Source organism: Acipenser ruthenus, chromosome 24, assembly GCF_902713425.1.
Source record: "Acipenser ruthenus chromosome 24, fAciRut3.2 maternal haplotype, whole genome shotgun sequence".
In the NCBI taxonomy this organism is placed as follows: Eukaryota; Metazoa; Chordata; class Actinopteri; order Acipenseriformes; family Acipenseridae; genus Acipenser; species Acipenser ruthenus.
The window spans coordinates 16479574-16551662 of NC_081212.1; the positions used below are offsets into that span (position 1 = coordinate 16479574).

General features: G+C 40.2%; 3 protein-coding genes across 3 annotated transcripts in view; all 3 read right to left on the minus strand.

Annotated features, from left to right (window-relative positions):
- Nucleotides 1–2146, minus strand: part of LOC117429660 (neuronal acetylcholine receptor subunit alpha-5-like) — a 25728-nt gene extending 23582 nt beyond the window's left edge. Inside the window, exon 1 of the mRNA XM_034049435.3 lies at nucleotides 1788–2146. Within this exon, the coding sequence (XP_033905326.1) occupies nucleotides 1788–1845 (58 nt within the window). The 5' untranslated portion in view covers nucleotides 1846–2146. The remainder of the gene's footprint in view (nucleotides 1–1787) is intronic.
- A 21932-nt stretch (nucleotides 2147–24078) lies between these two features.
- LOC117429238 (neuronal acetylcholine receptor subunit alpha-3-like) lies at nucleotides 24079–49440 on the minus strand. The gene is made up of 6 exons (XM_034048523.3): nucleotides 49280–49440; nucleotides 47140–47279; nucleotides 40033–40077; nucleotides 29049–29158; nucleotides 25341–26454; nucleotides 24079–24688 (listed from the first exon to the last, which is right to left on the minus strand). Exons 1-6 carry the CDS (start codon nucleotides 49338–49340, stop codon nucleotides 24560–24562), a joined length of 1599 nt encoding a protein of 532 aa, XP_033904414.3. The 5' UTR covers nucleotides 49341–49440; the 3' UTR covers nucleotides 24079–24559.
- A 7808-nt stretch (nucleotides 49441–57248) lies between these two features.
- On the minus strand, nucleotides 57249–71721 carry LOC117429237 (neuronal acetylcholine receptor subunit beta-4-like). Its single transcript, XM_034048522.2, has 6 exons — nucleotides 71221–71721; nucleotides 63172–63317; nucleotides 62518–62562; nucleotides 61580–61689; nucleotides 59215–60205; nucleotides 57249–58968 (listed from the first exon to the last, which is right to left on the minus strand). Exons 1-6 carry the CDS (start codon nucleotides 71288–71290, stop codon nucleotides 58825–58827), a joined length of 1506 nt encoding a protein of 501 aa, XP_033904413.2. The 5' UTR covers nucleotides 71291–71721; the 3' UTR covers nucleotides 57249–58824.
- Nucleotides 71722–72089: the final 368 nt, after the last annotated feature.

Genomic DNA, 72089 nt, shown 5'->3' on the forward strand with positions numbered 1-72089 from the left:
TCAAACCAGGAACAATATATTTACCACTTTGTGGCTCCCTTTACAACAAGCACAGGCATTAAAAACAACATAGGCTGTTTGCTTGTAAAGCTGGTGATTAGATCTATGCAACACAAAGAGTGCATTTCCAATAATATCCGTACTCCCCAGTCCACTCAGCCCCTGCTGTGTGTGAGCATTACTATTCATTTTAATAACAGATTTGAATCTACAGTAACCTAAGCTGCACTTGCTCAGTTGAAACTCCTTTACCTTCAGTTCTACAAGCTTGTGGTTTAAAGCAGGGGTTTTCAACCGGGGGTAGGTGTACCCCTGGGGGTTTCTAAGGGTCACAAGGGGGTTAAACAGGACGACTCAGAAATGTACAAATAAAAATGAAAGTAAAAGACAATAATAACCTTGAATAGATTTGTTTAATGATATTTTATATTTTATATTAAATATTTTATTTTTATTAAGCAGCTCAAAGGTTACAGTCTGACTATACAGTAGTCGCACAATTATCATCCACCTGTATGCATGCGTGATTTCGATGAGTTTGTTTCCACTCTCATATTAGGCTTGGCTGCTTTTTATTAACAGCAATAGTGGCTGGTTGAATTGTTTTCTGTGTTTGATAGAGTACATTCAGATTATCCTGTGCATTGTTTCTCGAGTCACTTGCAAAAGAAAACGAAGGAAGAAAAAACAAAAGAGTCTACGGATGTCTACCTGCAGTTAGGATTTTCACGTGTGGGCCACAAAGATAAACTCATACCCAAGTTTGTTGTTTGTTTGGAGGAGTGCTCCAATGATTGTGTGAAACCAGTGGCTCTGGAATCATTTTTATAGTGCGGGTGCTGAAAGCCATTGAACAAAACTGTAACCCCAGTATATGATGGAAGCATTGCAGTCAGTTGCTATTATGTTAAAACATGTCAATAAAACAAAGCCAGCATCAACACCTTTTTATCTATTGAAGTATAACATGCTTTAACCACAGCCCTTGCCACAATGTCACCATAAAACGTGTAGAGCAAATAAATCAAAAAGTAGCAAAGTAGCAAAGTTTTAAGAATTATTGTTTGGTATCCTAAACCAGTCATTTGTCAGTCCCAAACTATTGTGACATGAATTATACATTAAATAAACAAACAAAAAAGATTATTCTACCTTTTATTGCAACTGTGGTACCATTCAGTAGAGTGAAACTTGTAAAGGGGTACTTGAGCTGAAACCTCCAGACAGAAGGGGTACCGTTTTTTAAAAAGGTTGAAAACCACGGGTTTAAAGCATGGAAATGTTTTGTAACAGTGTGGCATTTTGGTTTGAAGCCCAGTTTATTCTAAAGGGTCCTGAACTCACTGAGGTGTTTAATATCAAAGCACTAAATGGTCGGAGAAACTACTTTGAACTCTGCCCCCCATCCCAATGCTAAGCATGAGTTATTACTCGGTCAGGCATAACGAAACAGAAAGATACAGAAAATGAAAGAATGATAGATATTCAGTCAAGATGGATAGTTAGATACATACATTGACAGATATTCAATATTGATAGAGAGGAGAGATAGATAAACAGATACATATACATTACAGAGAGCGGGGAGATAGACAAAATGGAAACAGATGTTCAGATAAAGACAATATTATATTATACAAGTTACACATGGATTTGTAATGATCTGCCCATGTGCCTGCCTCTCTATCTATTTATCGTTCTGCTCTATCTTACTCTCCTGCTCTGTATCTGGAGTGTGGAGAGAGGGATGGAGAGATGGAGGGAAGTGATACGGTGTGGTTACTCACCCAGGGAGAAGCGCAGGTAGCCAGAGTAACAGAGTAGCATCAGCAGTAAAACCGTCATCCTGCTTCCACTCGCCGGCCTAGCAGCTCAGAAAACAGACAAGCAAGAGAGAATCTAGCAGCTTTGTTAAACAAGCTTGAACAGCCGAGCTGGTGTTGAGAGAGAGAGAACAATTGCAGTGCTCTGACAACAGCGAGAAACGGCCTCCCACTGCCCTCCACACTCACAACAGATACACCCACCCTTTCAGGGATGCAGCTGGGAGCCAGAGGAATGGTACTACTCTTGCTGCCTAAATAACCATCAGTCAGCCGGCTTCCTCAGCAACCATTCCCTGCTGCTACAGTCCTACCGCTATAGCTTCTTCTTTCAGTCACAGCCAGCCCTTCCCCCTCCCTTGCAAGGGCTTAATCACAAGCACAGAGCCTTCCTCGCCGAATCAAGAAAGAGCTTCCATCTGCAACCTAACTGCTTTGCATACTCCTTGGGAAAAGAAAGCCTACCTTCTCTGGGTTCAAAAACTTCATTTATATGGCTACTGTATATATGAGGTCTCTAACTTTTGTCCTTATCTGAATCTGCCCTCTTCTGAAGATCAAACAAATATAAAAAGACAATGGCATGGCTAGGGCATGGTGGTACTTTAAATGAAGCTTAAACACCCTGAAGTGCCTTATTGCGCTAATAAAATGGGTTAACTAACTAAATTGAAGAAGTTATTTTTATTAAATATCCTTCCACCTAAAGCTGAGCTGAGAAAAAAATAATTCCATATACAGTAACTTTAAAAAAAAATAAAACCAAAAATGCATTCATTAAAGCGATTTATAGATGTTGAATTGAACATTGCCATTGAAAGTGCAGTTTTTCTGAATTTGATTTGTTATACTTCTGGTAATTCTTGGTTTGTTCATTACATTGTAAAGTAAAATATTACAGCTCAGTATCAGGTGAGAGTGCAGGTTTTTTTTTTTTTTTTTTCAATCGTCCTTTGTATCCGGGGTAGTAACAGGAGATATCCATACCAGATGTGTGCTACCTCTTCACAGTGGCGAGAAAGACATTTGCATGGACTATCCAGTTACTTACTTTGCAGTTTATGGCTGGACAGCGCAGAGAACTACTGGGACCGTGTTAAGAAGCAATTTAAAACCATGCAAGGCACAGCAGAAGAGATGATACCATCGTACCTGGACACATTTATGTGGAGAGAAAGGTACGGCAGGAATTGTCGAGATGCATTTATAAATATTCTGCATCAGACCACACAGCTGCGCAGGGGGTGGGTCCGGTGACAGGAGGCAGGCAGACTGACCAGAGGAGAAGAACGGACAGACCGGGAGCAACGGCAACAAAACATCCATTTAACCACCAGTCTCTTCTAAGAGTGACCCTTCTAAGATATTTTTTTAAACTATTATTTCAAAATGGGATAGGGAAACACTGTAGTTCAGGGAGAAGGAGCAGAGAGCGATCAGAATGGCGAGTTTTGAATTGATTTGAATACTTTTGCTTTTTTCACTAATTAATCATTGGTGTCCGATTCAATATCTCATGTACACTTCGGTTTCCCAAAAGGTCAACAATTACACAAATCTCGTCAGTCATGTTTATTGTGATAAATTCCAATATGTTTGCCTTTTTTTCAGAATTCTAGTGGTGTATGGATATCTACCAGTGATTTGCCCCTTTTCAAAAAGAAGTGCTGACTCATGGTGTTATGCTGTAACATCAACACCCCCATGTGACCTGTTTTGACCAATCAGGAAAGAGTATTTAAAATACACATTTTATAATAGTAAATAACGCACAGGCAAAACCCATGCATATAATCCAGCCACAAAAGATGAAAATGAAACCCAGTATAAAAAAGAAAGGAGACCTTCTAACTTCACACACACTCACCTGTGGCTGTGCATCGTTAATTTTTTTTTTTTTTTTTTATTTATTTCTTAGCAGACGCCCTTATCCAGGGCGACTTACAATCGCAAGCAAATACAAATACATTCAAGTGTTACAATACAAGTCATACAATAAGAGCAAGAGTCATACAATAAGAGCAAGATTATTTATATATTATTAATAAATAATCATACAACCAGATTTGAACTAGCACTGCTCCTGCTGCTTAAAAAAGCCGTATTTCAAATTCAAGTACAAGGCAAGATTCAGTCCTATTTTTAACACTTAAAAAGTGGCAGCATTTAAATTTAAATGTTAAAAGCATATAAAATAATCAACAATTTTCTTGCAAAAAAAAAAGAATGCAAAAATAATCCACTGCTAATCTTATATATTTTGCTAAAGTATTTCGTCTTGCAAAATCAATTTTGATTATAAAATAAATCAAGAAATGATAAATAACTGGCAAAACTGCAAACAGAATGTATAATGAATGCAATAAATGCACAAACAGTCCTCAGCCTCCAGACTGCATTTTACTAACAGTTCATTATTTGAAGAGACCACAGAAGAGTTCTCTGAATCATGACAAGTGCCTGTGACAGCAATCCCAGCTCATTAACAGGAAGATTTTTGCCACTGTATTGCCCCGGGGGATTAAGAGGGAACGAAGCAGCTTGGTTCCAGTGTAATATGCTCACACACAGATACACAAATGAGTTACACCCCTAATCTCTGACCCCTAACTAGTAATACCGCAATGGGAAAACAATATGAAAGGGGACTAGTTTATTGCCATCAACAGTAAATCAAGATCAAATCGATTTCAATTGGGAGCTGGGCTGGCAGAACTTAAGCTGCCCCCCCTACTGAAATCTGAAATATAGCCCCTGTCCATGAGACCAGCGATTCTGACATTAGAGGAAGGAGTAAAATAGAATCAACAGGAGCAGAGGGAGTTAAGAAACTGGAGCTGGGAACAGGATCCAGTGTGAGACCGAACAATCACCACATATAGAGGATGAAAGCAAAACGTGGGGAAAGCTATAGCACATTGTAGAGTTCCTGAAGGGTGCTGATAGTGGAGAAAGAGGGGTTAGTAGCAACACAGAATACTATGTTAATCGTCATGAAATTCTGAAAAAACATACTGCGCTTTTGTAAGCTTAACTTAGCAATCAGTATCATTGCTGGAGTCCTCTATCCCACACACCTACCATGACATTACATCGGCATATGTAGCAAAATCTTAGCTGTTTTCAACAACTAAGTTCCAGGCTATGCTAGATGTAGTTCCTATTCTTAGGCTGGGTATCCCAGTACACTGTTTGTAGAAGCCACCTTCAAAAACGTCCAGGTTCTTAATCAACGCCAGCTGTGAATATGTGTGTGGAAGGGTGGGGGAAATCACTGACACCGGAGACAGAAAGTTTGGTTTCTAAACACCCCTTGGGTGCACTATTTATTTCTCGCCACCAGGTGGCACTGAGACACCGTTGTTACCAACGATGGTAAAGGTGTCTCAGTGCTCACCTATGGCGCACACGCCATTGCAATAAATCATAAGAAACAGAAGGCAAACGAAAACAAAAACAAATACTCAAAATCTACAAAATAAAGTACTGCACTCAGCAGCAAAACAAACCCCAACCGTCGCTAGCCGCACGGCCCGGGACTCCGTCCTACACTCCCACTGTTCCCTCGCTACGCTATATACTTTGGGGTTCTGCCCATTTATTTTCCCCGCTACACTTATTCTTTCTGTGCGCGGCGTCTTTGTTTTTCTTTTCAAGTCGCGCGCGGCTCTCTTCCAGCCCCGCTCTGTCCGTCCGTAGGGTCTCTGCTGGCCCATTCATTAAAATCTGGCAGACCTGAGGAAACAGTAGAGCATTATCTTATAGGGCCAACAATCACCCCAAGACCCGCCTCCCAGCCATTCAGAGAGAGGGAGAGTTCACACACATACTCTCCCACCTCCCCGTGTCACGGCCATGACTGACAGGCGGTTGTTGGACGACTGCTGCCCTCTTCCTGCAGCACTGTGAACACGCCAGCAGAGTCAGCACAGGTCTCCCCATGTTACATATCCTCCCCCTCAGAATGGCACCACCGGTCCATTCGAAAATCCTACAACCCCATGCCTTCCCGAGAGAAAAAATCTGCGTTTTGATGCAGTTTCCCTGCTCGGTGGACTACCCTGAAGGCATAGGGCTGCAGGGCCAAGTACCACCGCGTGATTCTGGCGTTGTTATCTTTCATCCGGTGAAGCCATGCTAAGGGGGCATGATCTGTAATCAGGGTGAAGTGTCGTCCCAGGAGGTAGTACCGGAGTGACTCGACTGCCCATTTTACCGCGAGACACTCCTTCTCGATGGTACTGTAGTTTTTCTCGCGGGGCAGGAGCTTCCTGCTGATATACAGGACCGGGTGCTCGCTTCCCCGTACCTCCTGAGACAACACTGCCCCGAGACCTGTCTCTGACGCATCCGTCTGCAGGGTGAACCTCCTGCCGAAATCAGGACTGCACAGCACTGGCTTGCTACACAGCCTACACTTCAAGGCGAGAAAGGCCCTCTGGCACGGCTCCGTCCACTGAACCGTATTTGGGGCAGCCTTCCGGGTGAGGTCTGTCAAGGGAGCAGCAAGCGTAGCGAAGCTCGGGATGAACTTCCTATAATAGCTCGCTAGTCCCAAGAAAGAGCGCACCTGGGTTTTGGTCGTAGGGACCGGCCAGTCAGCCAAGGCTTTCACCTTAGCAATCAGCGGTCTGATCTGGCCGCTCCCTACTCGATACCCCAAATACTCCGACTCACTCTTCCCAATGGCACATTTCTTTGGGTTAGCAGTGAGCCCAGCCTCCCGCAAGGATTGCAATACCGCTGCTACCTTACGCAGATGACCCGGCCAATCCTCACTGTGGATCACCACGTCATCTATGTAAGCAGCGGCGTACTGCTGATGGGGCTGCAAAATGCGATCCATCATCCGCTGGAAAGTGGCTGGTGCTCCGTGCAACCCAAAGGGCATGGTCCTGAATTGGTACAACCCGAAGGGAGTCGAAAACGCCGTTCTCTCTCTGGATTCCGGAGTCAGGGGTATCTGCCAGTACCCCTTCGTTAAATCCAGTGTCGTCATAAAGTGAGCCGTACCAAGACGCTCCAGCAATTCGATTTTTCATTAACTCGCCTGAAATCAATGCAAAATCGAGTTGATCCATCCGGCTTATCCACTAACACAATCGGACTGTTCCAGTCACTCTGGGACTCTTCTATTACACCCAGTCTAAGCATCTGATCAATCTCCGCTTTCACTACCTGCCTTTTACGCTCAGGTATGCGGTACGGCCTCTGGCGAACTGGCGCCCCCGGCTCAATCTCAATGTGATGATGGGCTACTCGAGTCTGCCCCGGGATGGGAGAAAACACGTCAGGAAACTCCGCCACTAGCGCCCGAGCCTGACATTTCTGTGTTGGTGTCAGATTTTCTGCAATCTGTACCGACCCTGTTTTCGCCAACACAGAAAGATCAGGTCCCAGGTCCGTGACGTCATCTGCTTACGCCACTAACAAAGCCTCCTGCTGTAACCACGGCTTCAACAGGTTGATATGGTAAATGTGCTTTTCTCTCCGTCGCTCCGGCTGGCAGATCTCATAATCCACCGCCCCAACCCGGCGTGTAACCTCAAACGGACCTTGCCAATTTGCCAGGAGTTTGGACTCTGAACTGGGTAACAATAGAAGCACCTTATCCCCCGGCTGAAACGTGCGTAACCGAGCCCCCCTGTTATATTGGGTCTCCTGTCTGTGCTGAGCCTGTTGCAAATTGTCGTGCGCCCACTTTCCCACCGACTCCAGACGTTTGCGCAGGTCCAACACATACCGGACAGTATTAGTCGAATTGTCCTGCTGTTCCTCCCACATCTCTCTAACCAGATCGAGTACACCCCGTGGTCTCCGTCCATACAACAACTCGAATGGCGAAAAACCGGTGGACGCCTGGGGTACCTCTCTGATAGCAAAGAGAAGGGGCGGAATCAGCTGGTCCCAGTAGCGCACGTCACTATCAATAAATCTGCGCAACATGTTCTTGAGGGTCTTATTAAATCGCTCCACAAGACCATCAGTCTGAGGGTGAAAAACCGAGGTCCTAATGGTCTTAATACCCAAAAGTTTACATGTTCCGCGGACTAGCCGAGACATAAAGTTGGTACCCTGGTCGGTCAGTATTTCTTTGGGGATTCCCACCCGGGAGAAAACCTTCACGAGCTCGTTGGCAACAGATTTAGCGGACGCAGATCGGAGGGAAATGGCCTCGGGATAACGCGTAGCGTAATCCAGAATAACCAATAGGTGTGTGTATCCTGCCGCACTCCTTTCTAACGGACCCACTATATCCACTCCAATACGCTCAAACGGAGCTTCCACTAGGGGCAATGGCACCAGTGGGGCGCGTGGGACGGCTCTAGGGCTAGCTTTCTGACACTCCCCACAGCGTTCGCAAAAACGTCTGACGTCACCATCCAGCCCCAGCCAATAGAACCGTGTCACGAGCCTCGCTTTAGTCTTGTCCCTTCCCAAATGACCAGACAGGGGAATAGCGTGAGCAAGCTGCAACAAATCCTCCTTAAAGGGCTGAGGAATGAGCAACTGATGACGCACTTCCCCGGTCTGGGGTAATTTATCAACACGGTACAGAAGGTCTCGATTGATTTCAAATTGAGGGTACGTGGCGGCGCGTCTGGGCTCGACCACCCGACCATTAACCACCGCTGCTTGGTCAAAGAGTCTGCCCAGCACGTCGTCACGCCCTTGCTCGAGTCGGAAGTCACGGGAGCGAGCTAAGAAATCAGCTCCCATGGCTTCCAACTCGGGGTCAGATCGGTCCCGAGCAGAGGCAGCCGAGCCAGACCCCTGCGCTGGCTCCGCGGTCTCCCCCCCAGACTCTTCACCAACCGCCCCCACTTGAAACTTCTCCGACCCCCTCCATTGCCAGCCCTCATTCTTAGCGATCCGACGCTCCCGTTTAGTTTTACGGGGTTTAAATTTATGACAAAACCACTCCGGATCACGAAAGGGAAAAATCTCTCCAATTACTTCCTCTTTCTTAGCCAATAAGGAGGACGGGGCTGTCAGGGCAGCTAACCAATCTTTAAACTGCTCACAGTCCCGTCCCAGAACTACCGGCACTGGCAATTGAGGACATAATCCTACCTGCACCTGCGTCACTTGCTGGCCAATCGTCATATTCACACTGATCTTGGGATAGGAGTGTACATCCCCATGAATACATTTAATATGCACCCGTCCCAGTATATGTTTATGCCCCGGTGAGATTAGGCTCTCCTGTACTAGAGACTGACCACACCCTGAATCCAGGAGAGCCTGGGTTTCTGCACCATCCACGGTCACAGGAATAACAAAACCCTTGTGCTGAAGTGACTGAGGTAATTGAACGTGCTTACCTGGTCGGCCGAGGTCACACTCCATCACCGGACAGTCCCGGGCGAGGTGGCCCACCTCCCTGCACGTCCAACACCTCGGTGGGCTAGTTTCTCTCCCCGAGGCTTCGACAACAGGTGGAAATACCGGAGCCATAACAGGGGCTCGCCGATAAGGTGTCCGCGCAAGACCCCGGTCCGACACCGCAGCAGCCCATGGGTAACCCCACCCTGCCCCAGTTCCCGGGCCGGGAGCCCCCGCCGACACCCCCCGACCAAATACTCGATTACCCCGTCCCCCCAGTCCCTTCGTCCTCTCCGGGGCCAGTTGAGGGAACGATCCGGTAGCCCCACTTCGTCCAGACAGTTTCGCTGGCGTTGGCTCCGCCGCCTGGTATTGCTCTGCCAACTCAACCGCCCGGTCCAAAGTGGCAGGGGCCTGCCGCTGTACCCATAGCCGAGGTTCCGGAGCCAAGCACTCCAGAAATCGCTCCACCACGATCACCTCCACCAACCTGGCTTTGGTGGTCGCGTCCGGGTTCAACCAGCCCAGAGCGTAATCCTTTAAGCGGTGGGCTATGGTTCTGGGATGCTCCTCCGCCGAAAACTGCGCCTCCCGGAACTTTCGCCGATATCCCTCTGGCGTGGCCCCCACCCGATTAAGGATGGCCGCTTTTAGGGTGGGGTAATCCATCATTTGTTCCGGGGACAGCGCCCTCGCGGCTGCCTGTGCCTCTCCCGTCAGCTGGGGTAAGAGGCAGGTAGCCCACTGTGCCTGGTCCCACCCGGCCGAGATCGCCATAGCCTCGAACACCTCCAGGTAGGCTTCAGGGCGATCATCAGCCGTCATTTTGGTGGGTCTCTGCAACCTGGGATCTGGACCTGCGGGTCTAGCAGCCCCCTGCACCGCAGCAGTGAGGGTCTGACGTAACAGGTCCATCATCGCCGCAAATTGTGTGGCATCCATGTTGGCACCTCCTGTGGTTGCACTGCTTTTAATGGGCAATGCCAGTGAATCCCACTCTGACACCACGTGTGGAAGGGTGGGGGAAATCACTGACACCGGAGACAGAAAGTTTGGTTTCTAAACACCCCTTGGGTGCACTATTTATTTCTCGCCACCAGGTGGCACTGAGACACCGTTGTTACCAACGATGGTAAAGGTGTCTCAGTGCTCACCTATGGCGCACACGCCATTGCAATAAATCATAAGAAACAGAAGGCAAACGAAAACAAAAACAAATACTCAAAATCTACAAAATAAAGTACTGCACTCAGCAGCAAAACAAACCCCAACCGTCGCTAGCCGCACGGCCCGGGACTCCGTCCTACACTCCCACTGTTCCCTCGCTACGCTATATACTTTGGGGTTCTGCCCATTTATTTTCCCCCGCTACACTTATTCTTTCTGTGCGCGGCGTCTTTGTTTTTCTTTTCAAGTCGCGCGCGGCTCTCTTCCAGCCTCGCTCTGTCCGTCCATAGGGTCTCTGCTGGCCCATTCATTAAAATCTGGCAGACCTGAGGAAACAGTAGAGCATTATCTTATAGGGCCAACAATCACCCCAAGACCCGCCTCCCAGCCATTCAGAGAGAGGGAGAGTTCACACACACACTCTCCCACCTCCCCGTGTCACGGCCATGACTGACAGGCGGTTGTTGGACGACTGCTGCCCTCTTCCTGCAGCACTGTGAACACGCCAGCAGAGTCAGCACAGGTCTCCCCCTGTTACAATGTGTTATTCTTAATATCACAGATAGGAATAGAGAAATTGAAAGGTAGTAATTTGAACATACAAGGAGCTTTAAAACTATAAGAAATAGGAGGCTGTGTGGTCCAGTGGTTAAAGAAAAGGGCTTGTAACTAGGAGGTCCCCGGTTCAAATCCCATCTCAGCCCCTGACTCATTGTGTGACCCTGAGCAAGTCACTTAACCTCCTTGTGCTCCGTCTTTCGGGTGAGATGTAATTGTAAGTGACTCTGCAGCTGCTGCATAGTTCACACACCCTAGTCTCTGTAAGTTGCCTTGGATAAAGGCATCTGCTAAATAAAATCTGCTAAATAAAGAAAGGGTAGAGTTAGAAGGGATATTGGAGCAGCTAATTGTGTTTCAAAATCTGTCAAATTGTATAGCTCATGATTTCAATGCATGCATGATCCTAAAATCAAATATATATATTGCTTTCAAAGTGCTTAACCAGTGTAAGGTAAACGGTAGATAAAGGCTTACACTTCTAATGGTCAGACATATTGTTACATTTGGGATCAGATAGCTGTACCAACATTTCTTCAGTTATAAGGTATTTAGGTTATTTGGAATTCTCAAGATCGATTATGATTTCTTTCATACTCTAAATGAGATGACTTACAACAAGCAACATAGCTCTTTACTGTTTCTTTTATCATTCTTATTAGGATCCTGTATCAACTGACCCATAGCATAAAAATGATTTGCAGTCAATAACTCTTCTTTGACTAATCCTAGATTGACACAGACTAGGGTCCTCTACTTTAGAAAGTAGATAGTGTTGAAACATAGCTGGCTGTATTTTCAAAGCATACTGTAGATATCAGCCCTGTTGCTGATGCTCATTCCAGAAACCAACTGTACCTGTAATAAAAATAATAATACCATTTACTTTTCTGGTCTTAAAACGTGTCTCTTGCGTATCATAACGATACCATCTAGAATTATGTCTCAGAAACTCTTGAACCATGAACAGCAGAGTCTTTGCATGTAGTCATTGTGTTATACAGATCCACCTTGAAAAATTAACCAGGACAGGTATGTGCAGGTATGTTCAGTCCACTGGCTGGTCCTTGTTTTTGTTTAGGGCAATTGCTGGTGTCATGATTTCCATTTCACGAGAGTAGATGTTAAAACTTCATGCTGATTTGAACTCGGCTCTCGCCAAGATAAGCACCAACTAAGACGTAGCTTTACAGTAAACTAATGTGATCCATATGTGTCTCCATCCATTTACGTTTCCTTCCATATGATGATGTAGATATCCTTCTGTCTGGTGTTAATGGCTGAAGTGTAATGCTGGCTCCAGGGATCAGCTTATTTTGCCTCCCTGGCGCATCAACACACACAACGGCTGCGATGCTGGCTCCGGGGAACAACCACAGTGCGGCCTCCCCAGTGCATCAGCATGACAACCATCTGGATTGAGCTAAGTATGGTACATCCTGGGGTCTTCAAGTGGGCACCTTCTATCCTCAGTGTTTCGTCGACTAGCCCAGGTGCCTCCGTCGTAGGTCTAGGTGGAGGTGAAGTGGGTACCGTAGCCGCTGGGGTGGTTAGCAGGAATGTCCATAGAATTGTTGACAGGGCAATTTCAGTAAATAAATTCACACAGTTCACTTAAGTTTGCCCTTACAGCTTCATCAAATTGGCATGAAACCACTTGTGTACTCCCTTTTTCCCGTCTATGTTACGTTATACAGAGAGGAGCTGAGCTTATCTGTAATGTAGAACGAGCCTCCCATCTGTTTCATAAATTATGTTTTGGAGCAGCATATTCTAGTATAATGGCCCGATCTCCAACTTGTCAGTTGTTTTCTTTAACTGGTTTGTCAAAGTTTTCCCTAGATGTTGCGCAACTGTTCTGTACACTTCTGTTCTGTAGCCTGATCTGTCCCTATTCTGTCACTTTAGGGAGTGTTTAATATCAATCCACAGGTGCTCAGACAGCTTCCTTTGTTCTCCTGTCATATCCTCAAAGGGGATGAATTTGGTGACTAAGGATGGTGTAGATTGTATAGCCATCGCTATCAGTGGAATGAATTTATCCCAATCTTTTCCATTCAGAGCTGCATATTGTAACGACCCAGGCATTTGTGCTGCAAAATGACTTGTTGACTGTCCCGTTTGTTGTCCTTTATGTTTGTTTTACATGTTGTACTGTTTTGCTGTGCCATGCCACTAGCTAACGGGGGGAGGGGGGGTTGCTTGTCAGTCCGGGCTCACCAATCTTGGACAATCAAAGAGTGACAAGGAGATTTTATTATTTTATTTTACTTTGGCGTGGTCCAAGGCAGACAGTGGTCCGTATTTGTTTACTGTGTTAACAACTTGTTGACTCGTACTACCTGTGTGGAGTCTGCTTTAATTCACACGCAATGCTACAATATTTTCTGAGCATTGTTTTAATTTGCTCATTTGCTCTTTTGACTTGCCCAGACGACTGTGTGTGATAGGGAATGTGAAATTGCAGTTTTATCCCTAACATTCTTAGGCATTGTTACATTACTTGGGGACCTTTAGCAGATTGAATAGAAAAAGGTAGGCCCCATCCTGTAAATACTTGCTCAGTTAATATCTTAGCCGTATTTAGAGCTGTGTTATTTTTCATAAGGAAGCACTTCTATCAATTTTGAAAAGAGTCATAGTCAAAATGTATACTTGTTACCTCAGCTTGTATTTGGTAAGGGTCTGTGGCAATGTGCCCTGCCCCTGTGTGCATATTATGTGTTGTATGTTGCGTGCGTGTGTTAATGTTGGTGTATAGATTGGTACACGGGATATAAACGGGTCTGTGTTTCACATGTGATTTAAAAAGTGTAGATTTGTATTTAGGCAGGAGGAGGACACAAATCACTTCACGTGCTGGTTAAATGTAATATGTGAGCACGGGGTTGCACAGAATTAATTCACGTGCTGGGATTCAAGTGAATAATTAATTAGTAATTGAATCCCAGCACAACAGTATATATAGATGCACATTTCATTCAGTCAGGGTTGGGTGTTCGGTGAGTGGAGAACGGGAGAGAGAGAGAAGGAGAAGGAGAAAAGTAAATATAAGTAAATAATAAGTAAATAATAAGTATTTTCACTTTTGTTTGTCTTTTTATTTTGGCTCGAGTGCCGTGTCCTGTTTTGTGTTTGTCTGTTCAAACCTTTTATTTTCTGTTCTGTTTATTAAATGCTGAGCGAAAGCATTCACTCAGCTTCACCAAACCACACCTCTCTGTCTGTTTATTTCCTGCTTCTGGTCTGACGCCACCCACTCCGGCCGTCTTTGTGACAGGGTCAAACAAAATCAATTCGTAAAGCGTTCCACGGACCTGTTCGTTTCTGCAGTCTTAGTGGAGCGTTGTTCCTGTAGGAAGTGGGCTTATTATGTGTGCATGCTTATACAGTTATCACAGTAATTGTGTATTTGCTTTCGCATTTCCGGCCACCAGCCTGCAGCTTTTAATCTTTACATTGTTTTATCGGTACTTATGTACCACCCAGGCTGGCTCTGATTTCAGTTATTTTTGTTATGTTCGGATTTGGAGTATGAGATCTGTTTGAATTTAGACAGTGGGTTCTCATTTTCAAATTCCCACTAATTCTCTTTTGCGGTTTCAATTGCCTGCTTAAAGTGTTCATCTTTAGACTGCTATGTCCAGTCTGGTTGTGCCCGATGTCATACATTCAGAAACCGCAGCACCAGGGACGGTTTCACTGGAGGGCTGATGGAATGTCCATGGGTCCCCTCCTCGAGTGCCCTGTTTCACAAGCAGTAGCGTTAGAGGAAGCAAATAGAGAGGATTTGTAGTGAGCTTTGACTTTGAGGACATATTGTGGGGAGGGGAGGGTTAAAGCAAGGAGTGTAGTGTAGTGCAGTGGAGGAGGTCAGTATGTATAAGCAGGGAGCCATCTGAAGAGGTGAAGGAGTGAAAGAGCCAGAAGGGAAGAAATGCAGTGAGGGAATTACACACCTGTGATGAAAAGTCAGATAAGAGGTCAAGGGGGTGTTGGAGAGAACATTTCGAAAGCATGTGCTACAACAGCCAGCTCAGCTTACTGTGCCGATTTAACATTGCAAGAACAAGAGATGGAGGTGCATTCAGAAAGAAGATTGTGGATGTACAGGCTGAAAAACACAAAGGGGTGCTCTATCCTTGTAGATGCACGGCCCATCTGTAAAAACCTGTATGCACTCAGAAATGTCTATGTGAGTGCCAGGGAAAGAGAGCAAAAGGGGGGTGAATTATGAACAAGGGTGTCCATTATATAGCAGACTGTGGGCTGCTGGAGACAGGGAGGATGCAGTAAAACGAGAGAACAATGTAAAACGAGAGAATAATAAAACAAAAAAACAATGAGTAAACTGTGTATTCAAGACATTTCCGTCATTAATCCTGTCTGAAAGGAGAAAAGAGGTCAGTTAATGGCTTGAGTGTAAGACGTGAGGTCAGCCCTGAAGATTGGTCAAATGTTTAATCACCCAGAAGGTAGTGAGCAGATGCTTCTCACAAGTTTAGCGCCATTGGTGAGAGCATTTAGGATGCAAATGTGTTAGGGTGTGTATTACTGTGTACCTACTGAGAGAGCATGGCTAAAAGAGGAGGAAGGGGCTTGGCGGATCAGGATTAGCTAGGACAGGAGCTTTTGTTAGATCTTGATTAAGAGACTCAACCGCCTTGGTGTGAGTCAGTCCATTGACATGAAGCGTCCTTCTTTAGAAGGACATACAATGGTGCTGCAATATGTGCAAAATTAAGAATACATTTCCGAGAATAATTGGCCCAAGAAGGATGGCAGTGTGGGTATACTCGAGAGTGTAGGTCAGTGTTAACTTTCTCCTGTATGTATGGTGCAGCCTCCCGTGGGATGGAGTATTGCTTCTGTGGCAGAGGATCTGTAAGGTGAACGGTAGAGGTGATCATTAGTAAGATCAATAACGCTTCCTCCTTTAGCTAACACATCTTAGCCTAAGATGTCACTCCCATCAGGGAGTGCTGTAAGGGTGAAGCAATGTTCCAATTTTAATGGCCCAAGCTACAGGTAGTGGCTTAGATAGGGTCGATTTTACATCTGTGCCTGTGAACGTTTCAATGTGTTGACCTGATATAATCATTTAAATTTTTTTAACTATTGAAACTCAAACCTAGTTCAGCAGCCACAGTAAAGCCAAAATGGACTTCCTGCTGAATACTGAGCTGATGTTTACACATTAAACAGCTTTTTAAACTAATTTTAACACTGCTTAGCAATGGTGAGTACTAAGTGTTACCAGCAGTCGTTTGATTTTCAGAAAGAGCGGGTTAAGCCAGAGAGGTATTTACAAGCTCACAGATCCGCCTTGAGGAATGTTCATAAACTTGAAGCTGTTCTTCTGTATAGTTAAGCTTGTTGCCAAGGTTAAAAACAAAAAGAGGATTCTGCAGCACATCAATATTTCTGTGGGGTGGATTCTGCAATTTGCAGGGTGATATGTGATCACGTTTTTCACTGGGGGCTAATCTATGAAGTGTCATACAGTGAATGATGGATATTTGTTGCACTGTATCAACAGTTCTGTGTCTAATGCTTATTTTGCCAGAAGATTAAAAAACTCCTGGTAAAAAAATAACTCTGTTGCTAGTTTTCTTACTAAGAAAATGCAACTATAAAATTACAATGTATCTTGTTTTCTTGAATGTGATCTTGAATAGTTATACATGAATAGACAAATAGTTTTGTCCTCCATGGAAATTACTGTGCAGACGCTCCCTCTAGTGGGTAGTGGCTTCAGACTTTCTAAAATATGTGTCAATCTTTTTTATTCTATTTATTTTACTGTTTTAGAAAAATAACCACCTGATAATGACATTTGTGTCTCAAAATCTCTTTTTTAGCACTAAGTAACTTAACAGAAAGACTACCCTTACCAATTATATAGTTGCATTTCGCATTTCGAAAAAATAGACATTTTTGTATCTTGTTACCAAGCTTATTGTTTTTATGTAAAGCAATCAAATACAAATAAGTTAAAATATTGTATAATACAGATTACATGCTTCTAACAGTGGATAGCCTATTTAACTATTTCCATATCTCAGACATACATACATGACCTAATAGACTGCATTGTAAGGTGGAATATACAGATAATATGCTTGTCATACATTGTTAGAAATACTGTAATCTATGCTATAGAGTTGCATGACTGTCATTTAGACTGCTTAAAAAACATACCAATAACATACTTTTATCTGAAATGGTTCAGTGCTGAAATGCAAGTCCTCCAATTATAATGCTTATAGTACAGAAGTCAAATTCTTGGACAGCATTTGGTGATGAAGTAAAACATTGGAAAAAAGAGTGGGAATAGCTCAAAGACACAGGTGAGGACAGCAGAAGTGAAAATGTGGTTAGCACTCGTGGCCTTTTGCCCCGTAATTCAAGGATAGTCTGAGCTGACTCTTGTCCATCTAGGTGTGAAACGTGTTGTCTTTCCCCCATTTGAAAAAGCTAAACTATTCTCTTCTCATCTTCTTGTGATAGCTTTCTTTGCTTGATCAGATGTCTGAACACAATGCCTGTTAAATCCTGGCATGACAACAATTAAAAAGTGTACTTATTACACTTGGGCAGCAGTGTGGAGTAGTGGTTAGGGCTCTGGACTCTTGACCGGAGGGTTGTGGGCTCAATCCCCAGTGGGGACACTGCTGCTGTACCCTTGAGCAAGGTACTTTACCTAGATTGCTCCAGTAAAAACCCAACTGTAAAATGGGTAATTGTATGTAAAAATAATGTGATATCTTGTAACAATTGTAAGTCGCCCTGGATAAGGGCGTCTGCTAAGAAATAAATAATAATAATAATAATAATAATAATAATAATAATATTAGAAATGTTCTCTCTCATGTTCATATGGTGGACATAATGCAAAATCTTCATATAGAAATGCCTCCTGCTATCCTTAATAGCTTGATATATTTAAATATTACCAACAGGTGGCAGTACAGTCCTAAAACTCAGTACCGGGAAACCAAAAACACAGTAATTGACTCCCTCTGGTTTGACTTGAGGAGAGGCGTTTACTAGGAAGTATTTAGGGGAGGTACATTATTTTACAGAAGATGTTTATCAGCAACTGAAAAACCCTGTACATTGTGAACCAAAAAATGTGATGACTGCAGATTTCATGCATACCCCTAGATTCTATATTCTTCAACAAAATGGAATGCAATGTAAGCAAATTGTTCCTGGTTGTGGGGTCCCACAGAAAGATGTAGATCATATTTTACAGCCATTAGTTCCTTTCATTATTTTTTACATCTCAGCAGTGAGTTAGCTATGGTTATAGTATGCATTTACCAGTTTACCATGGTTTGCCATGTTTTCAATATGCTTTACCATACCTCTTTTTGCTTTACAATGCTTACCTACAGTATGCCTTACCATCACTATGTCTTATTACTCTTTTACTATGGTAAACTTTTATATCCCTTACAATCATAGAGATGAATGGCATAAACAAACTGAGAAACAAAACTACTGAATTTATTTAGTAACTGTCTAGTTTGAAACCGTTTTATACTGTATGTAAACCAATCATATGCTATAAAACAAGAGAATTTCACGAGCAAGAAATGTTTGCTAATTTCGCGTTTATTAAAAATCCGCAAAATTAATGTGTAAAATATGAAATATATTATTCCTACATGTGCCGTACATTAAAAGAAAAAGAAGCACAAACATTTATTGCAGCAAAAATTGACCTTGAAGGCCAATATTGAAATTGAGTTGCTGCAAAAATATCCTGTTTTACAGTACTTTACTTTCCCCTGAAGAAGCTCACATCGCAAATGGAAGACGCTTTTTCTTTTCTCCTACTTTAACCCAGTTTTGTGTTGAAATAAAATGCAAATAATGTAGAGATGTCTTTCGATTTACTTGATTTTCCTTTTGTCAACAAGTGAAAATGAAACAAGCTTCTGTTCAGAAATGCATATACAGTCCCAGTAATTTACCTCCATCCTAACTTGGTTTGAGTCACTGATGTGCTTAATTATTTCATTTTTCCAGACCTGACCAAGAAGACAGAAAATAAACATCAACAACACATATCACACTCGTATCATCCTTTATAAGTCACATCCCCATTGGAACCTATTAGCTGCAAATACACTTTTAATTTCTCTGAGAGTGTAAACCACAACAGAATAGACGTATGCATATGATATATTTATACTTATTTATCGTGTACTCTTTGTATGACAGACCTGACCCACCCAAGCTTGGGGGCCTAACATAGCAAAGAGAGTGTGAGAAATACACTCTTAACTTGATTAGAGGCAGCCACCAAACACAAAGAAACATGCATTTAAACATAATGCATCATCAAGGCAGTTATCTCCAAGTTTACTAAAAACAATCAAACATGATGTAAAACAGCGGTCTATTACATCATGTATGTGCTTGAAGTCATGCTGGGATACCAAGCACTTTCTGTACATGTTCCAGGACCTGGGAACAATGTAACTAAAAGCTTGTTTACCAGTTTCTGTGTGTACCTTGGGGACTGCAAATTGTTAACAAATCATTCAGATAACATTGTGGAATGGCTTTGTAGACAAAAACATAGCAGTGCTTCATTCTACATTACCAGCCAGACAGTTTATACAGATCCCAGTGATGGGTAGAATATTTTGAATTACTAACATACCTTTAAGTACCATGGTAAATAGATCTATATTTTTTCAAAATTGAGGATGAAGTTAAATGATGTCCCCTTTATCAATTGATGCCATACAAGTTCAAGAAATGAACCTTGTTCTGTTTGTAAAGAGAAGAAAAATGTTAATCTAAAACAGAAACACAGTTTAACTTAAGAGTATAAATGTGTGCTTTAAAACTCAGGCGATCAAGGCAAAAACCCAGTACTTGTAGTTGCTGACTAATTCTATGAGACCCACACATGTTTTAGATTAGTACATTTAGTAAATACCATTATTTTGTTGAATGTATTTGTTGCTGGCCAAGTCCAGAGTAGAGTTACTGGTATAAACAATCACTGTATAATGCTTCGTGCTATGCTCAATAATACTGTCTTTTAGCACTGGGCGTCTCCTAAGTCAGTTAGTGGGTTTGTAGTAACTGCTTGGTACCTACATTAGAATTCAAATCCAGACCTCAATTTTAAAAGGCTAGTCCATTAACCCGCTGCACCACCGAGCTTCAGTTGATCCAGTTACTGTGTTGGATCAATAAAACAGAAATCTGCTGTTCAAGCCCTTTGCTGTGTATCTGATAGACGCTGCAACAGTAAATTATAAGTGCAAAATGCATAATGACTCATTAATAATGCATTCTGCAGTAGTGGCAAAGAGCTGGAGATATATTTGTAAGATCTTTCAGATTAGCAGGAATCGCAAATCAAGTGTTGGCTGTTGTAAATGGTTGCTGGCATTAAAGATTTCGATGCAGGTTTGTGTCTTCTGAGGCTACCTCTAATGGCTTCTCATGTACTCGTTGTGTCAGGCTTATGAGTCGGCTCTGTCATAAAAAGATACTGTGGAAGATATAAACAATGTAAATAAACATTTATTTTGCTACCTTTGTCAAACCTCTAAATCAAAAGTGTCACATTTTGAATTCAAAGAGCCATCCGTTGGTCAGCCATGATGTGCACAGTTAAAAGTTGATAATTATTACAATACTTGTGAAAGGATTTTGAAGAGGCTATGTAACATTTTTGATTCTTGCTGTTTATTTATTGGAGTGCCCAATTATTTTACCCACGATTTTCTCCCCAATTATGTTCCCTCATCTCAGCAATTCCTGGTGTACAGAGGGTCAGTGGGTGTCCTCCAATACCCCGACCAAGTCAACTGCCTCTTTACCAGCCTTTTCAGGACTGATGCTGTTTATTTCAAATGAATTAGGGTGAGACACCACACAATTAAAAGTGTAGTTATTATTAATACTTTCTAATAAGGATGTGACTTATGGTAAAAATCAAGTATTATAGAAAAATGTGGCTTTTTATAAAAAACACATAATAAAGCTTTTTAGTCAAGTAGACAGGTGAGACCTAATGACTGAAAGCGGAAGAGCTGGGACAGTGACTGGTAAAAAGGAAATTCTGTCCTTCTTGCTCGTTCAATGGGTCCCTATTGTTTGTGGCTGTGAAGATACCATTGTGTCAGATGAACCATCAATTTCAGGTAACCCATCCCAGTCCTTTTGTATACTGGTAAGAAAAAAATATTTGTATTTTAAAAGTGAATTGTTCTTTACACTGTAAACTGTAAATGTGGAGCGAATAAAAATGTTAGGTAACAGCAAACTCATAAACCTGACGGAACTAGAAGCTAGAATTAGGAAAATAAAATGTCTAGGGACAAAACCTTGAATGCATTCAGGTCATAGTTTTCAGTATGTATTAACATACTAATTATAATACTACAACATGGAGATCTACTATTATTTAATGTGTGAACAGCTTAATGTGTCATTTCCACCAAGTGTGACTGATGTGGTATAAATTTGCAGAAGTCAATTACATGTTAATGGTCTTTAACAGAAAATAATTGTGTAGTTGCTTGAAAGAGTAGTTACTTGAGAAACATAATTGAAAGTAAAAATACTTTACATGACCATTTCTAATGTAGCATACATTTACACAGAAAACTATCACGTAACCTTATAATTTATAAATTCTGTAAGATTAATAACAAATGCACTTACTCAATGGTAAGCAGTCTTGTGTTCCTTTGGAAATCATCCAATAGCGCATATTCCACACCAGAAATATACTTTAACAGTTTAAGTGTGCCTTTGTTAGCACATATTATAGATTGCACAGGGTTATCTCTATTGTGGGTATGCAGTGTTCAGAGATTTAACTTGCAGCCCACCTAAATGTAATGAGTTCCCCCTATGGGATAACTGTACACTGGTGACCAATAATGGATTTATTGTTGTTTGTAGCAATCTGTTTTATTTTTATTTAGTGCCCACTTATTTTACCCCCGATTTTCGATCCCTTGTAGAATGTCCAATGAAGTTCCATCATCACAGAAAATCCCCACAACAGCTCAGGAGAGGTGGTCAGTTGGCCCTGCCTTTATTACTCACTCTACTCACCACATGGCTGTGCTTTTACCAGGAGAGCCAGGAAACATTTTCAAGCAATAGCTGCTATATAGTCCAAATATATATATATATATATATATATATATATATATATATATATACACAGACGTGCTCAAATTTGTTGGTACCCCTCCACAAAAAACGAAGAATGCACAATTTTCTCTCAAATAACTTGAAACTGACAAAAGTAATTGGCATCCACCATTGTTTATTCCATATTTAATAGAAATCAGACTTTGCTTTTGATTTTTTATTCAACATAATATTGTAAATAATAAAACAAATGAAAATGGCATGGACAAATATGATGGGACCGCTAACCTAATATTTTGTTGCACAACCTTTAGAGGCAATCACTGCAATCAAACGTTTTCTGTAGCTCTCAATGAGACTTCTGCACCTGTTAACAGGTAGTTTGGCCCACTCTTCCTGAGCAAACTGCTCCAGCTGTCTCAGGTTTGATGGGTGCCTTCTCCAGAATGCAAGTTTCAGCTCTTTCCATAGATGTTCGATAGGATTCAGATCAGGACTCATAGAAGGCCACTTCAGAATAGTCCAATGTTTTGTTCTTATCCATTCTTGGGTGCTTTTAGCTGTGTGTTTTGGGTCATTATCCTGTTGAAGGACCCATGACCTGCGACTGAGACAGAGCTTTCTGACACTGGGCAGTACGTTTCGCTCCAGAATGCCTTGATAGTCTTGAGATTTCATTGTGCCCTGCACAGATTCAAGGCACCCTGTGCCAGGCACAGCAAAGCAGCCCCAAAACATAACCGAGCCTCCTCCATGTTTCACTGTAGGTATGGTGTTCTTTTCTTTGAAAGCTTCATTTTTTCGTCTGTGAACATAGAGCTGATGTGACTTGCCAAAAAGCTCCAGTTTTGACTCATCTGTTCAAAGGACATTCTCCCAGGATTGTGGCTTGTCAATATGCATTTTAGCAAATTCCAGTCTGGCTTTTTTATGTTTTTCTTTCAAAAGTGGAGTCCTCCTGGGTCTTCTTCCATGGAGCCCACTTTCGCTCAAAAAGCGACGGATGGGGCGATCAGAAACTGACGTACCTTCACCTTGGAGTTCAGCTTGTATCTCTTTGGCAGTTATCCTTGGTTCTTTTTCTACCATTCGCACTATCCTTCTGTTCACTCTGGTGTCGATTTTCCTCTTGTGGCCGCGCCCAGGGAGGTTGGCTACAGTTCCATGGAGCTTAAACCTCTTAATAATATTTGCAACTGTTGTCACAGGAACATCAAGCTGCTTGGAGATGGTCTTGTAGCCTTTACCTTTACCATGCTTGTCTATTATTTTCTTTCTGATCTCCTCAGACAACTCTCTCCTTTGCTTTCTCTGGTCCATGTTCAGTGTGGTGCACACAATGATACCAAACAGCACAGTGACTACTTTTCTCCATTTAAATAGGCTGAATGACTGATTACAAGATTGGAGATATGTGTGATACTAATTAAAGAAACTAATTAGTTTGAAATGTCACTATAATCCAATTATTTATTATCTTTTCTAAGGGGTACCAACAAATGTGTCCAGGCCATTTTAGAATATCTTTGTAGAATAAGCAATAATTCATCTCTTTTCACAGCTTCTTTGCTTTATTCTATGACATACCAAAGACATGCAAGTATACATGATAAAATAGCTTTTAATTTCATCACTTTTCAGGAGGAATGAAGCATTATTTCAATGAGCTGTAAGGGTACCAACAAATTTGAGCACGTCTGTATATATATATATATATATATATATATATATATATATATATATATATATATATATATATATATATATATATAATTTGTTTTTATAAATCGTCTTTCTGCATACTTAAGACAATTGTGGATTTTAGTAGCTATCCACATCATGTCACTTGCATATTCATAGATCAATGAGTCACATTCTTAAATAGTCTCTGAATAAGTACTTACAAATTCCTATAAAAACTCAATTTTCTTTGTCCTAGGTGTAAAGAGATATTACAGGAAGTCCTGCCTTTAATGTATGGGTAGACTTTGTAATAGTTTAAAAGCTGCGTCAATGGCAGCTACGGTGAGGTGCAAAAGCAGAAAAACAGCAAGACACCAAATACATTTAAAACAAACCTTTAATGAAAAAACGGTTTACAGAAGCAGACACAGAAGTGCTGAAGTCGTCAAACAAACATAACTGTGCTTTAAGATGCTTTAAGATGTTCCTGTAATAAGCTGAGATGTGTATGGGAAGAGCAATTAAAACTCTTCCTGCAAATTAACAATAACATACCCTTTTCTCAGCTCTCCAGCACGGTGACTTTGCACATTAATAATAATCACTAAAACCACCTATTCCCAGCTTTCCAGTTCAGCTACCCTGCATCTTTATAAGAAGCTTTAACACACTCAAGTTCTACTCTCCAGTGCAGTCACATAGACTTCAGCACAGCCTGAATTCCTGTTTACCCAAGATGTGGAACCTGGAACAGGCTGACTCTTCAGATGGACAGAAGACACTGTCTCCTCTGATATTTATTCTGTACAAATCAGTATTTACAGAGAAAAACAAGAAAAAAAAGAAGCCTTGCTCTCAGCCTAAATGTCGTCTCCCAGCAGTAAGGGTTGAAGGAAGAGGCCTGCTGTCCCCAGGATACAAACCAAGATGAAAACCCACAAGAAGATGCGGTCAATCACCATGGCAACATACTTCCAGTCATCTTGAATCTACAATGCACAGGACACAGGCAAAGACGTTAGACAGTTTTCAAATACATTTTCCATCGTCACTGATCACAATATCCTTGTAAAGTTGACCTTTTTTAAGTTTTAGTAACTTCTCTGAATTAGGTCACAACACACCTATCGGGTCTCCCTGTTTATCATGTCTGTTCCTTGCAAAGAGCAACCAGACTATCCCAGGGCTTAAAACAATGAGCTATAAAAACAGGTTGAAAGAACTAAATCTATTTAGCCTGGAACAAAAAAGAATTAGGGGGGACTTGATTGAAGTCTTCAAAATGGAGTTGACAGAGAGTGGTGAGGGTATGTAATGGGTGTTGATGTTGAATCACAGGGATGCTTTGAGACCCAACTTGACAAGGTTTTGAGTTTAGTCAGCTACTTGGAAACGGACAAGCATAGATGGGTCTGGCCTTCTCTCATTAGAACATGTTCTTACTGTATATTATTAAGTTTTTAAAACTCTTATGCAAAATATTTTCTTTAACAACATCCTTTTGGCAAGATCCTCCAAGACGTTGTGTACTGGATTAATGTCTGTCTCACTAGTATGAACCCAACTGAAATCAATAAGAAAAAAAGTAACCCTACATCTTTTACAGAAGGTAAATCAAATCAAGCCCCCCAATCTGCTTACCTCCTTGGCCTCGTTCTGTAACCTCATGTTCTCAGCGATATACTTGACACTCTCCAAGGCCTCATGCACCTCAGGCGATAGAGCAGAGAGGGATAGCAGGGCATCCACAGACTCTGAGCTGGAGCTTGGGCTGTCTGTGCACCGGCTACCAGCCCCCACCCCATTGTCTGCAGGCAGCTTGGTGTTGCGTTGCCTCCCACAGCAGTTACAGTGCCCGTCTGGACAGGGGAAGCCTTCCTTGGAGGAGCACTTGCTGTCACCCCCGCTGTTGAAGTTGGGGAGCTCAGGGTTAACAAAGAGCCTCTGCCTCTGGAGTGTGGCCGTGTTCTGCTGCTGCTGGTTTTGGTGGTGGTGAGTCGCGGGCTGGTAGTGTTGGTGGTGAAGATGTTGGCCGGTCTTTTCTGCTTCTCGCTTTGGCCTGGTCATGAACATCACCCTGGGCAGCAAGCTGAGGAACACAGATCTCACCCAGCGTGGCATGGTGTGAGTCTTAGGAGTACGGTAGTGAACATTGAGCACAAACACAGTGATGACAATGGAGAGGGTCACAAAGATCATGGTAAAGAGAAGGTACTCTCCAATGAGAGGGATAACCAGAGAGGTGGAAGGGATGGTCTCAGTAATGACCAGGAGGAAGACAGTGAGGGAAAGGAGCACAGAAATGCACAGAGTAATCTTCTCCCCGCAGTCTGAGGGCAGGTAGAACACCAGGACAGTCAGGAAAGAGATGAGGAGGCAGGGGATGATCATGTTGATGGTATAGAAGAGAGGGAGCCGTCGGATGTAGAGGGAATAGGTAATATCTGTGTAGATCTCCTCACAACAGTTGTACTTAATGTCATGCTTGTATCCCGGGGCATCAATGATCACCCATTCCCCGCTCTCCCAAAAGTCTTTGAGACTGATGGTGGACCCGATGAGGACTAGGTCGATCTTGGCTTTATCGTAAGTCCAGGAACCAAACTTCATGGTGCAGTTCTGATAGTCGAAAGGGAAGTAGGTGACATCAATCTTACATGAGCTCTTGAAAATAGCTGGTGGGATCCAGGTGACATCCCCATTGTAGCGCAGCAAGGCTTTGGTCTTGTCATCTACTTGGAAGTCTCCTACAGCGCTGGGAGGCAAAAAGGGTGACAATAAGTACAGAAAAACTACAGAAGCTTAAAAAAATCAAAATGGTGTTTTAATGCCCCCTGGGACATAATATAAGGGCAATGGAATCTCTGATGGAATAGTTTGTAAACATGAATGTGTTTATTCAAACTTTTTACTTTTCTTTTGTTCACCTGTGTTTTCCCTATTCTGTGATGAATTGATTTAGTTTCGCAATGTAGTAAACTTGGTACACCAAGAAAGTGGCCTCTCTAGAAACAGTGAATGTGGTGTTGCCCAGATGACAGCAAATTCTGCTCAGACTAGGCAGACTGCCGAGCTCTTGCAACTGCTCTGCAAACCGGCTCCGCTGAATGATTCCACTTGGATAAGAAATGCAAACACAGATTTGGTTTACGTCACTTTTGTGGAATAATTTGTTTTAAGATTTGTATTTTAAACAGGATTTTCATATAATGACCTCACCTCACCAGCCTGATGTTAGTATCACCACTTCAAGAGAACATTCTCAAAATACAATATTTGTAATGTACAGTACTTTCACAATAGAAGCAATTATATACATGTTATCTTAAACATTGTTTGATTATTTATTCAATATATACAAATTAAATATTGATACATGTTTAAGAATGTAGGTAATCTATTAACACTTCAAATAATAAACAAAGTAGGGTATCATGAATATAATGATAACGTACAATTAAACTATAAATGAGATTCAAAGAGTTGTGCTTTTAATCAGATGAGCAACATACTCCCTTAGCAACCATAAGATTTCAAATTCAATCCCTGAGTCCCCTGCTTCTAATATGTACTGTATACTGTACTTACTAGAAAGAGACTATGCTTTACAACCTTGCTGGACTTTACAATGCTCACCTATGCTATACCATGCTTTCATTGTATTTTATTACACTTTTATATGCTTATACTATGGTAATAATGGTAGGTAAGGGGCAGATGGGCATATCCAAAAACGTCAGCCAAATACAGTATGGAGCCTCACTGCTGCTCAAACAGCTGTAAGTCACCTGCATGTATGCATAGAAGATATTTACTTTTACTTAGAGAAAGTGGTGTGAGGCATCAGGATATCAAGAAGTTCCAGACAAGTGGTTGAACCCAAGGTGGTTGTATTAGGAGCTAGCTTGCAGCCCCAGCTTGAACAATGGCAAGTAGTATTAGTATTATTTCAAGCAAGAATTCACAACAGTTGCACTTAATGTCATGCTTGTATCCCGGGGTATCAATGATCACCCATTCCCTGCTCTCCCAGAAGTCTTTGAGATTCATGGTGGACCCGATGAGGACTAGGTCAATCTTGGCCTTCTCGTAAGTCCAGGAACCAAACGTCATGGCGCAGTTCTGATAGTCCAAAGGGAGCTTGAACAATGGCAACCTCAAGAATATTTCAAGCAAGACATCACAGACAAAATTCCTGTATGCCAGGAAAAAAAGCCCACAACCCACCTGCACCCAAAGCAAGGGTCAAGAAAAACAAACTGAAATGATGAGCAAAAAATTACAATCAGTCAGCAGGCAGTTCCGTAAGGAGGCCTAATCAATACAAATACCTAACCTGACACAAAGTGGAGGTTTATTTCTTATCGTATTGTCCTCCAGAGAGAGCATGACTATAAGTGTAGAAGCTGATTAATGTGGCTTGGAATTCCTGAATGAAATGTGCTGTAAATCTTTAGGCCTGCTGACCACCCGCCACCCCATGTGTTTCTTTCCAGATCTCGACACTCTAACATCCTGTGCTACTGTTGATAATTCGGAGAAATTGGCTTCTCCTTCTTCTTCTTCTTCCCCCCTTCCCCCCTCATATTTATAGTAGTTCCTGTTGTAAAACAGTCAGGGAGAGTTAAGTGGAAGAGAGAGTATGGTTATGGGAAAGCTTTAATGAAAAACGGCACATCCTTTTTCTTAAAGATAACCAAGTTGATTCAAGAAAAAAATGATCTTTCAGAAAACTGCTGGTGTCAGGAAAACAACTGGAAACATTTGAAACGTGTTGAAGCCAAACCTTAATTCAAAGTTAGCAAATGAGGTGTTATGTTACAGTGAGTGGGTGAGTTCATACTGTATAAATGCAGATATAATTGTATATTACAAACAATAATCTAATATACTTGCATCAGCATCTGTGCAAAATGCAATTTATGTTTTCTGTCTTACTTACATTTACAGGGCACACAAATTACTGAGATTCTTGTTTTCCTTCTAACTTTCTAACAATTACGAACAGTCTGTTGCTTTGAAAATGTCCTTTGAAAGCAGAATAAACATTGACATCTTCAGGCATTATTGATTTGTATCTTATTTCTGACCATGGAACTTCATGTAATGCAATTATACCGTAGTTATGCTTTGGCACACACAAATGAACATTCATTCAGGGGCGTATTTTTTTTTCAGATACTTTAACATTGGAAACACTTACTTAAAGTAACTCCAATCATGATATGGAAATGTATTCACCCAACTTTTGGATTCTGCAGCCTCATAGACGTAGAATAATTTCAGGTACCAGATTAGCATGTGAATGTTTATACAGACGCTGATCACACACTGATAGGCTTCTCTTACTTGTTGTACAGGACAATGTCTGGCTTCCAAATCCTGTTTGACGGCACTCTGATAAATTCAACCCCTCCAAACTCATGGGGGTCCCATTTCAATTTGTAGTCATTCCAGATCTGTGGAGAGAAGGCGCGCAGTAAGGATGATTTAGGGCACAACTTGTTTTAATTGTAAAACAAATAAACATTTTGAAAAATGATAAGCACACAATTAAACTTTTTTTTTTTAAATCCAGGATGCATCTTATTCATTTTTTTGTTTGAAGTTTGAGGATTAGAGAGTTAATGTGAGGCGAGGTAGATTTTATAATTTGTTGTGTAGTAGAGAGATTAAGCCACAGCCATGTATCCACCCCTAGGACAGAGTTCAGATGTGAATGGGATATTCTCTTCAAGGATATCACTTAAAATGGGGTACTTTCTCCAAAAAAAAATAAAAAGTATTTTTGGATGTGCCTTCTGATTGCCGGCACTTCCAACATGTATTATTTTCTTGCCTCTCTCACGCAGTGATTATTGTACTGAACTGTGGGTGGGTTTTGTGATCTTGACAAGTGCACAGGGGGTGTTGATACGGTACCACCTACCCAAAGGTTGTCTTTTCCTTGTGCATGTACCAGCATGCTAATGCTTATAGAAATAACCCTGTGAGAGAAAATAGAAAGACAGGGCCCTGCTTTGAAGCAAAGGCAAATAAAACAGCTGTACAATACGAGCAGGAAAGAGTAGTAGCAGTTCCACTTGTTTTGTCCAAGTGTTATACAATGAATTGTAGCTAACAAAATAATTCAATAAATCGTACCCCTTTTGCACTCCATTAACTACACGGGTCTCACACGTGCAGTTTTTAAAAAGACACGTGTTATAGCAAATATGTATTTTCAATTTAAAACAAGGTATCTGGTACAACACTACTTAGCTTGTTTGTCCTTCCAGGATTGCTGTTACTGCTTGACTTCCTTGTTCATTTCACCCTTCTGGGTCAAAGCACGTTACTGCAGAAATGATGTCAGTTAATAGGGAAAGCAGCTGATTGGTTATTGACAGGAAAGAAGTGAGTGAAATGGTGGGGACAATTTCACCCTCCAGGTGAAATGACCCAAGAAGTGCAAGACTGTCTAAAAGCATGTACTAGATATCATATTCTAAAATAAAAATATATGTTTGCACATTTGAGACCTGTATAATCAAGGCCCTGTGTAAATTGCAATTTCATGGGCTGAGCGATTTTTTACAATATTCTTTAGAAATAAAAATACTACACTGTAAACAAGAAAATGGATGTCTCTAAAAGGCTAAAAATGTGTCTGCAGCAGATCACATAAAGCAAAATCCAGCAGGAGTTTTACACAGTGATGGAGGGAAGCTCTTCTGTATGTCCTACCGAGAATCGGCTATTGACAGGCATTTAGATTCAAGTATTCACCGAAAGAGAAAGGCGGAAATCCAGAGCAGTACTGCGACTGCTTTACTTGCAAAGAAACAACAAACGGTGACTTCCATATTCCAAAGCCCACTGAAAACTGTGAAGCATGAAACACAAGCAGGAGATTATGGAATTGATAAAACAGTCTGGTTGCTTGTCAGTGGTCACTGACGAGTCGACTGATGCCCAAGATCAGTATGGGTTACACATTGTATTTGTTTTGCAATACCTAAATGGTGAACATGCATCTGACGTACTAGAACTGAAATCTGTCCTTGCAGATACACTTTACCTACAGGCTGTTAATTACAACACAGTTTCAAAAGCTATTGTAAAGTGCTTGAATAACTTTGACGTTGATTTTGATGTAAGTGCATTTATCTCTATATTTGATGTTTAAGAAAATCATGATAACCTGTGCACATAATTTATAAAATAGTTCTGTGCACATTCCGTGAAATACAATACTTTACCTGTGACACTGCCGTGAATTTGAAAGAAAAATTCCACGATTTTCACAGGGCCTTATAAATAATGAATGGATGTCCAAAAAAATAATGCATGAAGAGAATTTATGCCACTACTTTGACCAATCTATCTAAGACCAGTGGAAGGACTACTACTGTTGAATGGATTTGCACTCCATTGTTCCCACAGTGTGTGTAAAATGCTTTGATCCTGTGCAAAGGAAAGACATACTGTATACTGTAACTACAACTTCCATTCCATATAACATTGCCTTATTTAATAATCCTGGCTACCCCATTACTCTACAGTTGTAATGGAATGGTTTTCAGGGGATAAGTCACTGTTGTCAGGAGTGGAATTGAAAAGGAGCTCAATCTCTCCGGGATTCCCCTGACAGACTCCATCAACGCAACAGGACAAGGAGCCAGAAACAATCCGCTCGTGTGTAAATGAAACGACCAGCCATGAATCATTTGCCCCAGTCGGAAAGATTGGAAAGAGCTGACATTTTTATTCAGTGCTGACATTCCCATCAACTGAGCTGTTTATTACTTTGACCTTATGTCATCTCCACACAGAAGCAAGGAGATATTCTATTAAATGTGAATGAGTGAATGGAGGGATCAGAGGGCATAAGAGCATACTGGGGGCTTAAAGAACACAAGCCGTCAGATCACTGTGTGGCTCTCCATTACATTGGTTGCAATTGATAGTGAATTGGTAATCTGTATTCATTCTGCTGAGGTCTTGTGTCTGTCTGTCTACCTCATAGTGAACAAAAACTGAACTTTCTTCTTTTCCAATTCCATAATCAGTTACAAACTGATGCCTGTATGTAATCTGATCAAATAACTTTAGGGGATTGGGCTCATTAATATATGAACGAGAGTGATTTTGCAAACTGGATGTATGCTACAGTGCTCATCGGGTAATATATTCTAGACATGTTCAGACCTGGTCTATAACTTCAAGTTTCATTGTCATTATGTATGCCAGTAGCTTCTGCTTGTTGCTTAACTCTTATGGCAAAGTCATTGAATGATGTTGGCACATTGCTAGTCATTCATTGATGTTAACTTTGGAAAAATGAGTGTTGGTGAGTAGAAGTATTGAATCATACTGAAAACGTGTATGTCATCCATTTTTATGTTGGGACTCAGGTCACCCATTTATATTCACAAAAGACTCAACCTGACACACAGTAATGCACATTAAAAAATAAAACAATTTCAAAGAAATAATAATGACTAAAAACCGTCCTTTACATTTTACAAATAACCTACAAAACGTAACCTGAATAACAGTGATCCAGATTTTCTAACCCTGTATTTTCTGATCGATATTCCTTTAAAAAAAATAAAAAGAATTTCGCAATCGTAATTATTTGTAATCTGGATAAAAATAATCAGCAGTGACATTTTCTGAAAAAAAATGTTCAAAATGATCAAAACGATCCAGATAAAAGTTTTAAAAAACCGGTCCCTGGAGATAATTATATGAACATTTCACATAAATAGTAACCTCATTCAACCCCCCTGACATTTTTTGTAGGCAGTGGAGAGATGCGTAACCCTGGTGTAAAAGTGACATTGGAAAAGAAGGGGGGCACATTAATAACAAGCAAATTATGTAAGCTTACTATAAATGTAATTACCACAATGCCCAAATAGAAATGTACACGTACCACTACCTTGCTTGTGCTGGACTCCTCCCTAGATATGGCATGTACATTATGACAAAAAACAACTGTTAAATACAACCGAAATAATGGTTGGGAAATAATCGCAAAATTACAAGCAAAAAATAGACAACCTGAATGAAAACTGGACTGAATGTAGCTGGACTGAATAGTCAATTATGAATTGTGGTATAGATATATTTGTTAAAGGAATGGAGTTACTATCTTGCAGTTATGAAGGATATTTAGGTAAGTCACTGAAATGTTACTCATGCCAACTGTAACATTAAAGTTTGCTTACCTGCGCTACAAAAACAAAGAGAGGCAAGTCTATGGTTATTCTTCGTATCATAGTGATTTTTTTTTAATGTGTTTATTTTTCAGTCAGCTATACTTTTTATTATGTAGTCCGCCGAGATCCAAAAACAAAACCTAGGTGGTCCGTGAACAAAAATGTTTGAGAGCCACTGACCTAAGGGATAAAGGATGTTATTTTCTGAGCCCTGGTTGTGGTATGCTGTGGTCTACTAGACAAAATGTTTAATACCTTAAGTGGCACTTGCCATCATTTGCAGGAACTTTATTGAATGCTAATAATATTCTGGCACTAACACCATTCCATCTGCAAGACTGCCAACAGAGTTAAAGTTTATAATCTGCTTTATGAACTGCTGAGTCAAAGTTGCTGAACGTTTGTGTGGCGCCAATAAATCCTGAAAAACTCTTGTTTGTGATGATTGGTTTAGCCTTTATACAGCGGTGCCTTAAATTCTATATAAAAACTAAGCGACCAACACCCTCAAATATAAGTTCCAGTCATTTGTTAGAGGAAAGGCTCAGTTCTAATCATCAAGGAATAGCATGTTTTCTAGACAACATAGTAAATTACACTTTGGACAAAGGGCTCGTTTCAATAAACCAATACGATGTCGATCAGGCTAGTACAACGTGGGGAGTAGAAGACATTATAGAAGTAGCGTTTCTGAATAAAGTTGCTCACACTACTTTGTTGTATTACCTGTCATATTCCACACACCTTCTTACCTGCCCACCTGGATCACAGTCATTTCCCTCATTGAGAAACATGGCTGCTCTAATTCATGCTGTGTATTTAAGACATAAGCAGAGACAACTACAGCGACAGAGGGCATCAGCTTATAGAAATTTTAACAGATGATGTGTGCAGCATCTTTGGCACGGTTTCTCATCAAGACATTATAGTGAAGTACCGTTTGAAGAGGGAGGGTATGTGACAGGCAGTCCCATTATTCCAATGACCCTCTCTTCTTCTGCTGAGAGTATGTACTGAAACAGGGAGGGTGGCCTCTGCCTGTTTTGTCACACTCATGTCTCCACTGCTGCTATAGTTTGTCCACCTCTTTTGCTTGCTCCCATGTTATGGTCCTCCCTTCGCTAGCAGCACTCATTTTATTTGCAATTGCAGTCCATTTCATCCTCTTTGATGAAAACGTTAGACGGTTCATTTTATAAAATAGCATTTCCTTATTAATGACCCCTTCTTCAAGCAGTATCTGTAAGCTAGCTCTGCTAGAATGCTTTCATTTTCTCCTGCTTGGGCAGATGCCATTATTGATTGTCCTGTCCACGTTGTCTCCTAACACAGCCCACAATTTCCCTTAATGATTAGGCTCATTATATTTTGTTTTTTAAATGTGTTGCATGTGTTCAAACTATTTGAATAATTATTGTGTTCAAAATTAAATTAGTCTTAATAAAGCTTTCTTTATTAATCTATTTAACACAATGCTGTGTTTATGGTGCATTGAAACATGACACCAGTTACAATTGGACTGAAATATAGAAATAAGTGAAAACTGATTGCGATAGATTGATCTATCATATTTGAACTTACAATCTCACAATATAGACGCAAGCCCTAGATTTGTCAAACTGTTATTAGCAATATATATATATATATATATATATATATATATATATATATAAAAGAAAAAAGAAAAGGATATTTCAGGTACTTAAAAAGGTAGAATAATTGATTACAAATCAATTATCAGGACGTTTCGGACTACAAGTCCTTCATCGGCTGAATACAAAAAAACAGTGCTTTTTTTTTTAAAGCACTGTTTTTTTGTATTCAGCTGATGAAGGACTTGTAGCCCGAAACATCCTGATAATTGATTTGTCATCAATTATTCTACCTTTTTAAGTACCTAAAATATCCTTTTCTTTTTTTCTTTTTTCTTATTGATCATTTTGGTACACAGCAGTTTTCCTTTTTCTCAAACTTTATATATATATATATTGATGCACAAAAGAAACGCAAAACACTCAGGTCTAATGGATTTAATTGAATATTTTAAACATAGATATCAAACAAAATCACAGAAAATGTGAACAAAAATAAGATCAAAGAATCATGATAAGTTTTCAGTTTGAAACGTAAGATACTGTCAAAATGAAAACATTACAAAGTTAGAATCGGGTATGACCTCCCTGAGCATTAACACAATCCTGGCAGCGTTGACCTGATCAGCCTCTGGATAGATTGCTGTAGGATGTTCCGCCACTGTTCCTGTGAAGCTGCAGCAAACTGGCGAACGTTGGCTGGTCACGGTTGTCTCCTGTGGATGGCACTGGCGATTTGGTCCCACAGATGTTCTATTGGACTCAGGTCCGGAGAAAAAGCTGGCCACGGCAAGACCTCAACATTGTTTTCTTGAAGTCGTGCAATTGTAATCCTAACACTGTGTGGTCTTGCTGGAAAATTGACACTTCCGGATTGGCTTACAGGAACGGAAAAACTGTTGCCCCGAGGACTTCGTCAATGTATTGCTGAGCAGTAAGGTTGCCCTCAATCTGCACCTAAGGCGTTCTTGTGTTAAAGGAGATTCCTCCCCACATCATCTCACTTCCACCACCCCACTGGTTGGTTTGAACAACGCAACAGTCAGCATAACGCTCACCACGACATCTCCACACACGTTGTCTTCCGGCAGGTCTGTAAAGGGCAAAACGGCATTCATCTGCAAATAAAACACCACCACTCTCTCTGCAGCCACCTCAGATGTTCTCTGGCCCACAGTTACGGCGATTTCGTCTCTCAGCTGTCAACGTTACCCCTAAACGGCCTCCGAGCGTGCAAGTCATTTTCATGCAGACGGCGAGCTACAGTCATTCTACTGATGCGCAGGTTATGTCTTCCTGGAATTTCTCGTCCTAAAAAATTCATTTAAACAATAAACTCATTGTCGAATTGCTGGATTTTGGCTCCAAGCTCTCACATGTACATACATGGACAAGATTGGTAAATCTGATAGGATTTACAAATAAACTTCTGGGAACATAGAAATCTTTTCTGTGAGTCATTTTTGTTTTGTGCTATAAGCAGTCAGAGTTTGATTACTGTATTGATTCTGCAGTTACTTATCAGTCAGAGTTTGATTACTGTACTGATTCTGCAGTTACTTATAATTAGGGGTCTACCTAAATCGCGATTTTGTGGAAATCGGGAAATTGAGGGGTCACCACGAAATTCACCTCTTTTAGGGGCCAATGCATACCGGACAAGTATGGAGAAAAAAAAGAAACATTGTTTAAATGAACTACTGCACAACGCAAGCGATGCAAACTATGTATCTTTCTTCTGTAGATAGGCTTTTTTTTGTTCCTTCGCTGTCCTTTGTGCACTTAGGCAAAAAGAAACATCCTTAAGACAAATAACATTTACAAACAAATACTTCAAAGCAGTTAACGTTCTTGTTTACTGTTCAGTGACAACAATGTTTTAATCAGCCTATCAGTGCATCTGTACTGGCTTTTCTGTGACCTGTACTGTACAGTAGGCAGTGGGACAAAGTCAGTGCTGCACTGTTTTAATTTAGGTTGCTAAAATCTAGTTTTCAGCATTGGAGGTAAAATACCGGAAATGGACGACAAAGCAAAAAAAGCAAAGTATATTTCGGCTGATGATCGTGTCAAGATATTTCCCAAAGAAACTGTACGTGCAGATGGAGGTATACGATCGAATGTTATTTAGCTTCAGAATCACACATTCAACAAAAGGCTACTACAGAGGCTGCTGAACAGAACGTAAAATAAACAGCTTTCAGAAAACAAACTGGAAAGTCAGCGCAGACAAAAGTATTCCTGTCGGTTGTAGCCAATTTAAATCAGTACTACAGGTACGATCTAGCACAGCCACCTTTCAAACAAACTGCCGCTTCCTTTTTAAACATGAATAGGCAGGTTTTCTTTGTTTTGACTCGGTACTAATAAAATAAATTATTGGATGGGACAAATAACATGACAATAAACGTGCTGCATATATTGTCTTTATTAAAGTATGCCAGGTGTCCTTGGGTAACTGAGTATTTGGACTGTTTCTAATCAATTTCCACATCTGTATAACTTGGCAAAGCTTTGCCTTACACTTCCAACCAATTCAGTGGATGCAGAACGTGCAGTCTCAATGTATGGGCAAGTCCACACCAGACAAAGAATGTCGGCAGCAACTGCTGGGGGATGTTGCATGCTTGCCTTTAACAAATGACAGCACTCTGTTTTAGTAAGGAAGCAAGTACCACTATTTTTAGGCTTTTATAGTGCTCTGAAATATTGTCTACTTAGGTTTATTTAATGTTTAAACAGGTCTGCAAAATCCTAATTTGATTCCATAACCTACCCGCGAAAAATACGTAAATTTACTGCAATTTAAGTAGACCTACTTACAGTCAGTCAGTTAGATTACTGTATGATTCTGCAGTTATTTATAATCAGTCAGAGTTTGATTACTGTATTAATTCTGCAGTTACTTGGTTTAAATCACACCATGTTTTCTTATTAAAATATATATTTTTTTCATTCTGATTATGTGTTTCTGGGAAACAATCACTTTATAATTAGATGAATTGGCCAGTGGGCATGTCCTGCTCATTGGTAGTCGAGAGACAGCCCTGTCGTCTCCAGTATTGTTTGGTTGTCATCCAATGGGACATTGCTAGCCCTTCTAAAATTTCAACATGGTAAATATGCATGTTAATTTTGCTGTTATCCCGTGGTTATACTATGCATTTTCCATAGTTTACCATAGGTTGCATGATTTTTACGACTGTACGCTTTATCATATTTCTCTGGCCTTTACAATGCTTAACTAATATGCTTTATCATGCTTTCAATAAGGTTCATTACACATTGCTATTGTTTTACTGTGGTGAACATTTATAAAGGAGGTATTGGGCTTGAACATGGATATGTAATGCCCTGTCCAAAAAGCCCTTCACATGTGTTTAAGATTTTAGACAACAGTTAAAAACTATAAGAGTTATACACACCTCCACTTTTAAAAAGCATAGTTTCATAACACTTTATCAGGTCCCAGCATGGCTCCTGAACCTACCTCATCAAAGCAGGCTTGGCTGTAGTTCTGAAACACACTTATTTGATTTATTTGATTGCCTCCTCTCGCTGGAATTGGATGTGTTTACCTTTCTCACCTACCCATTCACTTTGCTCTAAGGATTTTCAATTTGCTGAACAAAAGCATTTACATTCGCCTATTTCAGTTTAATCAACTCATCTTTATTTGGCATTCTGATTTCCTAATGTTGTTTGTTTTCTGTACGAATCTTCAATACAGTTCTTTGGTCTCAGTTTTTGCGTTTCATGATATTCTTTAAATATTTCTAATGCAAGGCATCTCGGATCACTTCTGAAATTTTTTAAGTAACAAAGACCCCGTTCACACTTGCAATTTAAGGCAGTCCAGGGCCGCCTCAGGGCTGCCATTTCGATGTGGCCCAGGGCCAGCAATCCGAGACCAGGACCAGCCTTTACATATGTATGAACACAATGCAGACTAGAGATGGCCTTTTCATATGTATGAACGCAACGCAGACTAGGGCCAGCCTTTATATTTGTATGAACACAAAGCAGACTAGGGCCAGCCTTTACATATGTATGAACACAAAGCAGACTAGGTCCAGCCTTTACATATGTATTAACACAAAGCAGACTAGGGCCAGCCTTTACATATGTATGAACACAAAGCAGACTAGGGCCAGCCTTTACATATGTATGAACACAAAGCAGACTAGGGCCAGCCTTTACATATGTATGAACACAACACAGACTAGGGCCAGCCTTTCTGTATCACATGAACAATGTGGTTGCACAGCTCAGCAGACACTTCATATCTCACGCACGCAAAAGGTAAATAGAAAGCTGAATGCTCTGCCAGCCAAGACGGCAGTGGGTTAATATTGAGTGGGAATTATTTCAACACCATACAACTTTAATTATAAAAATATTAAATAAAAATAAAACATCTAGAGGGTTAACGTTCAGGTTGTTTCTTTCACATAATATACGAGCTACGGTATGTTCATGATTATGCTTAGCTTGTCAATAATGGTCAATAATGGTGGTGACTTGGCATATTCAGCCACCATTGTTTATTTTGTTGTAGATATGCATAGCTACTGAAGTGTGCGTTAAGATCGTTGATGCACCATGTGGGGGTAATATTTCAATGCCTGTTATTGTGATTATTATTGCTAATGTTATTCTGCTGGTGATAGAGCAGTGGTTTATTATGTATCGTGCATGTTCTTGAGCAAAGTGTCTTTACTGGTAATGTTTAGGGACTAGAGAATGATAATGACAAAGATAATAATAATGAGTAAACAATAGAATAGTTTAACGATCGTGTTTGTAAACAAAAACGGTATTCATGCATCTTAAACAAATACATATAAATGAGAAGAAACACGTGTAATGTATTTAACAGTATTTAATACCATGTCTTTCCTTAGGAGGGAGCAGACGTACTAGTATTAAGTGGACAGGTGTGAGCTTTTGTGAATGTCAGTCAATGATAGTAATTTGCAATCCGTGAAGTATCCGTTACGAAAATAAATATTTATAGCTGTTAACACTAGCAAGTTGCTGTTTCCCGCGTTCTAAATACCTCCCCGGTCTTGAGAGAATAATGTGCTTGTGGGTGGGGGTAAGCTCTGACCGTCACCCTGTTACACACCATAACATTACGTCAAAACAGTCAATAATATATGGGGTTTTTTTTAATATATAAAATTGCTACTGTGCTGCATTGAAAAAAATATATATTTTTCAATCACATATGTAAACGTGCAAAGGCGCCTTAAACTGCAAATGTGAACGGGGTTGCAGACCGAAATACGAGGCGGCCCTGGGCCAGCACAGTAGTGTGAACGGGGTTAAAGAGATCTGAGGGTGATGTTGAAATTTGTTGTGTAAAAGAGTACTGTCCCTGTTGGAAGCTAGGGGCAATTCAATGTAACTCAAGCAGAAAAGCAGATTAAATTATATTCACGACTGAGAAGACACCATTTGTGAGGTCCCATGTGTTCAAGGACTCTTAAAAACCAAAAAAGACATTGTTCCAGAATAACACAATTTACTTACATGTCTCAGCCACAAGTTTGTTTCCATGATCTGGTTTACTTCATCCTGGAAAACAAACAAAACAATAAACACTTAAGAAGAAATTTACTTTGGCTCGCCTATATTGTTGTTTGTCAGCATGCATCACTGGGTGTTGTAAATAACGTAACAGGATGGAATTAAAATATTAACTTTGAGAGAAAACAGAAGACTGTTAGGAAATATTAAGTCCATATTTCAGAATCACTACATGGAAAAAAATTATCCAAGCATCCCACCCCGAGGGTGGGCATTAAATTCTCATTTATCACACACTACACCATTGTTGCTGAGGAAAATCTGAATTTAAACTGTTAATGACACAACTTCGATATGGCAGTGGAACGGTGTGCTTTTCTTTCCGTTTGTAGATTTTTGCTTGCCATTGTAACTGTGTCTGTTTGGGTGTTTTTGTTATCAGACACCTTGGGGTATACAGAAATAACAAGAACACCCAAACAGACACCGTTACAATGGCAAGCAGAAATCTACAAACGGAAAGAAGAACATACCGTTCCACTGCCCAAGTTGCGGGGGTTTACAGGCTGAATTGTTTACATTTTGGTTTGAATAGGCACCATAACTAAGTTTTTGCTGATGTGATTAAACAGAAAACCAAGTACTCTGATAAGACCATGAAAAACAGCAGGAATTATCAGAGTATCTGTCAAATAGCTTTGCAGACATATCAGAGCATTTATCTGTGACTTAAGTGGTGCTGCTTCAATTCCAGTAACCAGCAAAGTACAGTAGATTTACTGATGGGGCTTCAGTTATGTCATCCGAGCTTAATGGCGTGCAAGCCTGTGTGAAACAAGCTATACCACAAGCACTTTCTGTTCATTGTTATGACCATGTACTTAATTTAGTGTTGTCCCAAACGAGGATTGGCAGCATTTTTCTCAAGGTTCATAAAGCGCACACAATTACTGGACGAAATCTGCCAAAGACGCCTTCCACGGGTAGCACCTACACGCTGGAATTTCACATTCTGGGGAATCAAGAAAAGTTTGAATGTGACGCTGTACATTATGCTGTACATTCTGCTAGTGCAGCTAAAAAACAAATGAATTCTCATGTATTCAATGACGGACTTCCAAGGAAAGCGTGCAGGTGACCTGCTCCAATTTCCCCATATCAATGAACTTAAAGACAGCATGCCAGAATTGTACACCCTGACCTGCCTAATATTGACCATTCCCGTTTCTGTGGCTTCGGTAAAAAGATATTCTTCCGCCCTCAAACAGATCAAGAGTTATCCAGGAATACCACTGAACAAGATCAGTCTTCATCCTTGGCGATTATTTCAATTGAACGTGAACTTCTTCTGCAGCTGAAGTCGAAAGACAAATTTTACAATGATCGACCACTTTGTGAAGAAAGAACGCAGAATGGATTTTGTGTACAAGTAGTCTGGTGATTTACTTTTTAATTTACATTTGTTTATTCATAAAACCCCAAATCCTTACACTGTGCAAATTGCACAAATCCAAAAAGCTGCCCAATGCATCTACCCATTGAGCTTACTCACAAAGCAACCTTGTTTCATTTTGGATTCAGAATGTTTATGTAGGTCAGTTTTTTACATGAAAGCACTATACATAAACACAATGTTGCAAAACAAAATGAAAAACAAATGAGACATAGTAATTACATTACATTAAATAAACATTAGCTATCCCCCCAAATTACAATATAAACTGAAGTGCAATGATCCGTTATTGGGGGTGGGGGCCCGGTGTTGACTCTGCTACCCCAGTAGATTTTGTCACGACACACCACCGTAATTACAATGCCAGTAAGGGTCAATTAATGGCACCACACGCATTTATGAATCAGACATATGATACATTAATGAGAAAATTGATCATGTTATTCTACGTCATGATAAGTGATGTTTTTTGACAGCAAATGACTGTTATGAATCACCCGATGAAATACTCTCATGTTAAACACTATTACTGGCATGATAGAGCAGACAGTAGGTTTTATGCATAGGGGCCAATGCCTTTAAAAGGTGGAAATAAAAAAAGAATTATTCCACAATTTAGCATGTCATTGTGAAATATCTTGAAATGCTGTGAAATATGCAGTTTTTTACCATGACAAAAATACAGCCCTATGGGACTATGTTGAAAAAAAATTGCTCTGATATGGACAACCCAGGCAGTGTTAAAGTAATGTGTTTCTTGCAAACACTACAGGGGGTTCTGTAACACTTTCATTTATCACTGGCTTGACGCCAAGTCATGAGCCAATGTGGCCAAATTGATAAACCATGCAGCTAAACTTTAGATTTTTCAGTGCTCCATTTATCCGGAGGTGAACTCTAAATCTGTCATAGAAGTAAAAGGGATACAGAACTGATCATACTCTTCATCGTAATGTTAACCTGGGATCAAAATGTGTGACTGAGTGACTGACATAGTGACATATACAGTCGCCACTGCTTAGAACAGGCACATTTGTGTTAACGTGATTCACCCGCAGTCAGCGATGGACGGTATAAACTCCCACACAATAACCTGACATTCAAAGTGTTTCCCATCACCAGTACAGTAATCACAACAAACACACGTGTATGCAGTTAAAAATCTTTATTAAGACACTCATTACACTAATAAAAAAGGTGTATTAAAACCAAAGCATGTGAGCGGAGCGGATCGTGAGCCGAGCGAGGAGTGCAGCGGGATCGTTTTGCTAGGAGCGTGGAGCGGAGTGGGTAAAGTGCCTGAGTGGAGAGGAGCGTGAGCCGAGCGAGGAGTGCAGCGGGATCGTTTTGCTAGGAGCGTGAAGCGGAGTGGGTAAAGTGCCTGAGTGGAGCGGATCGCGGGCCTAGCGAGGAGTGCAGCGGGATCGTTTTGCTAGGAGCGTGGAGCGGAGTGGGTAAAGTGCCTTAGCGGAGTGTGAGCCGAGCAAGGAGTGCAGCGGGATCATTTTGCTAGGAGCGTGGAGCGGAGTGGGTAAAGTGCCTGAGTGGAGCGGAGCGTGAGCCGAGCGAGGAGTGCAGCGGGATCGTTTTGCTAGGAGCGTGGAGCGGAGTGGGTAAAGTGCCTTAGCGGAGCGGATCGCGGGCCGAGCGAGGAGTGCAGCGGGATCGTTTTGCTAGGAGCGTGGAGCGGAGTGGGTAAAGTGCCTGAGCGGAGCGGAGCGTGAGCCGAGCGAGGAGTGCAGCGGGATCGTTTTGCTAGGAGCGTGGAGCGGAGTGGGTAAAGTGCCTGAGCGGAGTGAGAGGGTGAAAAGCCTCTGGCATCGTCCTGCTCCAACGCCCGCTCCAACGCCCACTCCAAAAGATGTTTTTCAAAGGAAAAATATTTGACACTGTACATATAACAAATGATTCATAAACGATGCAGCTTTTGCGATGCTCCGACAGTATTGTGCAATCTATGAAATCGCCCTGTATAATTAAAGTTAACAAAATAATCAATAACATCCAATTTGCACAGTAAGAGTTTTATTACAACAGCGAAAGCCATTGTGTGCCTGTATGTGAACCATGTTAATTGCACATTTCACAAAGCTTATACAATTAAAAAAATCTTTACCCACATGGTATGTGCAAAAGGGTCAGTGTATGTTAGGACCCCAAGCCGAAATACGACTCCATCGGCTTGTGGTTAATTACTCTTTTAGATTGCTGAAATCGTGTTGTTCGGCTTGGGGTTGTCTTGCGAATGATCCCATCGAGGTGCAGAAGATTTGCTTTACCAAAAGCGTTTTGATCACTTCATGTAAAAGTGAGATTGAATTATGTAACACAATTTTTGTTCCTGGGTAGTAAGTGTTATTTCCTAATTGCTTATGCCTCAAAAGTATAGAAAATGGCTATTATTCCCCACAAACTTTGCTTTTGTGACCAGGACAGTGATATTTTGAAATTTACCTATTTCCAATGAGAAAACGGGCGAATTTGTGTCTTTTCGTTCACATAAAGTCAGAAAAAACCAACATATGAATCCAAATTAACATGTACTTATACTAAAGTAATACAAAAATGACTACAAAAGATTTAGAAGTGAGTAGTTTTTCGAGATTTACGATTATACTGTAAATCACTTTCACGAATCAGCCCCCAAATGTAGTGTCCCATCATGTTCTCGTTATACTGTCCTTGGTAGCGGCGTTCAAAGTCCAGTATATCCTGGTGGAAGCGCTCGCCTTGCTCCTCCGAGTACGCTCCCATGTTCTCCTTGAATTTATCAAGATGAGCATCAAGGATATGGACTTTGAGGGACATCCTACAGCCCATTGTGCTGTAGTTCTTCACCACAGTCTCAACCAGCTCCACATAGTTTTCGGCCTTGTGATTGACCAGGAAGCCCCGAACCACTGCGACAAAGCTGTTCCAAGCCGTTTCCTCCTTACTAGTGAGCTTCTTGGGGAATTCATTGCACTCCAGGATCTTCTTTATCTGTGGTCTGACAAAGACCTTTGACCTTTGCCTCAGACAGCTGAGGGAAGAAGTCTTGAAGGTACTTGAAGGCTGCCGACTCCTTATCTAGAGCTCTGACAAATTGTTTCATAAGGCCCAATTTGATGTGCAGTGGTGGCATTAGCACCTTCCAGGGGTCCACCAGTGGCTCCCACTTGACGTTGTTCCTCCCCACAGAGAACTCAGTCCGCTGTGGCCAGTCCCGCCTGTGGTAGTGCGCACTTGGTAAAACCGCCTTGGAGACCCATCAGGAATGCCACCATTTTTAAGTCTCCTATGACCTCCCAGCCTTACTCATCATACTTCAAGGCGTCCAGCAAGGTCTTGATGCTGTTGTAATCCTCTTTGAGGTGCATCGAGTGAGCCAGGGGAAGAGACGGGTACTTGTTACCATTATGGAGCAGCACGGCTTTGAGGCTCCTGGATGAGCTGTCAATGAAGAGGCGCCACTCATTCTGGTTACAGGCAATTCCGATTGCCTCGAACAGACTGGTCACATTGTGGCAGAAGCAGAGCCCATCTTGACAGGTGAAGAAGCTGGAAAAAGGTTGGTGACACTTCCTCTGATCTGCGACTTGCACACTTTCATCCAACAAGTTCCACTGCTTGAGCCTAGACGTCAAAAGCTCGGCATTGGACTTGGTGAGACCAAGATCTCTAATCAAGTCGTTGAGGTCTTTTTGGTTGGGGTAGTATGGGTTTCTCTCCTCAGCTCCACCTCTGAAATTGTCATCTGGATCTACAACGTCTTCCTCGCTCTCTGACTTGCTGCTCTCTTCTAAAGACGGCTGCTCTCCCTCCGGAGGAGTGGGTACGGGGAGCTCATGGCAGTGTGGCACCGGGGCGATGGATGAAGGAAGGTCCGGATACGTGATAGCAGGTGCATTCTTGCCAGTCCGACGTTTGGAAGGGTCCACCATGCAGAAGTAGCAGTTGCTTGAGTGGTCAGTGGGTTCCCGCCAAATTCTTGGGATAGTGAACTTCATGGCTCTCTTTTCCCCTCTGTACCATCCTACAAAAATACATTTATTTCACCCATGACTAATGTGTAAGAGATTCTCGCAACATTTTTCATATATATTTTTTCAATAACATTGAAAATTGTAAAACATTTTAAAATTAAAAACTTTTACAATTTTAAAAATTTTAACAAATTTTATAACATAAAATTCTGAGCAACAATTGTCCATCTTACCTTCCAGAGTTTTTTTTGCAGTGCTCGCAGGTGAAATGAGGTGCCCAGGGTTTGTCTTGATCCCCGACAGGCATGCCGAAATATGCCTTGTAGGCCTCACACATCTTAGCAGATGCTTCCACAGAGTACTTTTTCGATCTTGTCTTGATAAATTGGCCGCAGACATAGCAAAATGCGTCTGCCGGATGCTTGCAGCCTCTTGATGCCATCTCAGAAAAATACAGATATGTATCCACTTAGGCAGCTGGAACTAAACTGAACTGGTGGGCTTAAGGCCCCTGTATTTATACTACTATTTATATTACTGGAAAGTTCTAGAAAGTTCTAGAAGTTACTCCAAGTTTACTTAGCACTGAATCTATCTGGAATGTTCTGGAAAATAGGTAAATTTCAAAATATCACTGTCCTGGTCACAAAAGCAAAGTTTGTGGGGAATAATAGCCATTTTCTATACTTTTGAGGCATAAGCAATTAGGAAATAACACTTACTACCCAGGAACCAAAAAAAAATAATAATTTGTTACACGGTGTTATTCTCCAAGGAAATAAATATAATTAAAAAAAAATAAATAAATAAAATAAAATAAAAACTTTAAAAACCCCATTATTGCTGTTATAAATATTTTGTAGACCTTTTTTAATGTTTTAATAATAAAAATAAAAACATAACAGTACTCACTGGAACTGGATCCCTGATATTTGTATCCGGTTCGTCGGTACCAAAGCAGGACCCGGGTACTCGATTTCAAAGGAACCGGTTCGCACATCTCTACATTTTGAAAGCAATTTACACTAGCAGTGGAGAGGAGCGTGAGTGGAGCTGGCTGCAGAATTAGAAGCACCGGAGAGGAGTGGACTGGGGAAATAAAAGCCTTGGAGCGAGCTTTTCTGATTAAAACCTATGAATGTAATAAAAAGTACGTGCAAAAAAGTAATGCAAGTGCAGAAATGTACAGTACATGTAGGCTACATTACTGCAAACTGGTTCCAGTGAAGAACTCTGTGATATGCATCTGGACAATATTTTTTTATGGATGGAAAACTTTCAGTGTTTTCTGAAAAATCCCAATTCGGCTCTCTATCCGGATGCTGCTCCATAGCACGCCGCAGTGTTACAAGCGCAGCACGCACGCTTACATCATCCATGTCTGTTTCAGGCACAGCGTCTTGGTCGCCAAGTTAACACAGCTGAGAATTCTTCCTCTGACATCCCCTCTGGTGTTGTCAGAGTTTAGGTTTTGGTTGTATTTTCGTCAGCACTCACATCCTCAACTACAGAAACCCCATCTTTTTTGAAGCTCAGCTCTAACCAGCTCTAACCACTAGAACACACTTAGCTCTAGACACAAGGACACTGCCTCAAAGTACCCCAACTCTAAACACTTGACCACTCTGTTTTCTAGTCTTCAACTCTAACTGCTGGAACACAAATTATCGTAATAAGTAGGTTGAAACTTACCACTTTGACAAGCTGTGACATAGACACTTCAAAATGCACAATGACAGGGTCTGACACATTCTCCACTGGCCGAATATACTGGTTATACTTGGTAAAGATAACAGAAAACAGCCTGTGTTCTGCTTCTGAGCATGTGCCACCTGCAAAAGAAACAGAGAATCCACTACAATCTGCAGTGTACAGCACCTTCACTATCTGGTTGTTTTTCTACATAAATCACTGTGATCCCAAGCACACTCCACCACACCCCTGTAGCAGTTTGCTGATGCTTTTCAGCAACTCGCAATCTTCCTCTTGATCAGCAGTATCCAGTCCTTTTCTAAGTAGCTTTCTAAATACAGGGGCATCTGCTCTTGACAAGAGCCCTGTTATATTTAAAACCCTTACAGATCAAATTAGAATCCTTAATGTAATGTACCTAAAGACAACAGGGGCTCCAGAGAGATAATCTTTTCATTTCACTTAACAAACATTTACACATGGACAAAAGTTTAGCTTCACCTAGATTTTAAAGATTTTTTTAACATCATGTAATAAAAGAAAATACTAAATGTTATCACAAAAGTCTACCAGAAGCATAGTAATACAGTATTTATGTTAGATTTCCAAATTATACATTTTTCAATTTTTGTCAGTTTTTCGTTAAGTATATGGAAAACTACAAAGCGTATGTTATTCAGTATGCTAACGTAACATTATTCAGGTTTAATTCAACTTTATGATGCAAAATTTGTTAATTCTATAGGGTGATGCAAAATTTTCGCCATAGCTGTACTATGCAATTCGATTGCTCACAAATGTCATATATTTTTGTATATTTTATAAACCTGTGTTAGGCCAAGTAAATAAATCAGGCTGCTTTTATGCCTAATGGACAAATCCAGTATGCTTATACTTGTTAATTTGGTTCAGATAGGCTTCTGAATATAGTTTGATATTACTGAATGGTTATAGTTTATTCAGTCCACTTATTCTTAGTATTACAATTACAATTACAAATTTCAATCCTGTGGCATGTACAGTCAAATACAAATAAAAATGGAAAATATATATTTTGTATTACTTTCACTTCACTTACAATCTAAGCAAAGCTCTATGGGGATTTTTATTTTTATTTTTATTGAAGTCAGGTCAGCATAAGTAATTGGTTTCAATAAACTAACAGCAAAGATAATGTGGGCCATATTTTAAATTCCAGTCTTTTAACGTTTTTAAAGGAGAAAATGTAACTTCAATGTTATAAAATTGAAAATCAAACAATTTGTTTAAGAGACCTTGGATTTTATTTTTAGTTTTTTTATGTTTATTTTTTTTCCCTTTTATTTTTAATTTTGAGCAAAAAGGACACTGACCTTTTTTTTCTGATAAGTGGTGCTCTGGAGTTTTGGTGTGTTGAGTAATATTGTAAACGGCTCAAATGAAATGACAGCACAGATGGGAATCGCAGTGCACTTTAACTCAACGATTACAGTAAACTGCAACATAAGACTGGGGAAGTGAACACAAAATGTTGCGTTTGTCTGTGTTTAAAATCTCAAATTAGAACCACTGATTATATTACGGATTTGGGTAATTGTAAAATGACCAGGTGTTTACCACAGAAAAGTGAAATTATTAAAAACTGGAGGAATGCTTTGTATGTATGGTTAGGGTGTGTTTGAGCTGTAAATGAGTTTGAATATGATAAACATGTTTAAAAAGTACATTTCGGGAAAGAAAACAAAGTGAAGTAAATTAAAAAGACGGCTTAACAATATGAATGTAAAACAGATAATAATGGTACACGGGAGTTTCAACGTTCAGAACACTGCGAGTATTCTCAAAAATCCACATTAAAATTTACAGTGGACATTTCACAACTGTAAAATCAAAACAATCTCATATTAAATTATACATGATCCTAGTTACAAAGAAGATCATTTTGTTATGCTAAAATGCCCAGTCTTTATCCAGCGTCTTAAAAGAAATGCAGAAGTAGTCACGTATATTTGGAGTAAAGAAGCTATTATTTTTTCTTATATCTTTCCCTAAATCTACTGCTAAACGCAGCTCACTAAACTAGCTGCGGTTCGCTGTACTTCACTGGATGTATGAGTATGGGTACAGAAAAAAATACAAGCAAATTTGTTGCTTTACTCACCAGAAAGAAGGGATATGAGAAAGGATAGGGTTAGCAAACCCATAAAACACTGGGTTTTCATTGTAATTCTGTGAAGGTCCTCAAATCCAATCCTCAAACGCAGGAGAAAGTGAATGCTGGAGATTTACTCGTCAGTTAAAACTGAGCCGAGGAACGAGAGAGCGAGAGTGAGTGACTGCGAGAGAGAGAGAGAGAGAGAGAGAGAGAGAGAGAGAGAGAGAGAGAGAGAGAGAGAGAGACGAGGGGATATCTGGGCATTTAATCAAACAAAAGACAAAGGTCATCAATACTTGTCTGGAGATTACAATATGGGTATAAGTGGACTCACAGGGAGGTCATTTAAAAGTCTCAACACATTCACGTAAGGGGACGTTTTGGGTAATTTCAAATGGGACCAAACTCATCCATGCAACAGACAATATCTAGGCACACAGAGACAATTACACTTTAGAACATCAATAATCAATACACTTTTAAAACAGGGATCAATCAAATTATGTATTAGTAGTTGTAGTCCTATTTCGTGCCAGTAGGGGGACTACACCACCCACCCAGTGGCAGTCAGGTGCACTGGCCGCCCAATGGCAGGCGGACAAAAATTCAGTTTAGCACCCCCTAAACAAAAGGGGGTTCTAACAAAAACTTGCAACTACTGGTCGACAAAAGCTGTCATGTTGCCAGCGGACTCAGCGTGGGCGTGCTCTACATTAATCCAGGACTGGACTAGGGCCCTGAACATGGCTCCACAGTAGTAGCAGTAGTAAATGCAAACGTTGATAAAGTTTTGACATGGCTAACATATCTATATCACTTAATAAATTAAACAATACATCTTGACTGAACTGTAAAAACAAAACAAGCAAACAAAAAATCTTGGCACCAAAGACATCGACACTGCAGTGTTTTTAATTTCCAAGTGAACTTTATTTCACCTTTGGTGTCAAAATAAAAGTGCTACTAACTGCTATAATAAGAAATTATATTGTTTAAGACTAAACTCCAAGAGATTACTTGAAGGATGAATAAAAACAGACCCCATAATATATCTGAACTTTAACAAAGGACAGCACGAAAGACTAATCATAAAGCTCAAAGCGGTATCCAAGGTTGTACATGCAGACGGATTCATGAGTGGTTTAAACCCAGGAAGCTGAGGTGTTTGTAATGGTAAGACTTCTACCTTGGGCCTCGCACTCAGTGGGAGGCATTCATTTCCTAGATAGGGGGGGTAATCAGCACTTTTGTACAAATTGAAAACTACACAAAGTACCATGTTCACAGAGATCGGTTCATTTTGTCTTTATATTTGTGTTTATATCTTTAGCTTATTAACACACTACCCTTTTCCCCCAATAGATGTGTTCAATTTACCAAGCTGTTTTCTCCAGTTTTAAGATTATGTTAAAACCTCAGCACTATGGTATTCATGTTGTGTATAATTTGAACAGGAAATGTGTTAATGTACAGAAATCAGTATAATTCATATTTTGTATGCTGCTAGAGAAAGAGTATTTGTATTGTTTCAGCCTAGAAATTTCTACAAAGTTCAATGCTACTTTCCTTGTAAACAGCTGCATTTCTTCAGCCAAGATGACTGTGCAATAAAGCTACAGCTTACATACAGTAAAATGCAGTGAGGAGCTAATACTGTAATAAAAAAAACAGCAAGTTTTAAATAAAGCTGCTTAAGAATAATAAATAACTATTATGCACGAGAAAAAAAAAAGTTCAGATAATTTCTAAAACAAAATGGTGTAAAAAAAACAGTAAAAACAAACTGCTCTTGTAGATCTAGCAAGTGTCATAACTTTGCATGTAGGGACTCTTCAATCAACATCCAGAGTCATTTGTTTGAAGCTTACTGTAAGGAATGATTACATATATTACTTGAACAAACATGTTCCATTAGCCTTCTCTTTAACTCGCATCCCTTCAGTAGAAATGTAATATTGATTCAATATTGATTGTTCTCCCAATTTATTTTAGATTGGTGTTCTTCATAAAGATGGGGACATGATATAAGCAATTGATCTAGGAAAGGCAGTCATCAATAAACAACAGAGTTAACAAAAAATCGTTCCTTTGAAGTCTTTTAGGCAAGACTACACTAACAGTATATACAAGCCTAACCATTTATAAACTGTGGTTGTATTTGTATTGTATTAGGTGTTGTTAATAAGCAGGATAATCAACTCTGGAGCAGAAAAAATGTTACAATACAACACTATTTAGATCTGTCACTGTTTATGTCATTAAAATAGACTTCATAGAGTACAATAAAAACCAGAATCCTGGGGTCCCTTATGTGTGGTGCAGGGTGAGTCACATAGTCACCAGGTTCACCTACTGGCTGTGCAAAGTTGCTGGTTTTCACTGGGGATTTTCAGAGGAAACGTTGCATTGGATCTTGTGTTACCATGAATAGAGGCAAAACCGCCAGGGGCTGTTTCTCCTCATCATGCTACATCAGACCCTACTGGTGCCCTGTGAGCTCAAGTGGCTTTTGTCCTCCAGAGGGCAGTAGTTTACTGAAATCCACTCTCAAGTTCCTCAGTGTAAAGAGGCAGTTGGCTTGAGTTTGTGTATTAAGACTATATCTTGTTAGTTTTCTCCTCCAACGATTATTTCAGACATACAAAGGTGGCTATGCAAAACACTATGGTACTAGACTTGGTTAAAGAATCTCAGTTAGTGTTGCACCATGCATTCAGTCTTGTACCCACCCCTTCACTGGCTTCTTTCATGTTTTTAACTAAACAGCTGCTTCTCCTAATGACTGACATGTTTTCAGCCAGTAACTCACTTTGACCCAGAAGACACTTCTGAGGTGAAATGACCCAGGAAGTACAAGTGTAACAGATGACCTGAATATATGTTTTGCTATAGCATGTATTTCTTTTCAAACCACACCTTTAAGACTAATGGAAGTGCAGAACAGGTAAGAGCTGCTGTGTATAATCAGAAGAAGATGACCTCTCAAGCTGAAACAGGAGTAGTTATATTTCAAATCTGACCCAGTCAATTCAGATCAATATTCAAGACACGTCAGGTACGTAGATCTGCTTTAGCATTGTGGCACAGGAGGTCATTTTCAATTTGAAGAGTACATTCAATTTGTACTTAAATTGAAAATCCTGCCTTGTACTGAACAGAAACCTACTGACGATGATCGAATATTCTGACTCCTGACGCATCATTGGTTTGAATTGACCTGTGCACATGTGAACTGCCACAGAGCCTGGGATTAGTATAATTACAAGCCAGCTGTTTACAGGTGGCTTATTACAAATCATTAGTAAGATGACTACAGGATTGGTTTCATGTGGCTTTTTGGTTTACGGGTGATAAATCCGCTTTGGGGTGTCATACTTTATTATTATTATTATTTATTTATTTGCAGACTTACAATTGTTACAAGATATCACATTATTTTTTACAACATTGCCCATTTATACAGTTGGGTTTTTACTGGAGCAATCTAGGTAAAGTACCTTGCTCAATGGTTTATATCATCGGTACGCAGTCAGTGAGTTAATGTTGAACAGCTGTATTGTTGAACCCTGATTAAAATCACCCCGCCCAAGACGATATCTGGAATGGTCTTGAATGTTTAAACACACATGATGTCACTTACAAGTCTTACAGTAGGGTTTATAATACAAAATACATTCAGTTACATCAGAAACCAAGAGTTCATTTTAAACTACAACCCTGTTTAATGAGTACCAAACAAAGCCATTTCCCATAGTCATTTCTAGGTTATTTGACACTAGGAAGTCATTACTAAACCAATGGCATGTGTCTAATGAATGACTACTGTTATTTAAACAGGGTACTTTCTACTGTAATGTGGCTGATTAGTTAATAATATTAACATCAGCATAATAATAATATCTTTATATAGGTAGGCTGTGAACTGTGCATTATATGACATTGAACATTACAGGACATTGATTTAACATCTCAACCGCAGGATGTAGCACAAGGAAGTTAAGTGATTTGCTTAGGGTCACACAGTGAGTCAGTCAGTGGCAGAAGTGGGATTTGAACCGGTGACCTGGTTACAAGCTCTGGACTTTAACCACTGGACCATACTGCCTCCTTAAGACCTGTACCTACCTCTTGATTAGAGCCTGCTCTTTAATTGACTGGTAGGACGTTCGTCTGAACCGTGTGGTTTACGGTTCGCATCCAGCCCTTGTCTTTCCATTGAACTCAACAGGCTGAGATACTAATTCATTACAATTGCCATATAAATCTTCGGATGTCTTTTTTTACTTTGCACAGTCGCCTGCCGCTGCAACCCACTTACCAATCAAGAGGACTTACGATTAGAAGCTGAATATAATTTAATGGGTATTCTGCATTATAATAATGCTTCGTTATATTTCACTACTTGCACGGTGCATTTTTATCATAGGTAACCTAAAGAGACAAGCAGTGACAGATACAACAGTCTCCCTGCTAATGGTTTTTGCCTCCAGGGTACCACATATTTCAGATTTTTATATTTATGTCCCTGTCAATATTCAACTGAGTCATTGCTTCTGAAGGTAATTCAATAACCTACCACTCTTACTGTCTCTCTTGAGTTGAACTTAAAAACACTGCAGTGCAGCACAAGTAAGCCCCCCCTCCTTGTCCACAGAGCATGGATACAAACCAAACTTTGCCACACCTCTGTTGTGTGGGGTGAAGAAACCATTCTGTCACCATTCCTGTCCAAGGGCCCATCTTGTTTTGAGAATATCTGTAAAAATGCCCAAAGCCAGTTGTGTTGAGTTGTATGGCTGTTTTGTGATGTGGTCTATTGTTAACTGAAAGCTACGATTACCACGTTTCATTTGTGACCAGTGTTATCGACCCCTGCAAGTGAGACAATAAATAAAACAATAAAATCTCTGCTTCTGCAAACAAGCCTGCCTCTTTAACACTGGGACCTAGCTTGGCAAGTGCATAGTTGCCAGGCTTCAAACCCAGAACTGCAGAGCAAAGGGTAGTGCATTGACTTCACTGTACCATCTTGCTGTCTTTATCCTGAGACAGTTCTCAAAAGTTTAAGAAATATTTTAAGGATTTTTTTTGACTGTTTCTGAAAGCTTGTTTATAAACATTCCCTTATTTTTATAGTCATTTTAGAAATCCATCAATTTTACAAAAATCCTGAAAAAATCTATATTTATAAAAAAAAAATTATAGAAATATAGCACTCCAAGAAATCCACAGAAATATGGTGAAAACGTATTTGGACTGTGACCCACTTCCAACAACAAAAACTACTTCATTTTTGTTGGGTTGTCCCTGAAGAGAACTGTGCTTTGTTTGTACATGTTCGATGACTTTATGCTTTCTTGTGCCAGTAGCTCCCCACACACCACACACTGAGGCTGTGGTTCCTCTCACTGGCCAGTCCAGGTTAAACCACACTGCAAACATTTCAGATCATATTTTCCAGACCTTGGCTTTTAGCTGCTGCTGCTGCTCGTTGCCTCAACACCTGCCATAGCACCTCTCTTACCTGAACCTCAACCCTATGAATAATAATTCTGAGTTTAAAATGAACTTTTCTAAAAGAAGACCTGCTGCAAAACACTTGTAGCCATGACATGTACTTTGATTGTGAGGTAGTCATCTTGCAGCCAACCTTCTCCAAACATTTGTATAGTTCATCTTTAATTCGCTAAAACCAGCTACTTACCTGTTGTGATACTGTTGCAGTGCAATACATAAAAAATGTAGCAGTTTTGCAAAGAGAAACCTCCATCTCTCTCAACACCATTGGAAGTGAATCCGCTCTCCTTTTACAGGACCATTCTGGACCATATGTTAATCATTGAGGAATGGTCATATATGTCTCCAGGATAGAAAAAACACAACCTTGCAGATTTGTTATTGCAATCATTTTATTACACCAGACAGCACCAAATGCCTACTTGTGACATTCAATACAAGTTTGATGATTATTGCTGTAGATGGAAGCATCTATTATTAATATAACTTGTTTGGGACAAAATGGAAGATATGTAATTTTGTCATATACATAAATCATTTTTAAAAAGTGGTATAGAGGTTATGCCGTTTTTCTTTTGATATATGCATATATAAAAGTCAGCAATACATTTTAGTAAGAAGCATTTATACAAAACCTTCAATGACTAATATGGAAACAATGAGTAACCTTATTTAATCCAATTAGCAATAAAAGTGGTTGAATAGCAGAAATAGCTGTGTGCTTTTAAACCACCCCCTGCCCCCATCTATTCTCTTGGTGTCATCCAATCTTATAAGGAATGAAAGTGCTGCTCTCATGCTTGTCTCATGCTTGGAGTAGTGGTTAGGGCTCTGGACTCTTGACCAGAGGGTTGTGGGTTCAATCCCTGGTGGGTGATGCTGCTGCTGTACCTTTGAGCAAGGTACTTTACCTAGATTGCTCCAGTAAAAACCCAATTGGGTAATTGTATGTAAAAATAATGTGATATCTTGTAACAATTGTAAGTTGCCCTGGATAAGGGCGTCTGCTAAGAAATAAATGATAATAATACTTTTCCATTTTGCACTTCCATTTGCTACATATGTCTCAAATGTGATTTTAAAGACATGCATGTTATAGCAAACCTGTATTTTCATTTTAAACAGACATCTGCTACTACACTAATTCCAGGAAGTCTGTTACTGCTTTACTTCCTTGGTCATTCCACCCAGCAGTATCTTACTGGGTCAAAGCATGTTACTGGCTGAAATCATGTCACTCATAGGGGGAGTAGCTGATTGGTTATTGACAGGAACAAAGCCAATGAAGGGGTGGAGACAATTTCACCCTCCAGGTGAAATGACCCATTAACAGTAAGACAGTCTAAAAGCATCTGTTTGGTAGTGAAAGAAATTCTAGATGAGACTCCCTAATATATACACGAAGGGAAGTGTATACTGTACATACATACACATCTTTACAGTATATTCCTAAATTGCTATTATAACATGGATTATAGAAGTTTTTCTTTTAAAATACACTTTAGTAAGACCAGTGGATACAACAGTAATCCAGGTTTTAAGGCTGGTTCCCACTGGACAAATGCTACTAACCCACACCACACAAACAGAATTGCATGATGATGCTGGTGATAGGAATTGTCTAATCTCAACTTTTATATGCTGCGGTGGTGACCAGCAATAAATACTACCTTGCTGCTCTAGTACGTTGTCCAAAATGGTGCCTTTATGTTTTTAAATTGGAGAAATGAAACTGAGCACTTTCATGAGCAGCATGAATTGTCACTGAAACTACTGTGAAACACCCTTGCCTTCAGCAAATAATTTGCCCAGTGTGAACCAGTCATTCTGATATGTGTTTTATCGCATACAGTATACCATTGTACACCACAGTAGGGACGCAATAAAATAACATGTAGGCTGTGCTTAATCATGAATGTTTTTAAGGCTCCTTATTTCGAGTGAGCAAAGTGAGTCAGGTCTGTCATACAAAGAGTGAAAGAGAAGTACACACTCACCAGATACCAAGCACTTATACACATATTATAAGTTATTAAATCACAATGAAAAACAGATGACAAGCCTTTTTAATTGTGCTAATGTATATAATCTCTTTATATAGTGGTTGTGGTTTAAACGTGTGTTTTGTCACTGACTGAGTGCAAAATTTACACTCTGCAAAGTTATCAGTGTATTTGCTACTAATGCGTTCTAATGGGGACTTATAACAATATTTACTAAGGTTCTGAAGTTGTTTTCTATGTTTCTTCTTCAGTAAAATGCAATTGTTTAATCCTGAGTTAATGTTGTTTAACCCTTTGCTCTCCAGTGTGCAATATATTTGACATTGAGAAATGTAATTAGACACTGAGATTGGGAACATACCCCCAATCCCCCCCCCCCCCCCAACATATACATATATACATACAGTATATATGTTTGAATCTAAACATTAATTAAATGAGAATTTTTTGTGAAAGGAGCCTTTTACTGCTGCTGCAAAATCCACACCAACTCAAGAGCTGAAATCCTATTACTGCTATCGAGATACTGAGCTAGGAAGTTTCCATGATGTAGTGACACACCTCAAACCACAATGTAATAATACATAAAGAAGCCTGAGGTATTGTTAGTGTTCTTCAGACCATTTTTCATTTGACCATAGAGAAGTGGCATCTACAGCTGTGGGCAAATATTGAATTCCCGTTTTTATATTACAACAACAGTAGTTCTTTAATCTGTTATAGACTCCATTCATTGTTACAAAGTATGTTGTCTTGTGCACCAGCCTGACATCTGTTGTTTGAGTAAAACAGCCTTATAGTAGGTATTACACCAACTATGATGGTTGTTGTATGTTAAATAAAAACAGTGGTGTTGCTATGAAAGCATAATAAATGAAATTTGCACAACCTTTATTTGTACACATGGATAACAAGAAAGTGTATCTCAACATTGAACTGTAAAAATAAAGCTACCCAATTGATCAACATCAAATGAGATCTTGCAATATAAATTGGAATGAATGTGCTACTGCTGCTCCAAAACAGCAAGATTCCTTTAAGACTCCCCTTTGTACCACACCAAACTATGGGAACCATCCCAATGCAGTTACAGCCTCACTCACAGCCCCTCCAAACAACGGCACAGTAACATTATACAAACTAATTAGGACCAGGGCGTGTTTGGGTAATCACATTGCAACTGTGCCCTTGTTTATACGACCAAATCAAGAAAGCTCCTAAAACGAGATTAATCAATCCCATTACCTAAAACGAGATTAATCAATCCCATTACGCTCTGCTGCCAAAGACTGAGGGCTGAATAGTGCTCTTTCTTTAACAGCAGGGCAGAAGAGCACAGCACACAACAAGCCAGGTTACCAAAGGGCTGTTTGGATAATAAAGGTGTCTGGATAATCAGGGTTTGGATTATCAGGGTTTTACTGTATTTGTATAGCCTATTTGAAACATGTTAAATGCAGGTCTATACCATTTTCCCAATAAGGCTACTTGAAACCAAGCCTTCAATAGATGTAAAATGGCTTCATAAACCTGATCACACAAAATGCTTTTTTATTAAAATGTTAAAATAAAGCAAATAATAAATGGTTTTCTATTTGCATTATTTTATCCTGGTAAATACGACATGTTGACAATGAGCAGGGCCCAAATGATGTAGCTAATTTCAACATTTAAATGCTGGGCTGCTCTTTCTTATTCTCAGTGTACTAATAAAGGCCATTTCAGAAAGGTATTTGGTACATGGATTTAAGTTTTCAAACAGATCATTCATTACCAGAGAGATGTACAGTATATACTTCCTTGGCATTTTACATATACATTCATATGATAACATGTTATTTCAGTGTAAAGTAATAATATTAAGGATAACTTTTGCTTATGCACCAATAGCATTGCTTCTGACCAGAACACCACAGCCAACTACCCATAGCTATTAAATATGGGCTATTACCAGAATGGTTGTCATTGAAAGCACTTTGTATATAAAGAGGGCTGTCAGTTGTTTTTTGTTTATTTTTTTGCAGTTGAAGTTTAAGGGTGGCTGATCGTCACAGTGTGATTCTGAAAGAGAGGTTGGAGGAAAAGTCCAAGAGTTCCCACCACACAGACAAAGACAAAGATCCACAGAAACATCCGATCCACCACCATTGCCACATATTTCCAGTCTTCAATCACCTGGAAAACAGAAACATGGTTAGTGACTTTACCTCCGTAACCTCAGTGCTGAGGCTGATTTTACAAAATGTCTTGGAGTAAAGTTGTTATTGAAATTATAGTCAATTACAGTACATACACCGTTAAATAGATGTGAGTTCATGAATGACTTATATAATATAATACATTGACATACAGATAATAAAAAAAATGACCTATTCAGTTAGAATGCCCAACACTTGGAATTAACCTCCCAGGCAGACTTACACTTTGGTCATCATCATCTCCCCTCATATGATCAGCAACAAACCGGACCCCTTCGACAGCCTCCAGGACTTCAGGACCGTAGCGTGCTGAACCGCGTTGACGGAAGTCCTGCTGGCTTGAAAAGCTATCTGGCATATCTGCTTTCCTGGCAGGGTTGACAAAGTAAGTGGCATTTTTGTAGAAGTGTCCAGAAGAGGAGGAACAGATGGAAGTGAAGTCAATGTGAGGGGGGGCGGCCAGTGCAGCCTTGCGAAGCTTCATCTGTTGCTGACGAAGCCTCTGTCTGGCTGAGCTGTTCTGGGGGCGCTTCATGAATAGGAGGGCAGGCAGCTTCACCATAAAGACTACTTTGACCCAGGATGGCATGGTGTGGGTGCTGGGGGAGCGGTGATGGACATTGAGGACACAAACACTGGTGATAATGGAGAAGGTCACCAAGACCATTGCGAACATCAAGTATTTCCCGATCAAGGGGACATCCAAGGAAGTGGGTGGTACAATCTTAGAAATCAGAAGGAGGAAGACAGTGAGGGCCAGAAGGACTGAGATGCACAGGGTCATCTTCTCGCCACAGTCTGAGGGGAGGTAGAAGACTAGGATGGCCAAGGAGGTGATGAGCACACAAGGGATGATAAGGTTGATGGTGTAAAACAAAGGCTTCCTCTTAATAATGAAGTCATAGGTGACGTCTACATAGGTAGGATCCAGAGGATTGACGATTCTCCGTCCAGGAAGTGCCACGATGTCCCACTCCCCACTTGGGGTGAAGTCATCCATGCTGGCCACCTCATTCTTCAGCACTAGGTCAATCTCTGTGTGGTCGTAAGTCCAAGAGCGGAACTTGAGGGTGCAGTTTTGCTGGTCAAACGGGAAGTGTTTGACCTCAATCTTGCAGGCGCTCTTGTAAATGGCAGGAGGGAGCCAGAAAATACTGCCATTGAACTGGACCACTGCATTCGTGAAGAGGGACACCTCGTATGTGCCGTCCGCACTGCAGAGATAGGGAGAACATGGTTTCTATTTATTTATTTAATTATTTCTATTTATTTCATTTTATTTTAAATGTTCTTACTAGACTAGTGCTCATGAGAGAAAAAAAAATGCTTTGAAGGGGGACCTAGGGCAACAGCTGGCAATTACTGTCTCTACACAGCCACAAAGCATCAGTCTTTTATTGGTTAGGAGAGCATTTGAGCTAATACCTAATACCCATATCCTAATTCCATTTTACCTCTTTTTAGGTGGGACTACTAAAGGGTTCACATAAGGGTTCACATAACTTGTAACATTAGGTTTTCACGTGAGAACCAGCAAAAATGGTTTGGGACTCACCAAAATTATCCGATGAACGGCACACATCCGTATTGCTGGTTATTACAATTTTTAACAAATCACCCGCATTCTCTATTTATTTCCATAGCCTACCACCATATTCCCACCCTGGGGATTAAAAAGTAAAAACCAAAACACTTTGTCACTTTATTAGTGTTGTTGAACATGCTAGCTTGACGGCACAATGGTATTTAACTGAGGGGAAAAAAATATATAATGCTTGTAAATGTAAATGTATTTCTTTTAAACTCCTCTCATCCGCGCTCAGTTTGGGAAGTGATGCGTCAGCGAGCTTCACAATGCCACTCCCCGTAACTGCATCCCACTTCTCTGAATGGACGGTTCAATAGAGATCCCTGCTATCATTGGTTGTTTCAAGTGCCCAGTAAAAGAAAATGATTGATATTATCAACTGGAGTGGTTTCACCTGTCGTTCTCCATTTTGTAACAAAAACTTGACGCAGCTAATGATAGCACTAGCAGGGAAGGACTTTTTAATTAATTTGGAACCCTGAGACTGAATAGAAAACCCTGAGTCTCCTGGGAAAATCTGGAGGTTAAGCAGGCATGGGTCACAGCCAGATGATATGCTTGACCTTGCAAGCGTAAGCACCCTCTCTGTCTTTATGAAATATGCTTTCCTGTTAAAAACGGTCTGCCGGTACGCCTTTGCGTCTTAAAAAAACAACATGGAACATTGGTGCACATGCTTATCTGTTATGTGAACACCTGCCTATAATTATACATGTCATGCACTTCTACAAAATAGATCTCACATCACAACATTTGTAGATTTTAATGTGTACCACTATAATAAAACACCTAAGAAAAATATTACTATGCAACCAATGGTAATATAAATTGATCTGCTATACTGTTCTCTATTGAAAAATATAAATCTATTTTAAAGGTCTGTAGAGCCAAACATATCCCTCTTCAGATATGAGGTTCCAATAATGCATGACTAGATAGATCGATGAGTAGAAACCTGTTATATTGATTACTGAGTCTGTTGCTCTCCACACATACATACTTGTTGTAGAGCACTATATCAGGGAGCCATATGTGTCGAGGAGGTATCCTTAATTTGTCAATCCCATCATACTCTGAAGGGTCCCAACTCAGACGATAATCATCCCACTCCTGTGGAAACAGCCAATACAACCAGGGTAAGAATTAAGATGGTGTTGATTCTTTTACATTTGGTCCAGGCATTAATGGACCTGCTAAGAGATCTGCTAATGTCCAGCGGAAAGTAGGGAGCATTTCTGTTAAGAAATGTAAACAGTACACAGTAACACAGACTGGGATCAAGCTCCTCTGAATGTAAAGATAAAGTTAAACAATTGTTAATATTGTGACAAACCAAGGGGCAGGGTGATCAATGGGAGGTATGTAAGGACCGAGGTTTTAATGGGGTTGTGTTCTCTCGCAAAATGGCGGCCGCGAGAAGGACTACAACAGACAAAATGGCCATCCAAAAAGACTACAATTACCAGAACCCAAGATAAGCACACAGGGTATGGTCAGCACACCTGCACAGGGTGTGGCCAGCCCAGATAAAAGACAAAATGTTGATAGAGGAGAAGGAGAAAAAGGTTGGTGTTGTGGAAAATTACAAGAGAAAAGGTGATATTTTTTAGTGTATGACTTTGGACCGTTTTAAGAACTGTGTTCTGTTTATACGACGCTGCTCACTGGAAACAGTGCCAAATAAACATACAGGTACTGCCCTGTTGGAAAAGAGCTTCCCAGGTGGGACTTGTGTTGCCTCCCGTACCGATTTGTGTTCTAGTCCACCTACACAGGCAGGACTTTGTCACAATATACAAATGCATTGAACACAGTTTACAGACAGATGATAATCAGTCCTTTCGTTTACATGTGATAGATAAAATGTGTGTCTCATTATCATTATTGTACGACACACACTTTTAGGCAAGTATTAAAACCAACACTCAGCACTCTCACCTGAGTAAGCCAGACATTTGTGGTCATGATCTGCTCTCTTTCATTCTATGGAGGCAAAAAAAACATTTAATTAATAAAAAACCTGCTTTAAACACTGATGCAATATTAGTGCTAGTCTATGTTTTACTTTCTATAACAATCGCAAGTTGGAATTCTACCTACCAGCATCCCATCCCTGTGTATGTGTATGCTTTTGCTGTTTAGATAATCCTTTGTCTGTTAATAGTAGCAGAAAGCATGTATTTGAACCAATGACTTCCTGGCCCAGGTAGCCACAGAAATTGTCTTTATTTGAGTGGTGTCCCATTTTGTAGGGTAGGACAGATGTAACAATAAGGCACACATTTACCAGTAAGTAATTCTGCTATGAATGTCACAGACCTCTCCTTTTATATTGGTCTAGTTTCTATCTGACCAGTTTTGTTTTGTGAGGCTGTGTGCCTCCACACTGAAACCAATCCCTCTAATCACACACAGTCACACATCTATTTTGTTAGAAGATCACTTAGAGCCTACTGCATACATTTCATAGCAGACCAAAATAACTAAAAACGAAAAAAGTGTGTGAACCAATGTGGACAAATAGTTTGACAAATGTGTCTGCACAACAAAGTTTATTTTTGATGGAGTGTAAAAGTAATAGGGGCTCCTTACCACACTGATGAGCTGCGCGAGGGAGACCTGGAGCTGAATGGAGACCCGCTGTGTGTTGTTAATAGCTGGCCGGATCAGCTTGTTGTATCGTTTCTGGGAGAGCAGGTTGTTCATCAGCCTCTCCTCTGCATCTGCTGAGCTGCTTCCTGCAAACAGCAACAATGTAATACCATCTCTCTGGAGTGTGTTTGTATCCATCTATAAGTATTAAACACTCAGTTCCAAAATATGTAGCGCTATAGACAAGTACAAAACTAAAAGTAACATAATATATCAGCTTATCTCTAGCAAAAAGCAGAGAGCAAGTTCTGTTAAGAAAACCTCTGCATGACAAAAAAATACAAATAAAGTTGCATGTCTACCATGTTATTTAGCCCTTTCAACATACTGGGGTATTAAAAAAAAAGAAATTCGATACAATAATAATACATTGATAGGAAAATGATTAAAAAAAAAAACACTCCACAATCGTACAAGGGTAGAAGTACAACATCCCAAAAGACCGACACCCTTACTCTTTATTGTACCTGGGCAGAAATAAAATAACTTCTTGAATAGGAAATCTTCTTTTTAATCAACATTATGTTCTATGCCTTTAGGTAAAGTATAAGCGCTATAGACGGCCACCCTTGTCTGTAGATTCATCAGTTTACTTGTTCTGTCCCAATGCCTTTTTTAGGGCAGTGTTTGCTGTACATGCATAAAAAAGGAAGAGTACATATATTACTTTATTTCTAGGTGTGATTAATGTTAAGTATTTTATTTTAAATTATCATTGAAAAAAATATATATGCGCTTTTGGAAATATTTTGGAAATATGTTACAAACCAGTGGATAATAGGTTAGATACCTGTTAGCATAGGTTATATAGACTGTTCATCCTATTCTATTCTGTAATATATTGATGTGGCAGGGCTGAGGCCCTGCACACATAAACAGTATTTGTTTATTTGTGTTTTTTTATTTTTTTATTTAGTAAATTAAGTTTGTTGAAATGTATAGGTTTTGTAAAATATGGCGGGGCAGGGGTTAGAATCCCCTCCCTAATAAGACGGGCATGGAATGTGCCCAGGTGTTAACTGATGCATTGATTATCAATGAACCCTGGTCACATGCTATAAAAGAGGAGCCAGTTCCTTTGCTCTAAACAAGCTGGAGGTAAAGGTCAATGGCTCGGCTATGAACAAGCATGACTCTTTTATCCAGGGTGAGCTACTCGTTATCACCTTGTGTAGACCGAGATAACTGCAACTTTCAAGAAAACGACTGCTGTTTTGGCTAGCTTTGGTTTTGTTCGCTGTGTTTTTTCTGCCACTGCATTTTGTTTTGCATTTTTGTGTTTATTATTTCTGTTACACTTTGTTTGTGTACTTGGGCCTGTGTGCTACACCATTGTTGCTATAGCCACATGGACTCAACAAAACCCGCCTTAGCTATTGTCATTGCTAGTCCGGCAATTTTATTGTGATTCCTGTATAAATTGTAAATAAAACCTGGGTGTCTGTGCTGACCTGTCAGCCGCAATCTCTCTGTCTCTCTCAATCTCTCACTGCTGATTCACACACCCCTATTACAAATGCCCAGGATATTCCAGAAATACAGTTTCGGGTAGAACAGCACAAATATATCAAATACTAACAGGGTAATAACCTACTCTTCAACCCTGACATTTCATCCGAACCAGTGTGGATTTTATTGCTGTTTCACTTTCATTGTACATGCTGACACAGCACTATCTGCTCTTGAAGTCAGATACATCTGAATTAACAAATCTAACCACACGGTCTCCCAGTAACAGCTAAACTGCTAACCACAAGGCCAAACTGCATCACAGTCCCTCATCTGTATCTTGTCCACTCTACCTCCCAATCCCCGGCCCTAGCCACTAGAATACACTGCCTTATAGTAAGTGTTCTTAATGTAACGCATTAAAGTAACAAGTTACTTGTAATCAGATTGTTTTTTAAGTAACTTATTACAGAAAGGTATTACTTTTCATAATATTACAAAGTAATCAGACTACTTCTCAGGGCTAAATGTAATAGAGTCTCGTCACTGGCTTCTTGGCCACTGGGGTATGTTTGCAGGAGAGTCAGATTCTCTGTCTTAAACTTGCTACCTGATGTGTTTGGTTGTGGCAAAAAGTTGTGCGTTTGGCCAGCTGTGGATCCATAAGCAGCAGATGGGCGCACCCCAACGGTTAGGGTTAGGGTTACCTGACTATAAAAGAAAGAGCTGACACACTATCGGAATGCTGGGAGCCAAGGTACAACCACCTTTAATGGAACAAGACCTGGAAAATCGCTGTGCATTATGTTAGTCATGGTTTTCCTCTGTGACTGCAAAATCAATCCCGTATCTGTTTTTACCTACCTTACTACCATTAAAATAAATTAGTAACACTGTGGCAGTGTGGCAAGGTGAAAGCCCTGCTGGTTCACAGGTGTGTGGGGAATGTTGGCTGGCAGGGAGGGGGTTAAATTCCTCCCTGCAAAAACATGTGGGAATGTGGCTGATGTCTGGATCTGAGTCTCTATGGGACTCTATCCCACTACTGACACCACAGTGTGACAGGGTAGCGTCACAGCCAAGCTGTTACCAGCAGGAAGAGAGACTCAGAACACAGAAAGCTACAGTGAAGCACCATCGAGCACGGTTAATAACAAACATATACTATAAACAAAACACATTAACAAATAAAAAGGCATGAGGGCCAAAACAAAATGTATATACACAAACTCATGCACAATACAAAGAGCACAGCAACACAGCAACACGAACATCCACCAAAGCCGACATCAACTCTAACCCTTTTTATTCACCTGTGGCTAACCATTTAATCATTTATTCAATTCACGGCTCCAGCCACATTCCCACGTGTTTTCTCCGCCGTGTATGCTAGAGCTATCAGTATGATGGAAAAGAAGATAACCATGACACATGTATGTACAGAATAGTATAGGATAAGAATTAGCAATGAAATGCTTAATCACAATTTGAAAAGCAATTCTTATACACACTGATGTACAAACATCCCCCTATATCCCCAGAATCTCATACTCTCAAAAACTTATGCTAAATAACATTAATACAAAGTTACATGACAATTGGATAAGCGATTCACCAGATATGCTGTAAGCAAAAATATAAGCAGGATATACAGATGGAGGGATGTACGGACAGACAGACACCCCCATATACTGTATCTCAGAGTTTGATACTCTTATTAACTTATGCTAAATAACATTAATATAAAGTTCCATGACATTTGGATAAGCGGTGCTCCAGATATATATGGAAAAATGGAAGTGCGACATGACCCCAGCATTTCATTTTCAGTGGGGGGTAAATAAACAGTAATGTATAACTTCTATGAGGACATGCCTGCTTCTTTTCACCAGCTATCACTACAGGGTGTGTTGATTTGTTTTTTATTTGTAATTGGTTTCCTTAGATGACCTTAGGTAGTCTCTGAAAGAATATAAAATATCAATAGAGGCAAAGTCTTCTTTTTTTATAAGCAATGCATACCCCACTAAACTATCGATGAAAGCAGTAAGCTGACAAAATGGTCTCTATTAGAAAACCACATCACTGGGAGCACTGAGCACTTTGAGGCACTTTTTATCCCTTCTAAATTTCGGTCTGGTTGCATTTATGACGACATCAGCAAACCCCACAGCCACTTGTTCGAAGCTCTGTGACTTTTTTATGCTTGACAAATCAGCCACCAAAATACCATGAAGAAAATTTTCTGTAAGAAGGATATCAAAAATCATTATTACAGAACATGTCAGGTTTGTTTAGTTTTCTGGCCTCATTATAGAAATCCACCTTGCTCAGGTTTACTCAAAGAAAGTTCAAAATGCTGGTGACTTTTTTAAACATGCCAAGTATCCACCAGTAATAAATTATTAGGGACACATATACAAATCAATATTATTCAAATGCAAAAGGTATTTAAATTATGAATTTAAGGGCCATGAAATAGGTGACCTCTCATAGTATGAAGCACCTGTATGTATTTCTCTACAAAGCCATTCTGGAAAAACTACCACCCGTCTTAATAATGTGTTAACAGTACCAGTGCTTCACACAGCTGGTACACACAGAAACAGGTCAATACAAAGCTTGTCATTACTTTGCTCTCTGGTCCTGACCCATCCTCAGAAAGAGCTGCAGCTCAGTAGCATGGTATCTGTGCATGGTTTCAAGCACATCATTGATAATTACATTACAGAAAGTGGTTTCTGTTTTCACCCAGCACTCCAGATAAGGTTTTGGGTCATTGAGTAATTTACTCTCCAATTTAGATACTATGTGAGTAAAATGCAGCATTAACTTGAAGTCATGAGTACTTTTAATAAATACTTTACATAGTTTAATGCTAACTTACGGGGTATGTATTAACTGCAGCCTTATATATACAGTGCCTTGCGAAAGTATTCGGCCCCCTTGAACTTTGCGACCTTTTGCCACATTTCAGGCGTCAAACATAAAGATATGAATTTTTTGTGAAGAATCAACAACAAGTGGGACACAATCATGAAGTGGAACGAAATTTATTGGATATTTCAAACTTTTTTAACAAATAAAAAACTGAAAAATTGGGCGTGCAAAATTATTCAGCCCCTTTACTTTCAGTGCAGCAAACTCTCTCCAGAAGTTCAGTGAGGATCTCTGAATGATCCAATGTTGACCTAAATGACTAATGTTGATAAATAGAATCCACCTGTGTGTAATCAAGTCTCCGTATAAATGCACCTGCACTGTGATAGTCTCAGAGGTCCGTTTAAAGCGCAGAGAGCATCATGAAGAACAAGGAACACACCAGGCAGGTCCGAGATACTGTTGTGGAGAAGTTTAAAGCTGGATTTGGATACAAAAAGATTTCCCAAGCTTTAAACATCCCAAGGAGCACTGTGCAAGCGATAATATTGAAATGGAAGGAGTATCAGACCACTGCAAATCTACCAAGACCTGGCCGTCCCTCTAAACTTTCAGCCATACAAGGAGAAGACTGATCAGAGATGCAGCCAAGAGGCCCATGATCACTCTGGATGAACTGCAGAGATCTACAGCTGAGGTGGGAGACTCTGTCCATAGGACAACAATCAGTCGTATACTGCACAAATCTGGCCTTTATGGAAGAGTGGCAAGAAGAAAGCAATTTCTTAAAGATATCCATAAAAAGTGTCGTTTACAGTTTGCCACAAGCCACCTGGGAGACACACCAAACATGTGGAAGAAGGTGCTCTGGTCAGATGAAACCAAAATCGAACTTTTTGGCAACAATGCAAAACGTTATGTTTGGCGTAAAAGCAACACAGCTCATCACCCTGAACACACCATCCCCACTGTCAAACATGTTGGTGGCAGCATCATGGTTTGGGCCTGCTTTTCTTCAGCAGGGACAGGGAAGATGGTTAAAATTGATGGGAAGATGGATGGAGCCAAATACAGGACCATTCTGGAAGAAAACCTGATGGAGTCTGCAAAAGACCTGAGACTGGGACGGAGATTTGTCTTCCAACAAGACAATGATCCAAAACATAAAGCAAAATCTACAATGGAATGGTTCACAAATAAACATATCCAGGTGTTAGAATGGCCAAGTCAAAGTCCAGACCTGAATCCCAATCGAGAATCTGTGGAAAGAACTGAAAACTGCTGTTCACAAATGCTCTCCATCCAACCTCACTGAGCTCGAGCTGTTTTGCAAGGAGGAATGGGCAAAAATTTCAGTCTCTCGATGTGCAAAACTGATAGAGACATACCCCAAGCGACTTACAGCTGTAATCGCAGCAAAAGGTGGCGCTACAAAGTATTAACTTAAGGGGGCTGAATAATTTTGCACGCCCAATTTTTCAGTTTTTTATTTGTTAAAAAAGTTTGAAATATCCAATAAATTTCATTCCACTTCATGATTGTGTCCCACTTGTTGTTGATTCTTCACAAAAAATTACAGTTTCATATCTTTATGTTTGAAGCCTGAAATGTGGCAAAAGGTCGCAAAGTTCAAGGGGGCCGAATACTTTCGCAAGGCACTGTATATATATATATATATATATATATATATATATATATATATATATATATATATATATGAAGATGGAATATACTACATATTTATAATATATTTTTTAAACTGTAGCGATACCGTACTAATGTAAATACATTGGGCTTATACACTGTTTGATGTTTGAAGTAACTGAAGAGTAGGTGTTTTCATTTTTGCTGCTTGAAGATAAGAAAAGCTGTATTTTGAACTTTTCTGTTTCAGGATAACAATAACCAAATACAAAATTATAAAAAATGTATACTTGACACTATTTCCATATATTTTATTTGTGTTCAGTGCCATTTCCCTTTCCCAAACATTATGTATAACTCACTTCACATCCCTCCATTGATAGAAACAATTGTGAACACATTTCTCATTTCCAGTGGCGGCCCAGATGATTCACAAAGCTGCTGAAAGATCTACATAACAACACATATAGATCACAATGACCTCAAATCAATTGGTGGTCATTATTTTCAAGTGCTCTGTAAAGCTTTCTCATAACGTGCTTCAATATGCTATTTAGACCCAGGTTTAGACTGGAACTAAATCCTTTTATAAGTCACCTGTCCAGTTTCAAGCCTGGCACCAGGCAGTCAATATCCACTGCATCACTCACCCTCAGCTAAACAAATCCGAGCTCCCAATGTCACTCTGAACAACGCCACCCAGACCAGCACCAGATGTACTGTACGTGATTTTAATTCACTACAAGACCTAGGCTGGAATTAAAACTATGACCCAGAGGTGATAGCACAAAGAGCCGCTGACTCCTATAATGACCCCAGGGTTAGAAAGGACCACGTTCTGTCACCGACAGCCCCATAAGCACATCTAAAAAACCTCTGGTAATAACTCCCTATAGCTAATGCTCATTGTAGCTTTTCATTATGTTAAAATCAATATTGATTTACTCTCCCACCAGTACTTTCGGTGTGCATGTAATCCCCTAGTCTTCAAATTTTAGTGCTAATTTTGCAAATGGTGCTCTGAAGTCTTTCTGGCTGACGGATGAGGACTGTTACAAACCATCAATTAGGAATGCTTTGACAGCCCAGACAATGTGTTGTCAAGCTTTGAATAAAACCAAATAGAAACAGATGAAAATGTTGTGCTATTGCTCAAATGCATGTATTTCCATGTATACCCATCTATTTATCCCAGTGTGTATACAGTTAAGAAAATAGTTTTTTTTTTTTTTAATGTATTATCCTCCATAAATAAGTAAGACATTCGTATTCCATGTTGGTGGTCTGAATACAGGAACTCCTTTATAAAAAGTGGGGAGGCAAAGATATTCACATACTTTAACCTACCCAAATATCCAAGTAAAATGCAAGCTTAATAATTAGATAACACAATGTTAACGTTATGCATTTGTAGGATATAGGCTAATAGTCGTTTTAAAGAGTCTCTTTGACACTCCTAATGACGTAAATGTATATTCTCCCGACAGATTCATTTTATTTGATTTGCTCAGCAACCCCACCCCCTCCCATTCAGACCCACTTTCTGCATGCTATACTGTACCGGCCAGGAGTGGCAGAGATTAGCTTGCGCAATATTTAGTACAAAAAGGCAGTTATCAGCTTCGCTGTTGCAACATAGAGTTATTAATACACGCTTTTTTATTGTACTTTCACAGTTGCGTGCCCCATACTTTCTACCCATAGGGATAGCAATAGCTTATATTGGTTTGCATTCTTAAGCGCAATATGGTTTAGGCTATATCTATACGGAAAGCAAAGATTTCAGTTTAAATACAACATGTATAGCTTTAAACCATAAATCGTTTAAATAAATCCGTATTCCTGTATCATCCCACACACCGTATGCCCGCTGCAAGCTCTTCAAAGATTCCTAACTAGAAACAAATCGTAGAAAAACAGAGAAAATAAATGTAAACATATAATAACCTCAACACAGTGGTTACACATTTATTACATAAATCGATCGACAATAATTTAAATGAAGCGTCTACTTACTTTTTATTAAAGTTAGGAGGAGAACGCAGAATGTCAGAGTGAGTTTCATGGCGGTTCCCATACAGTCCATCGATATATGTTAGGTGCATCTTCATTCAATAACACAAGAAAAGATCATGTCATGCATAGAGTCAGTGCGTGTTTGTTTTTACATCAGCGCGAACAATGTTATACACGATGATACCTGCTCCGAATCTGGCTAAGCTAGGTAGAACCCCGTTACTTCCTTTGTATAACCTTACTTCTGTGCCCGTGGAAGAAACCAGCTGTGCTGCACCGAGTCAACTCGAGCTGTCCATAGGGTGCATTATTAACGTCTCGCTCACCACCCCTGTCTGCTGTGTGACTAGTAACCACTGCACACACACGCACACACACTATATGAGTTTAAGTCTGTGAAGGCGCTGTGTGGACGTCTTTTCTCGCTTTGCTGTATGCATGTCCGCGGGCGCTGTCCACTGCCCCTTGGTTCTGGAATTCTTGCTGGTGCCGCTGGTGTTGAATCCGTTCAAAGATCTCGGCGAACACAGCGCATTATGCGACCAACTAATGCATTGCTGACAGAAGCACAGGGACCATAAGTCCGCTGGCTAGCTTGAACTTCTTTCCGGGTGATTGGATGGGTCAATATAAGCAGGGTACTGTATGTTGCTGTTTTCACTGCCATATTCCAAAACTGGCGACTTCTTAATTAATAGGGCTATCACTTTAAGCAGATTCTTTGCTGTGGTCAGATCATTTAACGCAACCAGCTTTTTCATTAAAACGTTTTTAGAGTATTATTATTATTATTATTATTATTATTATTATTATTATTATTATTATTATTATTGGTAGTCGTAGTACTACTAAAGAAACTCACAGGCAGG

Bases quoted from the DNA above. Each gene is read 5' to 3' on its own strand.
- LOC117429238 (XM_034048523.3), bottom strand. From the start codon at position 49,340: ATGAAAACCCAGTGTTTTATGGGTTTGCTAACCCTATCCTTTCTCATA. The intron at 26,455-29,048 runs GTAAGAGAAGCC...TTTGCCTCCCAG, and splicing joins GACATTGTCCTGTACAACAA to CGCTGTAGGAGACTTCCAAG. The intron at 24,689-25,340 runs GTAAGCAGATTG...TGTGCATTGTAG, and splicing joins TACAGAACGAGGCCAAGGAG to ATTCAAGATGACTGGAAGTA.
- LOC117429237 (XM_034048522.2), bottom strand. From the start codon at position 71,290: ATGGACTGTATGGGAACCGCCATGAAACTCACTCTGACATTCTGCGTT. The intron at 63,318-71,220 runs GTAAGTAGACGC...TGCTGTTTGCAG, and splicing joins CCTCCTAACTTTAATAAAAA to GAAGCAGCTCAGCAGATGCA. The intron at 62,563-63,171 runs GTAAGGAGCCCC...TTGCCTCCATAG, and splicing joins TCGCGCAGCTCATCAGTGTG to AATGAAAGAGAGCAGATCAT.